Here is a 72,089-nt window from a genome sequence, read left to right as displayed (position 1 = left end):
TCTGGGTCAAAAAACCAAAACATAAAATGAAGCAATATTGTAACAAATTCAATAAAGACTTTAAAAATGGTCCACATCAAAAAAAAAATCTTAAAAAAAATGTGTATATATATACTTTTCCACATTTTTTTCCGTTATTGGTTATTACAAGATATTGAATATAGTTCCCTGTGCTATATAGCAGGACCTTGTTGTTTATCTGTTTTATACATAGTAGTGTGTATCTGTTAATCCCAAGCTCCTAATTTTTCCCTCCTCCATCACCCTGTTCCCCTTTGGTAACCAGAAGTTTGTTTTCTATGTCTGTGAGTCTGTTTCTTATTTGTAAATAAGTTCATTTATATCTGTCTTTTTGTATTCCACATGTAAGTGATATCATATGATATTTGTCTTTCTCTTTGTGACTTCACTTAGTATAATCATCTCTAGGTCCACCCATGTTGTTGCAAATGGCATTGTTTCATTCTTTTTTATGGCTGAGTAATATTCTGTTGTATATAAATATACACCACATCTTTATCCATTCATCTGTCAGTGAACACTTAGGTTGCTTCCATGTCTTGGCTATTGTAAACAGTGCTGCAGTGAACACTGGGGTGCATGTGTCTTTTTGAATAATGAAATGAACATTGGGGTGCATTTGTCTTTTCTGGATATATGCCCAGGAGTGGGATTGCTGGATCATATGGTAACTCTATTTTTAGTTTTTTAAGGAACCTCCATACTGTTCTCCATAGTGACTGAGCCAGGTTACATTCCCACCAACAGTGTAGGAGGGTTCCTTTTTATCCACACCCTCTCCCGCATTTATTATTTGTAGACTTTTTGATGATGGCCATTCTGACTGGTGTGACGTGATACCTCAATGTAGTTTTGATTTGCATTTTTCTAATAATTAGTGATGTTGAGCATCTTTTCATGTGCCTGTTGGCCATCTGTATGCCTTCTTTGTTTTTCTCACTTTTGTGTGTGCCGATGGGCTAATATTTGGCCAATTTCAGTTGGTTATAACTCTAGGCTGTGTGTCTCATTTGGGGGATGGCAGGTCCCTTATTATGGTGATGGCAAGAGTGCAAGAGATTGGAAATGTGATGCGTCTTGAAGCTTGGAACTGTAACACTAAGACTTCCTCCCATACTTCATTGGCCAAGACAAGTCACATGACTAAGCGCTAATGTGACAAGGTAGTAGACTCCACCCACAAGTCGCATGGCAAAGAGCATGGGGGTATAATTGTGTTTAAGGGAGGATGTGGCATTGGGAGCCATAATCCAGTTTACCACAGCTGGTAACCACGGATGCCAGGAAAAGCACTTAGCAACAAGCCTGGCCAGAGTAGGTGCTTGATAAACACTGTGTATTCTCCTAGGAAGCAGACTCCCGCAGCTTCCTCTGAAACTGTTGTGTGGGAGTGACTCTCCCTCCATGAGAGGTTTCAGGGATGAGTTGTCTTTCCACCCCAGCATTAAGCCAGGGAGAAAAGACTGTGGCGTAATGCACCCAATGCTTTAAGTTCCTAGGAAGAAAGATCCCAATTGGAGGCTGCCAGAACTGTTATCGGCTGCTTACATGTCCGTTTGCCCATCTACCACTCACAAAGTGCTCTATTTATTTGCACACACTCTGTAATACAGCAGTGGAGGGAGAATTCATTAAGGCAAATTGTGAGGGTTGCTTTCAAAAAAAATTTTTGTCTCTCTGTTTTATGCAGTGCATAGTTCCCTGTTTAATGAGAACTCTGCAAGTCCATTTTCCTTAAGGGTTTAATACAAATATAATTTAAAAAATTAAGACAGATGTGGAAAGTGCCAAGGGAAGCTATTTCTCCCATTAACTCACGGAGTAGACCTTCTCGATGCTGCAAGATGTGTGGGGAGGAGAAAGACTCCAGAAGCTATCAAGAGTCCTTTAAGGTTACATAAAACTCCAGCGTGGGTTTATGTGGTTCAGGGATTCCTGCCGAACAGATAGGAATTAGATTTACTGGTTGAGTAATGGGACTGTTACTAGCTGGCAGTTTAATTAATGCTGATATAGGAGCTTTGCTTTTTCTTGGAATTTGGACTACAGAGCAGTGAGAAGTGGGCATTTACATTTTTCAAAGTTTCTCTGAATAATCTTGGTTGCTTTTGGAGGGGAGGGGAGAATGGGGTGTTTGAGGGAGGGAGAGCCTTGGGGTGTTGGAGGCCCCTGTGCAATTCCCAGCTCCCTACATGCAGCATATCTGGGGCAAATTGTCCACTGCAATTTGATTGCTTTCCATCCTGCTGCCACCACTGGCTTCTTGAAGCAAGGTAGTACCTGAGCTATAATCACTTAAATAATAATAATAATAATATTATTGTTAAAGAAGCTAAGGATTAGTATTGCTAAAATTTTGTGGTGCTTATTTTGTTAATTTCACTGGGAGGCTGGTGTTGTTGTCATCATCCCCATTTCACAGATCAGTAAACCAAGACTCAGTCACTCAGAACAGGCAGAGCTGGGAATTGAAACTGATGTCTGTGTCTTGAACCATGTGCTACCCTTTTCTTTGTGACAAATGGGCCATCCGTGTCTTAGAGATGTGGGGGAAAATTCCAAGCCTGAACAGCAGGTGCGGACAGAGTGAGAACTAGCTTTCTTACCTAGCAGCTTTCCCCACTGCATCTCTTGAATTTAATACGGGGATTCTGACTCACTTTACTATTAGCCTGCATCACACTCATTAAGAAATAGAAATATGCTCCCCTCCCTCATCCGGAAAACAATAAGCAAACTCACATTGATGGAGGGTTTACCGTGTTGCAGGCACTCTGCTGAGTGCTGTGTTCTTTATTTCGTTTAATCTTCAAAATACATGCTGGGAAGAAGGTACAGTTGGCCCTTTGTTTCAGTGGGTTCTGCGTCCCCAATACCAAGGGCCGCCTTTGGGACTTGAACACCTGGGGATTTTGATACCTGCAGGGAGCGTGGTCCTGGGACCAATCTTCCGCGGATACCGAGGGACAACTCTATGTAACGCTCTCTGCTTTCTAGATAAGGAATCTGAGGCTCTGAGAGGCGAAATGACTTGCCCAAGGTCACGCAGCAGGAAGTGGTTCAAACAAGATCCAGACCCAGATCTGTCTGAAACTCCCAAGCCTTTGCACTGAACCCTAAGGCTAGATAGACACGATGGCTGGGTTTTCCTTTACTTCACTTTACCAGCATCCCAGGCTGCCTCCGTCCCAGATAATTGAGAGCTGCCTGACCCAATGCAGCCTGTCACACCTGGGAGTTATTTTTAGCACGTTTCTATATAAATCCTTCTTCTCAGAAGGTAGGAAGGAGTCTGCTTGCCTTGGCACATTCCCTGGTTGGCATATTGGTTTAAGGTCTCCTTGGTGTGCTGTGAGTTGTAAATCGGGAGACACTCTGACCTCGTTGAAATGGACACGGGTTCCTGAATCAGCAGTTTGGGAAACGCCCTCTTCTCTGCCTTTCTTGGGCTGCCATTCATTAAGTAATCCTAGAGAGAACTAGATTCCTTTCTAACCAAGGAGATGTCTTTGGTTTCCCTCTATGTTCAATTCAAAAGTAGCTGAAAACCATTTTCATGTCTTTACCATGTTGCCAAAAATATTTTAATTGATGGATAAACATCAAGAACTAGATAATGTCCAGAGAATGGAGAGGATGACTCCTAAGTTCATGTTCACTTTGTCAAAGTTGGTAACTGGCTTCAAGTAAGTTAAGTTTCTCTCTACCTGGATCAAAGAAAATAAGAGGGCAGGTTTTAATTTTGCAAGGGTACTTGGATTTTCCATTTAGGACCAACAGAAGTGACTTTTGCATCACACAGACCTCTGCTCTCCACTTCTTCATCCGTGCCAGACATCACTAATAGATCATGGCAGTGCAGCCTGCTCAGACTAGTTGTGATCTTAAAATCCTTCCCAGTAGAGGGAACCAGGCACCTTCTGCCACTGATCAAAATTAGGTTAGAGGTGAAATCAATTTGCCAAGTGTGTCTGGATGCTGTTTTATGTCCTCTTTGAGTTTAGGCATGTGTCTTTTCCTATCAGACAGCCTCAGATACACGGATTGAATTAAGATGCTAATCAAGGCATCATCATTTGATGATGAAGATTTGATGATGATTTGATTTCACATCATTTGATGTGAAAACAAATAGTGCTCTGATTCTTAAATAATGAGAAATGAAGGCTTAGGGGGTGATTTGTTGAAGGTCACACAGTCAGTAAGTGAGGGAGAGGGTTAAGTAGATTTGTGAGTCAGATCCAGGTCCCTGTCTTGGCTGTACCATTTCCTCATTTAGCGAAGTTGGGCAAGTCACTTCAAATATCTGAGCCTAAGTTTCCTCATCAGTAAAATGGGACTAGAATGCTACCTCAGTAAGCTATGGTGAGGATTAAAATGAGATACTGCATATGAAATGCCTAGGAGAGGACCTGGTAGGTAGAGGAAGTGCCTGATAAATGTTAGCCATTATTTGTCCAGTTTTCTTAAAAATATCTTATGCACAAAAACCAGTATACATTGTTAGGAAATCTGATGACTCTGGGTGCCACTATTCCCATTTTACAGATCATGAAACGCAGACTTAGAGAAATAAGATGGCTTTCCCAAAATCACACAGACAGTAAATAGAAAAGCTAGAATTCAAATGCCAGATATGGCAAAGCACGAGTCCTTACTTCCTTAAAATCTTATCCAGATATCCCTCGCTCAATGCAATGTATCATGACCATCCTTTTAAAATTTCTCTCTCTGCCCCCATGTCTGTTTCTCCTCACCCTCCTTTGTTCTCTCCAAAGCACTTTTTGCCTTCTAAGACACAATCTCTTACTATATAATTTGCTTATTTATCTTGCGTATATTTAATTGCCTGTCTCACTCCTACTTGACTATCCCCCAGGGCAGGGGATTTAATTTATTTTGTTAACTGCTGTATTCACTGCTCTGAGCACAGTGCCTGACACACAGTAAGCACTAAATGTTCACTAAATATTTGCTGAATAAACACATGAAGTCTACCTGGCTCAGAAGCTTCCTTGTTGGATCATGCTGTGTCCTACACGATCTGTAATCAGTTCTTAGTTGTTGAACACCGACCATGTTCTAGGCATCATGGAGACATCGTAAATACATTGTTGCTAAATGTGACCATAACCATTCATGGAAGGGACGATTATCCAGGCTTTGCCGTTGAGGAAACTGACGCTCAGCAAGGTTATGTGACTTGGTTCTCATCAGACATCTATTAAGGGGCAAGTGGGGAGTCATATCTAGGTCAGCTGGACTCCAAGACCTGCTCTCCTTCCCCAGCCTGTGTTGAATTATAAGAACTGGCTTCCTTCTCAGCAGGTGCTTATGAGTATCATCCTTGGACCAAAATTTTTGTTTGAGAACCAGACCCTCGTTCAGTTTAAAAAACTCATCAGACCTCATGGGTGGGCTCTGTTGTATACATATCCCAGGATTGGAGCCCACCGAAACTACTGAAACAGAATCCCTGGGGTTAGAGGAAGTGATGGGGAGTCCAGGAATCTGATTTTTAATAAGAACCTAGGTGATTTCTGTGATCAGGCTAATCTGGAAAACATTAATGGAATTCATGCATCCATCTATCCACCCATTTCCTCATCTTTAAAGTGGGGGTAATACCAGTACCCAGCTTATATGGTTGTTGTAAGGATTAAATAAGGGCATATTAGGAAATGATTAGAACATTGCCTACCAAGTAAGTTGTAAGAGGTGATTAAGACTTGGGCACCTCCCGTGACTGGTAATTAGGGACATAGCAGAAACAAACAGACAAGGCCTTGCCTTCCTGGTGCTGACCATGTAGTTGGAATGAGCACAGATTTTGGCATCAGATAAAACTGGATTAAACTCCCGCCTTTGCCACTCACACTCAGGTGTGCACATGACCAAGCTACTGAACTTCTCTGGATCCGTTTGCTCCAATGTGAGGGTAATAAAATTAACAACAAAAGCAGTATTTTAGCTTTGTTGTTGTTTGTATCAACTAGAAGAGATTGAGGCTCAGAGAGGCAAAGCAACTTTCCTAAGGTCACACAGCTAGTGAGTGTCAGAGCTGGGATTTGGATTCACATCTTTTAGACTCTGAGGATGGAATGTTCACCTGCCACGTGTTGTGGCTTCCCACAGAGAGAGGGGTGTCTATAAAACTCACAGGGAATGGGTGGATAGGATAACAGACCTGGTGAAGGCTTCATCCAACATACCCGCACACTGAAGCACATTATACCGAGACCCTGTGGGAACTCCCCTGTGACAAAACGATGTCCAGACTTACCTAGTTTCCACTGACTTCACACAGAGCCAGCCTTCCCAGGTTCTCCTGCAACACAGGCATTTGGAGAGCTCCTTGGAAAGATTTTGACTTCTCTAATCTCACCAGGCACAAGGAAGGTTTGGGAGACATGAAAGGCAGCAGTTATTTATTTCATGAATAGATAACGGCAAGCCATTTAGAGGGAGCAGTGGCAGGAAGATGAAAAAGCTATTAATACAGTTGGAAGCTCATTTCTTTCGGAGTGGTCAGCAGCTGCCGGAGAGGACAAAAACTAGAAAATACTGCAGTGGGTGCTCCTGACAACACAAATTATGCAGGAGATATTAAAGTACATTGTTCACCTTAGTAATAAACATTTTTTTAATGTTTATGAGATCTGTTCAAAGGCATCCTGATGGATGAAACCCAATAACATTTATAGGGGTGTGTGTGCGCGTGTGTGTGCGTGCCTATGTGTACTCGCATTTCTTTTGTTCTAGTAACCTTTGTAAATCATTTCTTTGAGCTGATGTACTCAACAGTGGCTAGGCAGGGTCTACATAATGTAACGTGAAGTCCATGCCTCTGTTCCCTGGGTAATTGTACTCTTCGTGATGTCTGCTGCGCTGCAGATGGGGCTCTGGGAAGCTGGGAGCTGATCTGAGGACTGATGGGAGTAGAAGAAAGACTCCAGTTCTGAGAAGAGAAAAATCAAGAGGAGCAGGGAGATGAGAAGGATAGACAGCGTTTCCCAGTGTGTGTTGGGAATATGTTCTCACCCAAAGAGGGGCCCGTGGGAACAGGATTTGGGGGAATCCTTGCACTTCTGACAAGAAGAGAGATTCACAACGTATAGGAAGCATCCTGTTCAAGGTTCTTGAGATTAAAGTGATCCCCTTAACAAGGCTTAATTCCACTTTTCCCAGACTCTGACCACAGCACAGCTCCTGCAAAAGCTCTAGAGCCTTAGAGAATGCTTTCAGGAATACAACTTTTACGCGATAAAACTGGGCAAATCTGTTAATCATTGTAACTAAGCCATGATGGCATCTCTACACACGACTATTAGCTCACTTATTTTGAATGAAATGACTTGTCAATTTGGTTCAGGAACTGACCACATTAGACAATCTACTAGTTTAACAGATGTTTTTTTCCAGTTGACTTGGTTTATTGTTTGATTTAGGACTCAGGCACGCATCCAGTTTAACTGGGAGGGATGAACTTGGTTTTGACTCCATTATCCAGTTTCACAGACTGATTAGATACACCAGTTAGGGAGTCAAGTGCACCGGGGTTAAATTCTGGCACCTTCAGTTCCTAGAGGTGTGACTTTGGGAATGTTACAGAATCTCTTATTTAAGTCTCAGTTTCCTCATCTATAGAATGGGAACAATGTTTACTGGACCTATTTTATTGGCTTGTGGAGATTAGTTGAAATAATGCAGATAAAAAGTTTGGCACAGAGCTGGCACATAGTGACTTCTTCATAAGTGTTGGTCATCATCGTCATCATCAGAAGGAAGGGACTGGGGCTCACAGGTGAACCGTAAATCTTTCTTCCGTCCTCAGGGATGCTTGAGGAAAGTTGGACTCTTTCTGATAATGACGGAAGGAATGTATCCACTAGAGACAAATGATGCTGTTCCTGGGGTGGCTATATGCCCATCACTGATCCAATGATGTCTCGGAGCCCACTGTACTTGGTTGTTGGGTTTCCTTATTACATGACCTGTAGTTTATGGAGTGCAGCTGCTGAAGAATGAGAAACATGTGCCCCTCAGGGCACTACATCACTAGCAAGGTATTCAAGGCTCCAAGATCCTGAAGCTTCCCTATGCCGATGTGACCCACAGTCACACCAGCTCTCATGCTTTACACCAGAATGGTGATTAGGACATTGGACATTGGCTCTGGATGTCCAAGGCCTTTGTGATGCTGCTAGCCTAAGATGCTGCTGTGCTTCTTATTCTGTATCCCTTCTTAAGGTGAAAGAAGTCTCATGCCTGGGGAGCCTATCATGTGTCTTGTGAATTCCAATGACAATCCAAACCTGAAAGCCACTCCAGTGGTCTTGAAAGTATTAAGAGATTTGCAGTTAAAAATATCTAGACTCTGTTTGACATTGCCATTTATCCACGAAACTTTAGGCAAGTTACTTTATCTCCCTGAGCCTCAGGCTCCTCTTCTGTAGAATGGGGATGAGATTGTATACTTCATAGCATTGTGATTCATTTAATGAGATAATATATGTCAAATGCCTAGAATAGTGCCTGGCCCCAAACTGAGTGATTGTGTGAAATGCCTGGTATCATGCCCTGCACTGGGTCTAGGCAAGGGGATTTTCCACAGACTTCTTTCCTGCTCATCAGGGACCACCTGGCTCAGGCACTAAATCCCCAGTTAGATATAAAGTTGTCCCTTGCCCAACATTTAGCTTTCTCTGGACTCTCATTAGGCGTGTCTTAATCTACAGATAGAGCATGAGTTTCATGAGGCCAGTGAAAGTCTAATTCATGTCTAATTCCCTTCCCTATTGTTTGGCAAATTGTTGCAAATGCCTACATGGTGGTATAGTTAAAATGTAGGACAGGTGTTAAGGAGCTGAAGAAGTTAAACCTGGACTGGTATGATGATGTCGCGTAGTGATGGCCAGGCTGAGTGTGGACTCTCTCCTATGTGCAGTGGGGAGCCAGAGAGGGCTTCTGAGCCGGGGAGTGGTCTGATCAGCCCCATACTGTATGATAACAATGATGATGTTAGTGACATCAGTACGGACGGTGCTGATGATGGGGAGATCTAAGCTCATCCTTTGTACCAGAAACTGTGCCAAGTCCTTTACACCCATCATGGCCTCTAGTCCTCACAAAGACCCTCTGAGCTTGGATACTGGATAATCGGCCATGTGCCGGGTGGATTGAAGGCAGAACGACTGGAGTCTTTTGAGACTTGGTATAGTCTTCACTTAAGAAAGGACAATGGAAATGGAATTGACAAGCCCCCAAGCCCACAGCACATATTTGTCAGTTTTACTGGCCAGCCAAACACCTCCCTTGTTCAGTAAAATGTTCAACCACATCAATATAATCCCTTATGTCAGAGCTGCCAAAGTAGTCATGGCTCCACTGCTCTATAGGAAGAGCCTTATTAGCTTTAAAAGGGAGGTTGTGACTCATTTGTAGCTGGGCCATAATGTCCCCAGAGAGGACATTCTACAAAGTGTCTGTTATGGGGGCTTTGCATGGTGTAATGCATGAAGTAGCTGATTTGGGGCAATTTTCTCTTGGCTGGAGGCTCTACTCTCCTAACTTGAGATTTCCTTTTCTCTTCCATGAAAACCTCTTCTGGGACTATTCTAAGACTTTCAGTTGGTCATTGACTATGTTACTTTTCTTCCACAATTCCGGTTCTAAATGCTGCCACCGTCCTCTGACTTAAGTCAGAAATCAGTGTCATCCGACCAGACCTCTCTGTCCAGTCCTATCAGTCACCAGGTTTGCCAAAATGAATCCCCCAAGAGTCCTTCCATCCATCCCTTCTCTTCACCCTGACTGCCACCACCATCCAGGACACCATTATTGCTCATATAAAGGATGGCAGTGGCATCCCAGCTGGTCTCTCTGTCCCCAGGCTTGTCTCTCCATCCTGTCCTTCACACTGCAGCTAGAACGCTGTTTTGAAGATTCATATCTGCTATGCCAGTTTCTTGTTTCAAAACCCAAACCCCATGTCCTGGCATTCAGTGCTAGTCATAACCTGGCCCCTCCCTAGCTCCCTGATCTCAAGCTGCCACTCCTTGCATGCTCCAGCCATGCCACACCTTCAAGCAGTTCCCCCAAATCACCAGGCTCTCTCACACTCTTCTGGGGACTCAAGTCCTCAGCCTGACACTGCAAAGCCCCGGTAGGTGATCCTATCTCTCCTGCCGCCCGCTCCCTCTTTCATGCCCCTGTCAGCGTGTGGGGCTAGTAAACGAGGACCGTGTTTCCCAGGGAGCTACCTCTAGGGCCATATCTGCAGTTCTAGCTGAGATTGATGAACTTTCAAATGATGAGGTTTCTGGGGGCATTTGTTGACATATAAATCAAAATCCAATTTATGTGAAGGAAAATCCCAGCTGGTTTACATGGCAGGATTATGAAACAGTTTTTGCCTTGTGTGCAGCCTCTTGGACGATGTAAAATGATTTTACCTTCCACAAAAGAAGTTTGGCTTTTTAACTTCTGCTGGTGTTTTCCTAGGGTGACCCTGGAAACTTCTGATACAGAGTTTGCCAACTTATTCCAAGGTTGCCAACTTATGACACTGGTCTTACTGAGGGGAGGAAGGGAAGTGCAATTTATTGAGTGTCTACTGTGTGCCAGGCACACCCCTGCAGTATCCTACAGTCTCACAACAATCTGCTGGGTACTTGACATCATATTGAAAGCCTTACTCTCAACCATGTGACTATCTCTCCATTCTCTTCCTGAGAGGGTGTATTAGTCATCTGTTGCTGCAGAACAAATTACCACACACTTTGCAGCTTATAACAACTCACATTTATTATATTACTATTTCTGTGGGTCAAGACTCTGGACACAGCTTAACAGAGTTCTCTGCTTGGGGTCTTACAAGGTTGTAATGAAGTGTTGGTCAGGGTGTGGTCTCATCTGGGGCTCAACTGGGGAAGGATTTGCTTCCAAGCTCACACAGTTGTTGGCAGCAGCCCTTTACTCATGGGCTGTAGAGCTGAGGATCTCTATTTATTGTTGCCTATTGGCCAGAGACACCCACCCCCAGTTCCTTCCCAACATAGCCACTTACTTCTTCCAAGTCACAGAGAGAGGGACTTCAAGCAAGAGAGATGTTACAGTCTTATATAATATGATCACAGGAGTGACATCATTTTATCATCTTTGTCATATTTATTGGTTAGAAGCCAGACCAAAGTCCTGCCCACACTCAAGGGGAGTGGGCTACACAGGGTGTAACTGGGAGGTGGGGATCATGGCCACTTCAGAGTCTGTCTGCCCCAGAAGGGTTAAGACACTCAAGGTCACACAACTAGATGTTCGTGGGGTTGAAATCTGACTTCACAGCCCACACTTTTTTTTTTTTTTAATTATTTATTTATTTATTTATTTATTTATTTATTTATTTATGGCTGTGTCGGGTCTTCGTTTCTGTGCAAGGGCTTTCTCTAGTTGTGGCAAGCGGGGGCCACTCTTCATCGCGGTGTGCGGGCCTCTCACTGTCGCGGCCTCTCTTGTTGCGGAGCACAGGCTCCAGTCGCACAGGCTCAGCAATTGTGGCTCACGGGCCTAGTCGCTCTGCGGCATGTGGGATCTTCCCAGACCAGGGCTCGAACCCGTGTCCCCTGCATTGGCAGGCAGATTCTCAACCACTGCGCCACCAGGGAAGCCCCACAGCCCACACTTTTAACATTATGCTGCCCCTGCAGCTGATTCCACAGTCTGTGAAATCCAAAGTAAAGCTCTTCCCGGGAGATTTATCCTGACGGCTGAAGCCTGGGTCATTTGTTCATCTCGGGAGCTGCTGTGAGTTTCAGCACCCAAATCACTAAAACTGGAGTGGAAGTGAGGCAGTTCTTCAAAGGACGACTTTTTAGGGTACTAGTACCCCAAGTGGGGAAGGGATCCTGGGTGTGTTCACTCCTGCTGGACCCAGACCCCCATGGGCTGTTCTCTGATGGAGAGCACATTCTCAGATGGATCCCAAGTGACCATGATCCACTGTGGCCTTGGGGAGAAACTCACATGGCTGCTCAGAGGTTAATGCCATCACAGGTCTCTCTCCCTATGGTCACCCTTCACAGAAGAGGCCTCTACCATCTGGCTTATTAAATGGTATTGCTGCTGTGTTTTTATTTTTTCCACCAACATGCACAGTCTCCAATTTGATGTTTGGAGCCCTTCCAATTCTTCAATTCTGAACAAGACTTGTGTTAACTCGTGCATGGCTGTCATGTGTAGTTGTATGGGTTGTGCACTGCATAAGGATACCTGGATCATATACAAAGTCAGCACACTGAGATCTCTTTTCCAGTGGCAGGGAACACATCCAACGTCCCTTCCCCTTCATTGTAACAATACCTCGGTTGCCTCTTGTTTTGTTTTGTTTTGTTTTAGGAGCCTCCTTCCTTCACTCTTCAGCCTTCATACCACTCACTAAGCCAGGAGAAGTCCTTTCTGCCTGAGGAAAGAGGCACCTTTTTCTGATTCACATACTGAGACTCATCTAGGCTTGCAGCAGCCTTGATGACTATTTTCAGGGTAGACAACCTTCTGCTGACCTGGGGTCGTGACATAATCTGCCCAAGCTGACTCTGAGAGCAAGCAACTCACAGTTTTTAAAACCAACCGGCAGCAGGACTTCCGTGGTGCACAGTAGCTGAGAGTCCGCCTGCCAATGCAGGGGACATGGGTTTGATCCCCAGTCCGGGAAGATCCCACATGCCGCAGAGCAACTAAGCCTGTGCGCCACAACTACTGAGCCCATGTGCTGCAACTACTGAAGCCTGCGTGCGTAGAGCCCATGATCCACAACAGGAGAGGCCACCGCAATGAGAAGCCCACGCACCACAACGAAGAGTAGCCCCCACTAGCTGCAACTAGAGAAAGCCCACGGCAGCAACAAAGACCCAAAGCAGCAATAAATAAATAAATAAATAAAATTAAACAAAAACAAAAACAAAAAACTAACTGACAGCTGCCCAATCATGGTAGAAATTCTCCTTTCAACATGCTGCACTTAAAACTCCCAAGTCCATATGTAGTGTCACTTAGGTAAAGAGTAAAAAGCTCTGGCTGTCATGTGCCTTTACATAAACCTTAAAATTGACAGCCAAGGTTGGATCAATGCTGATGTTCAGTCATAAAGGCCGTTCTAGGGGAGAGAGTATTCAAGAGCCACATTAAAAAATATGCAATCGACACCAGCTGTGGTCCAATTAAATTCAGCTGATCTCAGGTGTTTATATAGATCTCACACACACACACACACACACACACACACACACACACGACCCAACAAATTACTTCCTTTAAAATACAGTTTGAAAAGCACAAGATGAGATCCATCGACCATTCACATCAGAGTCACCCGAAATCCTTAATAAAAATGTAGATTCTTTCTCCCTACCCTAGACCTATGAATCCAAATATTTGAGGAGAGGGAGCCCAAGAATCTGAATTCTAGCAAGGCCCCAAGGTGGTTTCAATACTAAGTGCCATTGAAGAGCGCTCTTATGCAAGGCTAGGCAGTATTCTAAGGGTGCTGGGTTACTGAGATACACTGCTCTTAACTCTGCAGCCAGAATAAACGGTTTAAACTGGATCATTCGAGGTTTTAGTCTCCAGGGGAAACTTCCGGAGAGGCACTCAGCAGAGTGCGTTATTTCTCCATCAGGGTCCTTTAGGTATTTTGCAAGAAAACATTCCTCCAAGCCTTTTCTCGCAACTTTTCTCCCAATTCCTGACATCTCCAAGCGACTACATCAGGAGCTATAAATCAGAATCTGGGGAGCATAGAAAAGTGACACCCACCTGGGTCCCATATTTGAAATCAGTTGGTTCATCAGTTTGGACACATTTGGCCATGAGTAATAGAAAGCCTAACTGTGGTTCAAATTCTAAGCACAGTTACCACCATCATGAAGAGGCCTGAAGAGAGGTAGTTCCAAGATTTCATGCCGGGCTCCGAGCTCCCGCATGGCTCTACAATTCCCTGACCACTTGGCAGCCCCCCACGTCATGGTTGTGAGCTGGCTGCAGCAGTGCCAAACCTCATGGCCTCACACAGCAGCTTTCAAAAGATAGGAAGGAAGCAGTGGGGAGATGGTGGGGGAAGGACGCTATGTAGTTTCTGAGGTCAGTTCATGAGACACCTTTCACTTCTGCGTGGGTCTCTTGGAAATGCTCACTCTTAGATCACCCCCTCTTGGGAACCAGCTGCATGTTGCGAGAAGCCTAAGCCACATGGAGAGGTCACGTATACGCACGCCGCTAGTCATCCCCAGCTGCACCCCTAGCTGACTTCCAGGACTAGCTCCCTGCCGGTGCTAAGTCCAGCCGTCTTGGTCGGTACAGCCTAAGTGAACCTGCACATGAGTGCAGCCACCCAGTGGCCAGCTGACGCCAGGTGGAGCAGAACTGCCCAGGGGACCTACAGGACAGTGAGAGTTAATACATTGTTTTAAGCTACTATGTTTGGAGGTTATCATTATGCATCACTGGATAATAAGCAGACCACCAGGATGTTGGAACTCAGGAACATTTAGATGATGAGGGAAGCTCACCAACGTCTTGCCATCATTGGTTGAGAGCTGCTCTTGGGAGGAGATGAGAAGACAGTTATTCCCTGGCACTTCTGGTCTGTCCTGCAATGAGACAGAGCAGCCTCCATAGACAGAGGGAATCTTCACCCAAAGAATTGCATGAGTGGACAAGCAGGAAGTCAGTCAGCCTGCTGGGTGCCCATAAATGGTAGGTGATGAGGGAGTAGGAGGGATGGGGGGCACACCAGCATCTGTGGTACCCTGTCGAAGGAAGCAGCTACTCAGTTCTGGATATTTATAGCCATGAAGGTATATGGTTACAGAGTTATCAAATCTTGTGACCTCTCAAGAAAATCAGAAGGCTGGATCTTTATGTAAACTTTCTTGATTTTTGGAAGTGGACAACTAATTCAAATTTTAAAAACGTTCTGTGCAGCCAAATCATGCAGGCCAAATCAAAACACATGTGGGTGGGGAGGATGCTGCTTGATCAGCCCAAGATGGAATGGAAAGAGCACTGAGCCCCATATCATATTTCCTCGAATGAGAAGGTGTGGCAAGACAGAAGGTGGTGGTCATGAACTTGACCTTAAAAGACAGATTTAGATGGGGGTGGCTTTCAGGCTAGGGAAGCCACATGGATAAGGGCCCAGGAGGTGGCAAGGTTTGTAGAATTGCAGGGAAAGTGACTAGTTTATAGTGGGGGCCAGTTAATATGAGGGAAAGTGGGGAAACAACATTGATGTTACATGTAGAAACTAATAGACACGCAGTACTCGAATTGGGCACATTAAATGCATATATAATTTTCACTTCTTTACTCTTAGGAGTCTGGTGGCCAGAAATAGAATGCTTATGTCTTGGCAAAAAATGTACACTGATATACACCTGAAACTAACACAACACTGTAAATCAACTATACTTCAGTTTTAAAAGTGCATTGATAGCCTCAGAAAGAAAAAAAAAACTCTGTATATTGATTGGCATCCTGTTTACTCTTATATTGACTAGGTTAATTATTTAAATGTGATGCTTTATTTTGATCTGTATCCATAAGCAAGCAAAGTATGTTTAAATGGTATAATTGTATTGAATTTCCCACATCATACATTCCATAGCAGATGATCAGATAAAGACTGTATAACCTGCACTCAGCAAAATGACTTTGCTTAACCTAATCCATTGACTGAGTGACCTTGGGCAAGTTACTTAACCTCTCTGTGCTTCTGGAGTCTCACTTGAAAAGGGGGGGATGGTGATAAAACATACTTCACGGCGTGGCTGAGATGAGTAAATGTGATGAGACTTGTAAAGCTCTTAGCACAGTGACTGATACAAGTTGTTGATCAACACCAACCCTTATTGATTGTTAGCAAATCTCACCTTTGACAACTGAAGTCTAATGAGAGCTACCAACTCGTGAATTTGCCCCATGTTTGTGCCTGATTCAGACATTCGTTACTGCTCATCCTTCCTTCTAATCCACTTCCCAGAAGATCATGTAACCTGGAAGTGGGAACTGGTTCTTCTAGTTCTCTCTAGAAGATTCCCTCAAGTCTGATTCATTTTCAGGAGGGGCTGCCAAAAGTCCCTCTTGTCTTTTTTTTTTTTTTTAATTAATTAGTTAATTTATTTTTGGCTGCATTGGGTCTTCGTTGCTGTGCGCGGGCTTTCTCTAGTTGCGGAGAGCGGGGGCTACTCTTCGTTGTGGTGCGCGGGCTTCTCATTGCGGTGGCTTCTCTTGTTGCGGAGCATGGGCTCTAGGCACGCGGGCTTCAGTAGTTGTGGCGTGCGGGCTCTAGAGTGCAGTCTCAGTAGTTGTGGCGTGCGGCCTCTAGAGCGCAGGCTCAGTAGTTGTGGCGCACGGGCTTAGTTGCTCCGTGGCATGTGGGATCTTCCTGGACCAGGGCTCGAACCCATGTCCCCTGCATTGGCAGGTGGATCCTTAACCACTGCGTCACCAGGGCAGTCCCTGTCCCTCTTGTTTTAGGTTCATTCATTCACTCATTCAATCAACCACTTACTGTAAGTCAGGTCCTTTGCTAGACACAGAGATGAAAGAAATAGCCCCAGCGTCACAAAGCTCATAGGCTAGCGGCAGGGGGAGGGAAGAGAAGAACAGGCACTGGCACTTCAGTGAGGTCTGGGCAGTGGACCGGAAGCTGAAGGACAGCAGAGGAGATCCTTCCATCTTGCTCAGCCTGAGGATCAGGGAAGGAAACTATGGCATCTAAGGAAAGTCCTTGAAAGAAGAAAGTAAATAGCTGGGCAGGAGGATAGGGAGTGGGGAGACTGTCCCAGCTCAAGAATGTCACAGAACTACAAATAGTTCAGTATCACAGGAAAGGCCTGTGTTTTGGTGGAAACAGAGAACAAGGAGAAGGGAGGGAGGAAAGTCAGCAGTGGGCACAGGCAGACTAAGAAACCCTGTTGGGGGAAATGGGGAGCCACTGAAGGCTAGCAGGGGAGGGATGATCAGACTGGTGCTTTGGAAAGATCATAATTGCTGTTCTGGGGAGAAGGGGTCAAGCAACTAATTAAGAGATGAGTTTAAGAGCTGATATGATCGTTCAAGCCTAAACTACGGTGGTGGCAAGAAACGAATAGATTGAGATGTATGTAAGAGACATAAGCAACAGGACTTGGAGACTGAATGAAGGAGAGGAGGGGGTGGGATGTCAAGAACGACTACAGGTTTAGATAACTGGGGAAGTAATGGATGGGGCAGGGAGTGTATGTGGTAGAGATGTTTAACTCTTTGCTGGCTCTTCTTAACCAGGACACACAATTCTTCAGATTAAATTCAAGAAGCTCAATTGATCTTGCCAGCCATTCTTACTGAAGCTTTAACCAGGGTGATAATTACTCCAGGAGGCAAGTTGGGAAAATTCTCACGAGGGCATCCTCTTGAAGATACTCAATTTTTTGCACAATTTTCAAACTCAATACAACACGATTTATTTGTCATCTGCTCTGTGTCACTTGCTGTGCCCATTGGGTTGAACCAGGAAAACATGGTTCCTGCCTTCATGGGATTTACATTCCAGCTTAGAGTTCGTGTATCTTCTCATCTAAGTGCTAAATTCTCCTGTCCTCTAGGGGTGCTCGAATAAGAATACAAATGTATCAGTTAGCTATTGCTGTATAACAAAATGCCCTCAAAACCCAGTGGCTTAAAATAGCAACAATTTATTTAGCTTAAAATTCTGCCATTGGCAATTTAGGGTGGACTCAGCTGGGTGTTTCTTCTGATCTTACCTGGATACATTCTTGCATCCACATTCAAGCTACAGGTTGGGTAGGCAGTTTTAGTGATCCTGACTGGACTCTCACATGTTTGAGATCTCAGCTGGGGTAAATGTTCTTCAATGGCTCTGATCTCTCATCTTCCCATAGGCTAGCCCAGGCTGTTCATGTGGTGGCCAGGAAAGTTTCCCAGAGAGAATGGAAGTAAGCACAGTCTCTAGAGGCCCAGGCTTAGAACTGACACAGTAATACTTCCACCATGTTCTATTGGCCAACGCTAGTCACAGGGTCCAGTGCAGATTCCAGGAGTGGGGAAGAGGCTCCACACCTTGATGGGAGAAGCAGCAGAGTCTCATTGCAAAGAGCATGGGCACAGTGAGAGGAAGAATTGCCATAATTTTAGCAATATACTCCAAGGACTCACACACTTCTAATTCTTGCTACATGTAAAAGTAATCACAGAAGGGAGCTCTCATGAGCAGAGGACGGCAATAGATCTATTTCTTATATTTCCAAGCCAAACAGGAGACTTATTGAGACCTGCCCTTTCCCATGAGGGAATTCATTCTATCTGTTTGGGCTCCTGGGTCAGTCAGTTTTTTCCATTTTAGTTTTCTGACTGTGGCCATCCTCTCCTTTTCATCCCCCCCAGGACAATAGCCTGGGATTCTCTGCATAGATGTCAAAGAAATGAAATGTCAGCAGAGTTCACTGTGACCCTGGAGCCAGTGTTCTCCCACCTCCTCCTCACAGTTGCCTACGGCAGGGCTGGTCTGCACTATTAATAAACCTTCCCCTCAGCATTTTCTCTTGAGGGACCGTATCAGATAGGCTCCATCTATCTCCCAGGCTCACTCCCGCCAGGCTGGAGAGAAGGTCTCCTGACATGGAGATAAGAAATCCCGGACATCACTGCCATGTAGGGGAAGCTCAGGGTTCCATTTTCCTTATGAAAGGTCAAATCGCTTCTTTTGCAGTGCTTGGAAAGAAAAGAGCCAACATAATGTGCTTTTTAAATGCCAGTGGTCTTGATGTCCCTGATAAGAAGTAAATGAAGGAAGAGAATGGCTGAGAAAGAGCTGACTTCTAAGTGCCAGCAGGAGAAGTAAAACATTTTTAACAACCCATGTTAAAGGTAGTGTTTAATTCAGTCCTGGGTTAGGGAAATGCAATTATTGCTGCTTTAAAAAAATTCCTGCCTTGTTGCATTGAATACAGGTACCAGTAATAGTTCTCCCTCAAGAGGCTTAGGAGGAAAGACAGGCCAGTCACAAACTGGCCTTATCAGCTTTTCATTTATTCTTTCATCGCACGTCTATTGAGTGGCCACTATGTGCCAGAAACTGCTGGGCATAGGGGATGCAGAAGTGGTAAATGGCACAACATTCTGTTCTTAAGGAAGTCACAGTCTAATCATAGGTCAACAGACAGTAGCTCTAGAGAGTGATGCGTGCTACCCCAGGACGTGCAAGGTGTTATGGAAGCATCTCCATGGGAACATCATCTCCTGAAGTTCTTCTCTTAAGCAGTAGAGGCTCCAGGAAATTACGGGTCAAGCCTGGCATATTCAGTACTATATCCTTGGTGCCTGGCCCTTAGTGGGGGCTCATTCCTATCTGTTGGTTGACCTAGTGGTGTGAATCCGACATTCTCACCCCATGGTGCCATCAGTCCTTCTCCAAACTGTCCCTGCATCCTCACACCTGTGTGCTTTGACAAATACCGTCTGGAATCTTTTCTCACCTTTTTGCCCCCTAGAAAACTCTGATTCACCCATCAATACCCAGACCATATGTCATTTCTTCTGCAAAGCCTTTTCTGATCTGCTGAGTAGAACTTATCCTCTTTCCATAATTCCTCTAAGCAACTTGCTTATGTGTCAAATTTGCTCCTTATCTCAAAGGACTATTTTATTGTAATCACTTGTTTTTGACATGTTTTTGTCTCCTTCACCAGATCATGGGCTTCTTTGGAGCAGGGTCTGGATGTTAGGAATCTTTGAACCATCTGTGCCTGGCCCACAATAGCAGCTCAATGAATGTTCACTGCATGAACAAAAGGCTACATATTATGATTGGGACCACAGATCAGTGGATATCACCCAGGCGGTTGTATTTTCTAATTCATGGAAACAATGGGGTAGAATGTGGGATGCAGCAAGGAGAACTGAGATGAAGACCATCAGTTTAGCCTCCTTTCTGCTGTAATGACAGCATTTCCCGCTTTGTCTAATGTTAGGGAGAAAGAGGAGGCCAGGCTGATGTCTTAACGCCATGGCCCACATCCAGGAGCAGATCCAGATGAAACGCTGCTCTCTGCAGAGAGTGTGGGGATCTTTGATCAGTACCTGGGAAGGACTTGGGACTGCTTGAAACTGAACATTCAGATGCTGTCTTTAGCACAGACTCTCATCTCAGAAGTTTCACTTTAATCTCTGGGTTCCACGTGATGCTCAGTCAGGATGAGCTGATATAGCACAGGAGTCCTAGGGTCAATTGGGGAAGGATGACCTGGGGGCAGGTGAGGGTGGGCTTTAATTGTCTGAAGGCCTGTCATGTGGAAGAGGCAGCAGAACTGCGAACAGAGGGTGATGGTTACAAGAGAGCAGGTTAAGTCTGACACAAGAAATGTTTTCAAAAACCGAGATTCTTATACCTCTGGGATTAGATGATATTACAAAATGGTGAGCTCCCTGACACTTCTGAGTATGGCATCAGAATGGAGCGAGACTGGGGACTTCCCTGGCGGTCCAGTGGTTAGGGCTTCATGCTTCCACAGCGAGGGCACTGGTTCAATCCCTGGTTGGGGAACTAAGATCCCACAAGACTCAAAGTGTGGCAAAAAAAAAATGAAGCAAGACTGGTAATTCTATTTGTCCTGCAAGTGTGAAGAATACCTGATTATTCATCAAAATAGAAGATAAAACAACAAAACAACCCATGAGTGCGTTGGTATAACCTAGCCAATGGTCATGCTTAGTTCCTATCATCTTTAGCGGACTGTGGTCCTGCATGCTTGCCTCTGATGGCCTGTCTTTTTTCCCAGTCTTCCTTTTTTTTCATTCTCTACCCTCACACCTCTTTCCAAATTTGATTAAGATGTCCTGAGCCAGTTTGGATGAGGTTGTCTGGGTCCCAGTGTTAGGGAAAAAGAAAATTGTGTTCAGTGGTTGTTTAGGACCATGGACAGCAACATGCGTTTGCATCTGCCCCCAGCAACTGAGGTAAGGCTACATCCAAGTTATCAGGGGCTGTTTGTAAGCAGTGCCATGACTGATGCGCTTGGATTCCTATGTATCCATTTACTGGATTTATTCATGCATCTTGTCGTATGGTGAGAGAGAGAGAGGAGAGAAAACACATAGTTTATCTAATGAGTTTTGATTCTCAAAAGGTCCATTGGGGGTGGGGGGGCATGAATTGGGAGACTGGGATTGGCATATATACACTAATTTGTATAAAATAGATAACTAATAAGGACCTGCTGTATAAAATTTAAAAAAAGGTTTTCTCCATCATTGAGATCCACAAGATTACCCTTTATCCACTAAATCAATCTCCTTTTACTTGAGTCAGTCTAAGGAGGTTTTCGTTCCCTGCAACCAAATGATTCTTGATAAAGATAGCATCATTGGATTAGTGATCCTCATCCAAAAAGTGACCAGTCTTGTCTTTCTGCCTTCCACAGAGCTTTGAGCATGCAAAACTCCAAGATCCAAATGCTGATAGCATGGATGAAGGACAGGGCTTGGGGCAGGTCCATGAGACATGTGTTCTGGCCACAGACAGAAATGGGCTCACTCTCTCTGCCCATTAGGTAGATGCAGCCCCCATCACTTTTGGGAGGCAGATGTCAAGCAATACCAACAAATTAGACCCTAGTGGGGCTTGCTTTACCGAAGCACTCAGTTTAATGAGTCTTTCCATGACACAAAATTCTACTTGCTCCATCAGCAAATGTGACCTGTTTGGTGTGAATAATTCAGTGTTTTGCAGGGGTTCTGACTTCCACTGAGAATGCAGCACTGTCAAAGATTGTTAACTAATCCTATGGAGCAGAACTGAGCTCTGGTTCACCTCTGAGTCAGAAAAACACTTGGGAAAACAGTAAAAAGAGAATCAAAAAGAAAAGTACTTTCCCTAACTAACAACAGAAACCACTCTCTCCAAACTCTCCCCACACACATGCATATCAGTATGTGGCTCTTCTCTTCCCAAAGCCTCAAACCTAGTCTGGGGAGATTTTGGTCTAAAAAAAAAATTCTGAAAATACATTTCCATGCCAAAAAAAAAAAGGACTTTTAAGCAGAAAAGTCCAGCTCTGGATGAATATGCTGGCTGTTTCTGCCCAGAGGAAGTGAGGGATCTGGGAAAATGAGAAAGTCCTGATCATTTATAGCTCAAAAAGTGTTTCCTTCCCCTTCTTTCTTTCTAGTTATGTGATCTTGGGCAAGTCAGTTCCCCTCTCTGGGCACATTTATAAAACTAGAGCTTTGGATAAGAGATCAGAAATTCCTTTTTTTAAAAAATAAATTTATTTTTATTATTTTTGGCTGTGTTGGGTCTTCATTGCTGCACGCGGGCTTTCTCTAGTTGCGGCAAGCAGGGACTACTCTTCGTTGCAGTGCGCGGGCTTCTCATTGCGGTGGCTTCTCTTGTTGCGGAGCAGGGGCTCTAGGCGCATGGCCTTCAGTAGTCGTGGCTCGCAGGCTCTAGAGCGCAGGCTCAGTAGTTATGGGTCACGGGCTTAGTTGCTCCGCGGCATGTGGGATCTTCCCGGGCCAGGGCTTGAACCCGTGTCCCCTGCATTGGCAGGCGGATTCTTAACCACTGCGCCACCAGGGAAGCCCGAGATCAGAAATTCTTAACCGAGAACTCTGGGTGGTCCATGTGTGGTCAGTGAAATCTCTGAAGTACTGTGCAAAATTCTGTTCACATTTGGTAAAGGGGAGAGGCTCTATAGCTTCCATCAGATTCTCAAAAGTGTCCGTGACTTCTGATCTTTCAAGCTTTGGAGCCAAATTAGGAAGCTCAATCACTGGATGCAGCAAGTCTGTGTTTGTGCACAGGCTTCTATCAGGGGGATAAGTTGTTCATTCATTTTTTCATTCCACAAATATTTAGAGTCCTCTGGGGTGCTAAGCCCTCTGCTACTCACTGACCTCCTGGAGCTCACAGTCTAGGAGATAGACAACAGAAAAACAGTCACAAATAATTCTGATTACCAAATATGACAAGGGCTCTGAAGGTCACTGAGAATTTTGGTGAGAGATCAGAAGTGACCCATTTTTTCTTCACTGCCACATCCCATACATCCATTGAGTGGTGGACTCCAAAAATAGTTCACCTCTTCTGATCCTCACTGCCACCACCCTAGTCTGAGCCCTGAACCCCGGAACCCTCTTGCGCCTGAACCCTCGCAACCCTCTTCTCTTTGCTTCCGTTCTTTCCCATAACTGGAATGTCGAGACCCATGGAGAAGAGAGTGGGGGGTGTGTAGAATCCAGTCATGTGCTACATTTGATATGAAATCAGACAGTACAGTTCCTATACAGGAAGAACCCTCAGGCTCTAGGGAAGGGAGTGGGGGAAGGGGTGCTCCAGGGGTGCTCCAGGTACTCAAGACAGAGTGGTGGGGAAAGCATTTGCCTCCTCGAGGTGAGAACTTTGAAAGACAAGGCTCACTTGGATGTGTAATGTATAGCATTGGGGAAAAAAATAACATTATTCGTCTGACATCACACCTGGTGTTGCACAAAACAAAACAGAGTCAGAGCACTTACGGCTGAAGCTGTTGATTCTCAGCCCACAACACAATTCAAAACAGTCTAAATAAAGCAAGCAAGCAAATTCAAACCCACAAACCAGGCAAATTAGGGAGTGATTACATCCATTTGTGTTTCAGAAGCACTCTGATTTACAAAGGGCTGTCTTTAAATAGCATCTCTTGGAGTGTTTACAAATCTGTAACTGCTCGCTGGAAAGGCCGAAGATGGGGAGGGATACCTAAAACTAAAGGTGTAAAATCCCTGGCCAGTTGAAGGCCATTCTAAGGAATGTACGACCTGATTTAAAGCTATATATAGCATATTGAGGAATCTACGATGTAAACTGCAACCATCAATATTGGGAGCAGGGCGGGGTCTGGATTCTTATTTGAGAAAATGCACATGAAAGATTTTATATGCACATGGCTCATAATAAGTACTCAGTAAGTGTCAACCATCATCTTCATTCCCTAAGCTCCAATACCAGCTGGGTGTCATTCACTTCAGTCCAATTCAATTCAATTCAATTCAATTCAGACACTAACTCCCTGGAATTAGTGCAGACCCCACAGACTAAGGGGCTTAGCTCCACTAGACTGCCCCTACTTCAGACACCAACCACAAGTCCCAGGTGTTCCCTAGCCACTCATGCTTCTGCTACAAATTTGGGGTTTCCCATAATTCCCTTTGAGGTTTGGTAATTCACTAGAACAACTCAAGGAATTCACTGCATGCACTATACTCAAAACTACAGTTTTATTATAAAGGATCCAACTCAAGAACAGCTGATTGGAAGAGATGCATAAGGCAAGGTAGGGGAGGGGGCTCAGAGCTTCCATACTCCTTCTGCATGGGATCAGGGTGTACCACCCTCCCAGCACACTGATGTGTTCACCAACCGGAAAGTTCCCCTAAGCCTTGGTGTCTAAGTTTTTATCCAGGTTTCACTATGTCAGCATGATTGATTAAATCATTGATTTAATTTAAACCATGTGATTGAATGCAATCTCCAGCTCCCCTCCCCTCTCCAACGGTGGCTGAAAAGTTCAACCCTCCAATCACATTGTTGGTTCCCCTGGCCACCAGACCCCCACTCGCCCCCACCCCCACCAAAAGGGGCTCATTATGAATAACAAAAGCTACTACTATCACTAAGAAATTCCAAGGATTTTGAAACACTGTGCCAGGAACCCAGAACAAGGCAGATACATTCTTTATTGTATCCCTCTGCCATGCTCTCTCCTGAAATATAAGGCTGAAGGAAGATCTTGAGAGGTCAAACTGTCCATCCTTCTGCCTCCAGGTGAGCCTGTATTTTAATCATTGAAGACAGCTGATTATCATTTTCAGAAAAAAATGACAACAACAAAATTACACGGGCTGGCAGAGTCTCCAGTCAGTCCATGTGGCTGGGCATTTCCAGATTCCCAGGGAGACACAGCAGTGGGGCCTGGCCACCTTTCTCCTCTAGGTCCCCCCATTTGCTTTGACAAGACTGCTTAAACCTCCCCCATAGCCAGAAAGAGGACTGGCCACCAAAGAGTTAACTTTTTGGAAAGATTCAAGGCAGGAGGGAAAGTGGTTCCTAGGTTCCACTGCATTAGGATGCACTGCTCCATTGTATGTGATTTTGACTGTCCCTAAGATACTTCACACCCATAAAGGTCTGTGTCTGGAAGGGTTTTCAGATTTATTACTTATGGTGGAGGTGTCTTCCTGTACTTGAATGCACTTCATTTTCTTTCCCTGCAATTACTCTGAAGTTACATAGTCAGTAGTGCATATAATCACAGGTACTACAACCCACAGACTCCTCTTGACATTCTGAAAGGCCTTACTGGTTAGGCCTTCACAAAGCTCACACTGCCTTCTCTTACCAAGCTTGTTTTTCTTTGAAGTATCTTTTCATGTTGTCTTTTTCATTCATTCATTCAATCATGTATTCATTCACTTCTGCCTTTCCCTGGACTGCTCTCTCTATACTGTCTAACTGGTGAACTCCTCCTCAGCCTTTGAGGTCCAGCTTAAATGTCACCTCCTCTGAGAAGCCTTCCATGATTGCCTTCAAGTCTCTGTTCCATGCTTCCATATATAGCATAAACATCAATCTGGCCATCTATCACAATCTGTTGTGGTTATGTAATTAATGCCTAACCATTTCTACTGGACTGAAAATTCACTGAGGGTAGGGAATGTGTCTAGTCCCTCTCTGGTTCCATAATGCCCACCATGACACTTGGCACTGAGTAGTCACTCAAGAAACATTTATTGAGGGAATATATAGATGGATCCTGACCTACAAGTACTGCCTATTACATCTGTAGAATACTATTGATTTCCCACTTCTCTTTTCTCTCTTGCTAATAGAACCTCAATTTGGACTAAGTAGTAGGCTTTCATGTGCCTCATGGCCCCTTTCCCAATTCCAGGGTGGTGTATGTTGGTTATTTAAATACAATTTTGGTCATTTCACAACTCTAGCCAGTGACTGGTTTAGATGTGTGAGTGTGTGCAACCCTGGCCAATGAGATGTAAAGCAAGTGTGCCTGGTGGGGGGATTCTGGGAAAAGGTTCCTTTCTTTTTTTTTAAAAATTGAAGTATAGTTGATTTACAGTGTTGTGTTAGTTTCTGGTGTACAGCAAAATGATTCAGTTATACATATATACGTATCTATTCTTTTTCAGATACTTTGACCTTATAGGTTATTACAAAATATTGAGTATAGTTCCCTGTGCTATACAGTAGGTCCTTGTTGGTTATCTATTTTATATGTAGTAGTGTATATATGTTAATCCCAAACTCCTAATTTATCCCTCCTCCCCCTTTCCCCTTTGGTAACCGTAAGTTTGTTTTCTATGTCTGTGGGTCTATATTTGTTTTGTATAGAAGTTCATTTGTATCACTTTTTTAGATTCCACATAAAAGTGATATCATATGATATTTGTCTTTCTCTGTCTGACTTACTTTACTTAGTATGATAATCTCTATGTCCATCCATGTTGCCGCAAAGGGCGTTATTTCATTCTTTTTGATGGCTGAGTAATATTCCATTGTATATATACATACCACATCTTCTTTATCCATTCAATTGTCAATGGACATATAAGTTGCTTCCATGTCTTGCCAATTGTAAATAGTGCTGCAGTGAACATTGGGATGCGTGTATCTTTTAGAATTATGGTTTCCTCCAGATATATGCCCAAGAGTAGGATTGCAGCATCTTATGGTAACCCTATTTTTAGTTTTTTAAGGAACCTCCATACTGTTCTCCATAGTGGCTGCACCAATTTACATACCCACCAACAGTGTAGGAGGGTTCCCTTTTCTCCACACCCTCTCCAGCATTTATTATTTATAGTCTTTTTGATGATGGCCATCCTAACTGGTGTAAAAGGTTCCTTTCTTGATAAAAGTTGTTGTACCAGGAGACTCTCTTTTTCCTCTTTGGATGAAATTTGGGGAAGCCAGGATGTCTCAAGCAGAACCAGCCGTCCTGAGGCCCTGCAGAAGGTAGCAGTGTAAAAGAATGAAAAACAACTGCGGCTGTGAGGACACTGTTGTTCCCCGGTGACCAGCCTGGACCCATTGTAATACAGAGAATTGTTCTCTGGTTTTGGTCTCTCCCTAGGAGGGGGAGGTTTAGGTATCCGTGGGAGGGGGCTGAATAATGGGTTGTTTAGAGCTTCTCAAGACCTGGAAATTCATCCACTTATTTTACAAAAGTCAGCGACCTATGTGAATGGGTTTCCTGTAGAGACAACATACAGATTTACTTTTTTTTTTTGAATTAGGGTATAGTTGTTTTACAATGTTGTGTTAGTTTCTACTGTACAGCTAAGTGAATCAGCTATATGTATATATTTATCCCCTCTTTTTTGGATTTCCTTCCCATTTAAGTCACCACAGAGCATTGAGTAGAGTTCCCTGTGCTATACAGAAGGTTCTCATTAGTTATCTATTTTATACATATTGGTGTATATTTGTCAATCCCTATCTCCCAATTCATCCCACCCCCCTTTTCCTGCCCTGGTGTCCGTACCGGATTTACTTCTTATATTAAGTCTAATGGGACAATATTCCCCACCTTAGAAAGTGTGTTAAAAATAGTATTTATTAAAGAGGTGGTCAGGATTACCAGTGTTCTCTATACATAGTGTAGTAGACTTTCTAGTACAAGTGAGGAATATACTTTCCAGTAACTTGCCATGTGGGCACTGGGAATTCTATCCAATGGATTCTAGCCAGTGAAGTGTAAGCAGAAATGATGTGTCTCTCCTGTCCTAAGGTATTTAGGAGCTGTTGTGCCACCTCTATGCTCTCTCTTCCCCTGCTGCCTCAACCTTCATAGCTGTGTATCCCGTATGGTATAGTTATAGTATCAGGCTTTTAGTCTGAAGAAAAACAGTTCTTGTGCTAAGCTACTGATTTAGGGGTTATTTTGTTACCCTATAGCTTGTGGTGACTAATACACAGAATAATATATTTGGAAAATATAAACAAGCAAAAAAAAGGACAGAAAAGAAAATCTCCTGTAATCCCTGCATTATTAGAATTCAGATGGCCACGATGCTCCGTGAGATGGTCTTGGAGAAGACACCACCTCTTAACTCAGTCTTGTGGTGAACTCTCAGGAGTGTTCTAGGCTCTTTTGCATCAGTGACTTCCACCTGAATTCAAGCAGACAGGTAGCCAGGAGCTCCAGAATGGGCAGATGAGAGGAGAACCTTGGAGGGCAATGCATGGGGAGAGCCTTCATTCCACACAATCACATTATTGACAGCTGTCATCCTCATGCTGAGCTCCAGGAGAACTGGAAATCTGTGTCTGTCTGGGAGGAGCTGTGTTGTTTTCTGCTTCACGCAATGCTCTCCAAAAGTTTTCATATCCTTTCCCATTAAAGACAATTTTCATTTTTCAACTGGGCCAGTGGTATATTTCCATTAATGACATAATGTATTACCGCTCACAGATAATCCTGTTTGTGACTTTTGTTTCCAGTATTACATCTATTTTTCATAATTGAGTTTCCACAGTTAAATATTAAACCACAGTATTTATCCTACATTTATAAAAATGGAATTATATGGCCCATGCAATTACAAAAAAGTCTGTTTTCTTTTTACTTACAATGTTATGAACATCTTTCCATGTCATTCAACATTCTTCTACAGCATCCATTTCAATGCCTGCCTAGAACCCCAACATCTGGATATATCCTCATTTATTTGATAAATCCCTGCTGCTGGACATTTAGGATGTTTCCAATTGTTCAACACTAAAGAAAAAAAAATCCTTGTAGCTAATCTTTGCTCATATCATTTCTTTAGAATAAATCCCTAAAAGTGGGTTTCTCCAAAGTGTGTGCAAAAATAATTAAGGCTTCTGATCCATGTTGATAACTTGACTTTTCTAGAAAGACTAGAAAGACCATATCAGCCTACACATGTATGAGTATCCTTTTTTCACTCTCCTGTATCACATCCTTAAAATCAGCAGGCAGAAACTGAACAGGCAACAGTCTCCTTCATGCAGGCTTTGTGTCTATGGTTAATGATCTGTAGCTACTATTGACTCTATTTTCTTTCCTTTTTTTTTTATTACTCAAATAACTTCAAAAAGACTTTTAAAGAGGTCTTGTGAATTTAGTTTCTATGGTTTGAATTCCTTCATTAGTTGCATCTTCTGACTCTTGTGGGGGCTTGGTTTCTTTACGTACTTTATAATTTTTACCTGTGAGCTCATCTTCAGTGGGAATTTTTTTCTTTGGGATTCCCAGGGAGCCAAAATTGGGGAACCTCATGGCACAGCCTTGATATTTAAATTTCTCTCAGTGCGTCTCTTACCACCTGTGGTTGGGGGTGGCCAATTCACCTGAAAGCTATGTGCTTAAGCCACTAGGTAGAGCTTTATAGTGCCCCTTTCATGGATAGAAAGCCCTTTATGGTTCCCTGCTTTGGGCCGTATCAGCTCCCATCCTGTGGCTGCAGCTCTGCTCTCCAGGCATTCGTATTATGACTCTCTAGGTATATGCAGTTCTGATATCACATGGACCTTTGGGCTCATTTAGTTTGCTTGTCCTTTCTGGCACCTGGGATTCTCTTTTCCTTTATTTTTGATCTGAGCTATGTATGTGAAGTTTTGATGTTATATTTTATCCAGCATTCCTATGGATTTGGAGTGTTGAGAGGGCTCTGATGTCAGCTCAGCTACTGTATTGGTTGGAGGTCTCTGAGCTCTTCGTATGCCCTTAGGGCTGATTTGACACTCTTTGATGGTGGCCAGAGGCAGGAGAGCAGTTGAAGCAACAATCTCTGCAATTGTTAAGAAGTCAACACAGGTAGAACTCTTGAGACTACATGGATTCATGAACACATGGCTTATTTCAAGAGTCACAGCCGTGTTACTGGGGGAAGGAAAGAAGCATGCCCCATGCCAAGAAATCCTTGAGCTCCTGGTTCAGTGCATCCCTTGTTATCCACAGCCTTATAAACAAAAACAATTAATATAGCAACCCACTGTAGAGTGCCAGGAGCTGCTGTAAAAAACACATTGCGTAGATTAACCCATTTAATCATCACAAAAACCCAATGAGATAGAAATTTTTATTACCCCCCCACCCATTTTACAAATGAAGAGACTGGCCCAGAGAGGTTGAGCAACATGCCTGAGGTCACAGAGCTAAGAAGTGGCCGAGATGGGATTTGAACCCAGGCAGTCCAACTCCAGATCTCGTAGTCCTGACCACTATGACACAGGCATGATCTTTCCTTGTCTTCTGCATAACATCCTCTCAAACTCCACTCTAAAATCTTCCTCTTGAGATGTCCTCGGTGTTCATTCTCTTCTTTTTCATTATTAAGCCTTTTCATCTAATTCTACTGATCCAGTACATTCTATTTCTAGCAGCAAGAGATAACTTAAACAACCACGTGATTATACCTCTCCTGTCCTTCTCCCTCCACCCTCTTTCTCACAGAACTACTTATGAGGCACATTTACCATCCTTAATTAACTAAATGCATTCTCCCCTTTGTAATAAATTAATTTCCCCTCCTGAGCAGTACCACCATCAACCTCTCTGTAGCAGCTGGGTGAACCCCAGCAGGTTACATTAGCAAGCAGAATTTCCAGGTGTACTGGGTCCTGGCTCCCCTTGCTACCTGTCCTACAAGAAAGCACAGACACTATGCTGTTCAGCCATGTCTGTACAGTGCAGCTGTATGCGGAGGTTTAAAAGAATGCAGACTCCTTGCTCCCATCCCTAGTGATTCCAGTTTAATTGCTCTGCATGTGGCCTGGGCATTAGGAGTCAGAAAAGCTCTCCAGGTGATTCTAATGTGCAGCCAGGGTTGAAAACCACTAAGGTGGTTAGAACCACTTAGAACCACTAAGTCATCCCCCAGGATTCTTCCATGACTGCCTTCTAGTTGGATTTGGGCAGATATCTCACCCTTCTTGCCTTACCCTTAACCTTAGAACTTAAACGTGCATCCAGTCCTGTGGCGGGCTTGTTAAAACACAGATTTCTGGGCTCCACCCCCTCCATAGTTTGTGATTTAGTGGATCTGGAATGGAGCCTGAGAATTTGCATTTCTAACAAGTTCTAGGCAATGCTGATGCCGCCGATCCGGGGACCGTCCTTCAGGACCACTGTCTTAGGACTCTTCTTGCCCTCTGAATGTCCCCCCTAGATGCTCTTCACTGCCATGATTCAGAACTCCACGCCTCCTCGTTCTTGTTTTCCTAACTTGTCCTTCAAGTCCTTTCTCCCTCCATTAGGTCTTTGGGACTAGCCCATCTGCATGGTATCTCTCCCCGAACCCCAGAACTCCTGGGGGCTCCTTCCCCTCTGTACCACCCTTTGTGGTTTTTAGTTACAGGTCATAGATTTTAGAGCTGCAAAGGTGCTCAGAGTCCAACAGTTTAAAACTTCAGCTTTAAGCTGAAGAATTCTTTTGCATTCAGATGAAATCCTCTTCCAAGTGGTACTGTTTAGAATACATAGCTGGGGTGGGGCTAGGAGGCCAAGAACATCACTATTTGTACCTCTTTTTCCCTATGGGGTCTTGAGGCACTTCGGGGAGGCACTTGGAACCTGGGGAGCATAATTTGGAAACCATCCATCGTCCAAACCTGTACTTTATAGATGAGGAAACTGAGGCTCAGAGGGGGTAAGTGACATGCCCTTTCATCCACTCAGTATTGTTGATCACCAAGTCTGTGCCAGGCACAGCGTCAGGTGTTGGGAATGGTGACCAGGATGGACTAGTGTGCCCTCATGAGCTTTTATTCTAGCTGGGGAGATGGACATTGAGTAAGTAAGCGCACAGACACAATGATCAGAGATTGCAATAACAGCTAAGGGGAAACCCAGCATATGCTAGACTCACGTGAGTTCAAGGAGGGTCTTTCCAAAATGACCTTTGTTCTGAGTCCTGAGGATAAGAAGAAACCCGATATGTGAAGAGTTGGGAAGGTAGGAGTCCTATTGAGCCTTGTTGGTAGGTCACAGTGAAATGTCTGGATTTTATTCTCAGTGGGCTGGAAAACCAGTGGAAGGGCTTAAGCAGGGAAATGATAAGACCTGATCTTGTTCCTCCTGTTATTTGTCTCCTTGAAGACATGGGTGGATATCAATCTTTATATTTTTCTAGTATTCCATGCAGAGTACGTGCTGAAAATATGTGTTGACGGCTGATTGCCTGAAGTCAACAGGATTTATAAGCTGTCTTCTAGACCAGTATCTCTTTATCTATTTTGGGTTTAGAACCCCCTCCAATGTCTTATCAGAGCTATGAGACTTTCCTTAGAAAATATCCTCATGTGCACATGCATACCGTGTTGTGCATAAAAAAAGGTCATGAATGCGCTGAGGACCATCTCAGGACCTTGCACCAGGACCCCCTGCTGTAGAAGCTGCGTCATGAGATACCTTTAGTCTGAAGATCCCTCATTTGGCTGGATATCATTGTTATCCTGGATTTAGAGGCAGATTATTTTAGTGTCTTTAAACCCCAGCTTTTCTGCCTGTAAGATTGGCTAATGTATATGTCACAGGGGACTTTATTTATTTATTTGTTTATTTTTTGGGGGGTGGGGACTTTAAGAATAAAGTGAAACAGGGACTTCCCTGGTGGTCCAGTGGTTAAGAATCCTCCTTCCAATTCTGGGGACGTGGGTTCGATCCTGGTCGGGGAACTAAGGTCCCACATGCCTCGGGGCAACTAAGTCCATGTGCCGCAACTACAGAGCCCACGTACTCTGGAGCCTGTGGGCCACAACTAAAGAGAAGCCCGTGCACCGCAATGAAGAGCCCGTGCCTCAATGAAAGATCCTGCATGCCACAACTAAGACCCGATGCAGCCAAAAATAAATAAATAAATAAATAAATAATATATTTTTAAATATCCTTAAAGAAATTTTTTTTAAAAAGAACAAAATGGGAGAGAGCAGTCAAGATGGCTGAGTAGAAGGACGTGCTCTCACTCCCTCTTGTGAGAACACCAGAATCACAACTAGCTGCTGGACAATCATCGACAGGAAGACACTGGAACTCACCAAAAAAGATACCCCACATCCAAATACAAAGGAGAAGCCACAATGAGACGGTAGGAGGGGCGCAATCACAGTAAAATCAAATCCCATAACTGTTGGGTGGGTGACTCACAGACTGGAGAACACTTATACCACAGAAGTCCACCCACTGGAGTGAAAGTTCTGAGCCCCACGTCAGGCTTCCCAACTGGGGGTCCGGCAACGGGAGGAGGAATTCATAGAGAATCAGACTTTGAAGGCTAGTGGGATTTGATTGCAGGACTTCAACAGGACTGGGGGAAACAGAGACTCCACTCTTGGAGGGCGCACACAAAATAGTGTGTGCATCGGGACTGAGGGGAAGGAGCAGTGAACCCAGGGGAGACTGAACCAGACGTACCTGCTAGTGTTGGAGGGTCTCCTGCAGAGGTGGGGGGTGACTCTGTTTCACCATGGGGACAAGGACATTGGCAGCAGAAGTTCTGGGAAATACTCCTTGGCGTGAGCCTTCCCAGAGTCTGTCATTAGCCCCACCAAAGAGCCCGGGTAGGCTCCAGTGTTGGGTCGCCTCAGGCCAAACAACCAACAGGGAGGGAACCCAGCCCTATCCATCAGCAGTCAAGCGGATTAAAGTTTTACTGAGCTCTGCCCACCTCAGCAACAGCCAGCTCTACCCACCACCAGTCCCTCCATCAGGAAGCCTGCACAAGCCTCTTAGATAGCCTCATCCACCAGAGGGCAGACAGCAGAAGCAAGAAGAACTACAATCCTGCAGCCTGTGGAACAAAAACCACATTCACAGAAAGACAGACAAGATGAAAAGGCAGAGGGCTATGTACCAGATGAAGGAACAAGATAAAACCCCAGAAAAACAACTAAATGAAGTGGAGATAGGCAACCTTCCAGAAAAAGAATTCAGAATAATGATAGTGAAGATGATCCAGGACCTCGGAAAAAGAATGGAAGCAAAGATCTAGAAGATGCAAGAAATGTTTAACAAAGACCTAGAAGAATTAAAGAACAAACAAACAGAGATGACCAATACAATAACTGAAATGAAAACTACACTAGAAGGAATCAATAGCAGAATAACTGAGGCAGAAGAATGGCTAAGTGACCTGGAAGACAGAGTGGTGGAATTCACTGCTGCAGAACAGAATAAAGAAAAAGAATGAAAAGAAATGAAGACAGCCTAAGAGACCTCTGGGACAACATTAAACACAACAACATTCACATTATAGGGGTCCCAGAAGGAGAAGAGAGAGAGAAAGGACCTGAGAAAATATTTGAAGAGATTATAGTCGAAAACTTCCCTAACATGGGAAAGGAAATAGCCACCCAAGTCCAGGAAGTGCAGTGAGTCCCATACAGGATAAACCCAAGGAGAAACACGCCAAGGCACATAGTAATCAAAGTGGCAAAAATTAAAGAAAAATTATTGAAAGCAGCAAGGGAAAAATGACAAATAACATACAAGGGAACTCCCATAAGGTTAACAGCTGATTTCTCAGCAGAAACTCTGCAAGCCAGAAGGGAGTGGCATGAGGTACTTAAAGTGATGGCAGGGAAGAGCCTACTACCAAGATTACTCTACCCGGCAAGGATCTCATTCAGATTTGATGGAGATATCAAAAGCTTTACAGACAAGCAAAAGCCAAGAGAATTCAGCACCACCAAACCAGCTATACAACAAATGCTAAAGGAACTTCTCTAAGTGGGAAACACAAGAGAAGAAAAGGACCTACAACAACAAACCCAAAACGAGAAAATGGTCATAGGAACATACATATAGATGATTACCTTAAACGTGAATGGATTAAAGGCTCCAACCAAAAGACACAGGCTTGCTGAATGGATACAAAAACAAGACCCATATATATGCTGTCTACAAGAGACCCACTTCAGACCTAGGGACACATACAGACTGAAAGTGAGGGGATGGAAAAAGATATTCCATGCAAATGGAAATCAAAAGAAAGCTGGAGTAGCAATACTCATATCAGATAAAATAGACTTTAAAATAAAGAAGGTTACAAGAGACAAGGAAGGACACTAGATAATGATCCAGGGATCAATCCAAGAAGAAGATATAGCAGTTATAAATATATATGCACCCAACATAGGAGCACGTCAATACATAAGGCAACTGCTAACTGCTGTAAAAGAGGAAATCGACAGTAACACAATAACAGTGGGGGACTTTAACACCTCACTTACACCAATGGACAGATCATCCAAAATGAAAATAAATAAGGAAACAGAAGCTTTAAATGATACAATAGACCAGATAGATTTAATTGATATTTATAGGACATTCCATCCAAAAACAGCAGATTACACTTTCTTCTCAAGTGCACATGGAACATTCTCCAGGATAGATCACATCTTGGGTCACAAATCAAGCCTCAGTAAATTTAAGAAAATTGAAATCATATCAAGCATCTTTTCTGACGACAATGCTATGAGATTAGAAATGAATTACAGGGGAAAAAACGTAAAAAACACAAACACATGGAGGCTAAACACTACATTACTAAATAACCAAGAGATCACTGAAGAAATCAGAGGAAATCAAGAAATACCTAGAGACAAATGACAATGAAAACACGACAATCCAAAACCTATGGGATGCAGAAAAAGCAGTTCTAAGAGGGAAGTTTAGAGCTATACAAGCCTACCTCAAGAAACAAGAAAAATCTCAAATAAATAATCTAACCTTACACCTAAAGGAACTAGAGAAACAACAACAAACAAAACCCAAAGTTAGCAGAAGGAAGGAAAGCATAAAGATCAGAGCAGAAATAAATGAAATAGAAACAAAGAAAACAATAGCAAAGATCAATAAAACTAAAAGCTGGTCTTTGAGAAGATAAACAAAATTGATAAACCATTAGCCAGACTCATCAAGAAAAAGAGAGAGAGGACTCAAATCAATAAAATTAGAAATGAAAAAGGAGAAGTTACAACAGACACCACAGAAATATAAAGCATCCTAAGAGACTACTACAAGCAACTCTATGCCAGTAAAATGGACAACCTGGAAGAAATGGACAAATTCTTAGAAAGGTATAACCTTCCAAGACTGAACCAGGAAGAAATAGGAAATATAAACAGACCAATCACAAGTAATGAAATTGAAACTGTGATTAAAAATCTTCCAACAAACAAAAGTCCAGGACAAGTTTGCTTCACAGGCGAATTCTATCAAACATTTAGAGAAGAGCTAACACCCATCCTTCTCAAACTCTTCCAAAAAATTGTGGAGGAAGGAACACTCCCAAACTCATTCTATGAGGCCACCATCACTCTGATACCAAAACCAAAGATACTACAAAAAAATAAAATTACAGACCAATATCACTGATGAATATAGATGCAAAAATTCTCAACAAAATACTAGCAAACAGAATCCAACAACACATTAAAAGGATCATACACCATGATCAAGTGGGATTATCCCAGGGATGCAAGGATTCTTCAATATATGCAAATCAATCAATGTGATACACCATATTAACAAATGGGAGAATAAAAACCATATGATCATCTCAATAGATGCAGAAAAAGCTTTTGACAAAATTCAACACCCATTTATGATAAAAACTCTCCAGAAAGTGGGCATAGAGGGAACCTACCTCAACATAATAAAGACCATATATGACAAACCCACAGCAAACATCATTCTCAATGGTGAAAAACTGAAAGCATTTCCTCTAAGATCAGGAACAAGACAAGGATGTCCACTCTCGCCACTATTATTCAATATAGTTTTGGAAGTCCTAGCCATGGCAATCAGAGAAGAAAAAGAAATAAAAGGAATACAAATTGGAAAAGAAGAAGTAAAACTGTCACTGTTTGCAGATGACATGATACTATACATAGAGAATCCTAAAGATGCCACCAGAAAACTACTAGAGCTAATCAATGACTTTAAAGGATACAAAATTAATGCACAGAAATCTCTTGCATTCCTATACACTAATGATGAAAAATCTGAAAGAGAAATTATGGAAACACTCCCATTTACCATTGCAACAAAAAGAATAAAACACCTAGGAATAAACCTACCTAGGGAAACAAAAGACCTGTATGCAGAAAACTATAAGACACTGATGAAAGAAATTAAAGATGATACCAACAGATGGAGAGATATACCATGTTCTTGGATTGGAAAAATCAATATTGTGAAAATGACTATACTACCCAAAGCAATCTACAGATTCAATGCAATCCCTATCAAATTACCAATGGCATTTTTTACAGAACTAGAACAAAAAATCTTAAAATTTGTATGGAGACCCAAAAGACCCCGAATAGCCAAAGCAGTCTTGAGGAAAATAAACGGAACTGGATGAATCAGACTCCCTGACTTCAGACTATACTACAAAGCTATAGTAATCAAGACAATATGGTACTGGCACAAAAACAGAAACATAGATCAGTGGAACAAGATAGAAAGCCCAGAGGTAAACCCACGCACCTATGGTCAACTAATCTATGACAAAGGAGGCAAGGATATACAATGGAGAAAAGACAGTCTCTTCAGTAAGTGGTGCTGGGAAAACTGGACAGCTACATGTAAAAGAATGAAATTAGAACACTCCCTAACACCATATGCAAAAATAAACTCAAAATGGATTAGAGATCTAAATGTAAGACCAGACACTATAAACCTCTTAGAGGAAAACATAGGAAGAACACTTTTTGACATAAATCACAGCAAGATCTTTTTTGATCCACCTCCTAGAGTAATGGAAATAAAAACAAAAATAAACAAATGGGACCTAAGGAAACTTCAAAGCTTTTGCCCAGCAAAGGAAACCATAAACAAGACGAAAAGACAACCCTCAGAATGGGAGAAAATATTTACAAATGAATCACCTGACAAAGGATTAATCTCCAAAATATATAAACAGCTCATGCAGCTCAATATTAAAAAAACAAACAACCCAATCCAAAAATGGGCAGAAGACCTAAATAGACATTTCTCCAAAGAAGACATACAGGTGGCCAAGAAGCACATGAAAAGCTGCTTAACATCACTAATTATTAGAGAAATGGAAATCAAAACTATAATGAGGTATCACCTCACACCAGTTAGAATGGGCTTCATCAGAACATCTACAAACAGCAAATGCTGGAGAGGGTGTGGAGGAAAGGGAACCCTCTTGCACTGTTGGTGGGGATGTAAACTGATACAGCCACTATGGAGAACAGTATGGAGGTTCCTTAAAAAACTAAAAGTAGAATTACCATATGATCCAGCAATCCCACCACTGGGCATATACCCAGAGAAAACCACAATTCAAAAAGACACATGCACCCCAATGTTCATTGCAGCACTATTTACAATAACCAGGTCATGGAAGCAACCTAAATGCCCATCGACAGACGAATGGCTAAAGAAGATGTGGTACATATATACAATGGAATATTACTCAGCCATAAAAAGGAACAAAATTGGGTCATTTGTTGAGATGTGGATGGATCTAGAGACTGTCATACAGAGTGAAGTAAGTCAGAAAGAGAAAAACAAATATCGTATATTAACGCATATATGTGGAACCTAGAAAAATGGTACAGATGAACTGGTTTGCAGGGCAGAAATTGAGACACAGATGTAGAGAACAAACGTATGGACGCCGGGGGGGAATGCCGCGGGGGTGTGGGTGTGGTGGTGTGACGAATTGGGCGATTGGGATTGACATGTATACACTGATGTGCATAAAATTGATGACGAATAAGAACCTGCTGTATATAAAAAAAAAAATAGAGAAAACCTATTTATTAGGTTTATAGACGTGTACAATTAAAAAAAAAACCCCACTACTGTTACCTTGAAAAAAAAAAAGAGTATACATTTTCCTGTAAGCACAGCTTTAGTCACATCCAAGTTTTGGTATGTAATATTTTTATTATCATTCAGTTCAAATTATTTTCTAACTCCAATTGTGATTTGTTTTTTGGGGGGTTACTTAGAAGTAGTGTATTTCATAACTTCTAGTTATTTTTTTGTCACTGATTTGTAGCTTAACTACAAGTCAAGAAACACACTTTGTATAATTTTAATACTTTGAAATTTGTTAAAATTTGCCTTATAGCACAATATGGTCAGTTTTAAAAATGTTCCAAGTGTGCTTGAAAATGATTTGTAATTTAAAGTTTTGGAGTATAGTGACTATGTATCTGCTTGTTGAATCAAATTTGCTGCTCACTTTATTTAAGTTTTTTATATCCTTACTAATTTTTGGGGGGGGGTCTACTGGTTCTGAAAGAGGTATCCTCTATCAGTGAATGACAGCAGTATGTTAAATCTCCTATTATGATAGTGAATTTGTCTATATTTTCCTTGTAGCTCTGTTGCTGTATATAATTTGAAGTTAAGTGCATACAAATTTAAAACTTCCTGGTAAATTGGTCTTGTTGATATGAAGCACCCTTGTTTATTCCTAGTAACACTTTTGCTTTCAAGTCTACTGTATCTGTTATTATATAATTTCCTTTTAGTTTATATTTGCACAGTATATCTTTTCCAATTCTTTTACTTTCAACCTTTTTGTACCATTATGGTTTTTTAAAATAAATTTTTAAAAATTAAAAAATAAATTAAAAAAAAAAGAATAAAATGAGGTAATGTGGATAATGTTAACATATATGTGCCCAGTAGATATTTATTACTTTCCCTTCTTCCTTGGCAAGAAACGAAGTACCTCCTTGTGAGGCAGAATCAGAGTTGTTAAGAACCTGGCTCTGGTGGTGGGTAGATGAGAACTGAGTCCTAGTTTTGTCCCTTACCCAATTTTCTCATCTATAGAATGGGGATAAATATGAGAAACACTTAGCAGAGTGCCTGGCACCTGGCAAGAACTTTGATAATTAGTTTCCAGTAATTTTGATAATGATGATGGTATCAATATTGTATGCTGTATGCCACTCCATGCCTGCTTGGGTGAGGAATAGCAGGGCTTATAGGACACATTGAAAACACACCTTGATTCTAAGGAGGTTAGATTTTGGGAAGCTCTGCTATTCTGTGGAAAAACCTTATATAGTATTGTCCCATGGGAACCACCTTGGCTAAAGACAATCTGATGCATGTCCCTTGAATAGCTCTGCCAACTTTCAGAACCCAGGCAAATCAGAGTGGAGAACAAAATTTCTCAGGCATTAGAGATGCAACTGCTTTCCTCTGAGAACACTTGGTAATGTGGAAAAGCTGCAACCCCAAGAGAGAGCATAAAGACCACTGAAATGAGGCCAATGCATAATGCAAGAGCCTGCTTTCTCCCCAACTTAATTCTATTTTGTTAAGTAATGATGGAATAAAAATTCAGGATGGTGGAAGATGAGATTTGTGACTCGATTTGATCAAATGCCTATCGCTGTCACTTCAAGCCAAACGGGTTGCTTCATAAACAGATAAATAAATCAGACATCAGTGGAAACTGAAAAGTCATGGCCAAGGATGAAACGAGACAGAAAATAATTCCCATCCATGACGTTCATTTAGGACATCACACCCAGGCTGCAGCGGGAGCCCTGAAGTGGCTGATGGAGGATTATAACGGAGTGGGGATTCAGCCCCGATAAGTAGGACCTTCCTAGGCAGCACCATCTGCCTAAGCCATGATCGTCCCAGGGAATTGTGAAGGGCCAGCAATTGACCTGCCACCATTAATGCTCCATTTGTGGGATTAACTGGGCTGTGTGGGGAATAATTTATGGGGAATCATTAACCTAATGATATTGGTTCTCTATAAACTGCTTAGTCTGTCTCAGAGAAAATGGATTTCATAAATCTAGGTGGAAAATTCTGGGTGACTCACGGAAGGCCCATCAGCAGGGTGAGGATGGGTCACCAGACAGCGAAACTCTGCGCTCACGGCTTGGTTGAAGGGCCTTGAAGGTCACCCCATCATTTACTTTTGTCTGCCAACCCTGCCAGCCACTTGATTGAAGAAGGAAGTGCCCAGAGTTGAAAAGTACATGCCGGAGAAAGGTGCATTGATTCTCCTTGCCTTGAGTTTTAGATCCCACCTGTGACCTGCTCTGAAGGTTCAGGAAAAGGAGAGAAGGTAGCATTCCCAGTGCAGGGAATTCCTGGCCTGCAGAAATCATATCTTTCCTCATCTAGAAAATAATCAATGTATTTTAAATAAGTTGGCTTCTGCATCTGCTGTGTGCCAGGCTGGGAGGTTCACTACTCTGGACAGGGGTACCAGGGAAGCCTCTGAGAAGGTGACTTAAGAAACTTCATGATGAGATGGAGCCAACATGCAAGAGCTGGAAGGAAGTGGAAAGGATGGCAAGGCAAGTGCAAAGGCCCTGGGGTCAGAGTAAGCTTGCCTGTTTGGGGAACAGAGAATTTATTAATCATGGGGTGGGGGTAGGTATATTTATTCCCATGGGAGAGATGAGAAAACTGAGGCCCAAGATTAGGTAGATAATTCCCATCTACCCTAGAAGATGGGATTTGTAGGAAGTGTTGATGGATGCCAGTCTGTGCATGTAACCACTAGGCCAGGGGTCAGCAAATTATGGCCTGTGGATCCAATCAAGCCTTCACCAGTTTTTGTAAAAAAGTTTTATCAGAACACAGCTATTCATTTACATATTGTGTATGGCTGCTTCATGCTCCACTGACAGAGTTGAGTGGTCATAACAGAAACGTTATGGCCTGGAAACCCTAAAGTATTTTCTGTCTGTCCCTTTACAGACAACAATGCCTCTTCTCCATCTCTCCCTTTGCCCTTTGTGGGAGCAGGTGACAGTCATAAGGCTCCTGGGAATGTACATCATCTGGTCCATTGTGTGGATCCAAGAAGAAGGAGGAGGTGGTGGACAGCAGGGGAAGAGGGAGGGGTTGAGAAAGCCAGAGGGTGTCTCCATCCACAGCAGCCAAGCCTGTGGGTCCCAGCGTGTGTGAGACACACACGGCAGCATGGCATTTTCCCAATTATTGTCAGGGGTTGTTTCACATTACAGAACCAACCCACCTGTCTACTTCCTGATCCTGGGTGATAGGGAAGTTGTGATGTTTTTCCCCAAGTGCATGGATTCAAAACTGGATAGAAGGTATCTTTGCCAAGATGAAGCTTTGTTAACAGAGGGTTCTCCCTCCTATCTTCTGCTGGCGTCACAACATCATGTAAGGAAGGGGAAATCATAGAATTCAGGGTAAGCCCACCTGGGTTTAAACCCTAACCCAACTAAGGAGTAGCCATCTAATTTGAGCAAAACTCTTAATTGTTCTGAGTCTCAGTTTCTTCATCTGTCATGCAGAGATAATAGTAACATCTGTTTCATTGGGCCTTGTTAAGATTAAGATGAGAAATATAAACCACATGCCACTTGGTAGTTTAAATTCCTGCTCTCAATCTTGAAATTGGGAATAGGACTATATTTCCCAGTCTCCCTTTCAGCTGGCCATGACCATGAGAGTAAGTTAATGGCCAATAGAGTCAAAAGGCAGTGATATCAAAAACTTCCAGAAATCACCTTCTCATCTTTCTTTCTGGAAGCTAGAAGATGGGCATAACGACCGGAGCTGGAGCACCCATTTTGAGTCATGAGGGGGAAGACTTGTGTTGAGCTAGCAGAGCAACAGGTTAGAAAGAGGCCTAGGTCTCTGAACTCCCTTAACTGCAGTTTTTGATTCTGTGAGAGAGAAATAAACTGCCATCTTTAAAATTTTGTTTAAACCATCTTTAAAATTTTGAGTTTTCTTCTCAGAGTAGAATTAATGCTGATACACACTAGTTGTATGGTCTTGAGTGAATTTTATTAATCTCTCTGAGCTTCAGTAACCTCATCAGGTTTAAAAATCCTGACCCCTCAGAAATGTTGTTGACGATTCAGGGACACAATGGTAGTGGTAGTTTTCTGCTGCCCCAAAAAAGTTTTGTGATGATGCCCTTGAAATTCAGATCTTCAGGATGCATGCTGAAGCGTCTGAATCACCAGGTGTGGTGATGGGGCCAACCAATGTACATTCTTGTCAAGTCCCCAGGTGATGTGATACCTAGCCAGGTTTGGGAAGCATGGAGCTGAGAGATTCATCCTTTCTTCCCTGCTGTCAAAGTCAGAGTGAACATTAAGAGATGTGGTCTGTACATATGTCCAAAGGGGCTCATCTGCTTTGAGGAGGCCTTGCAAAATCTCTGGCCTCCCCCAGACCACTCTGCTGCAAATGTCCCTTAGGGAGAAGGATGATTTGCTGGGTAACGACATGACCACCAGCTGCTCAGTCCCATGTGAACCGCTTACTCTCAATTTCTGTTTAAAATGCAGTGGCATACGTGGATTACGGTTTACATGCTCATGATGGATCTCTGCAGTTCAGCTGCAGAGAGCTCTGATTTTAAGCATAGTGTACTGGCTGAGTGCACTTGTTTTAGGGGCAGGAAAACCTGGCCCCTAATGCTGGCTGTGTGTCCCTGAATAAATAACTTAATGCCTCTGAAAAGTCAGTTTCCACTTTTATGAGTCAGGATTTGGGTCAAGCCTTTTGTAGGCATAGAAAAAATCCCCCAACAGCCCCATGAAGCAAGTGTCATCATTCCCATTTTACAGGTGGGGAAACTGAGGCTCAGAGAGGGTAACTATATTGTCCAGATCACACAGGGAGTACGTGGTGTGAATTTGATAGTACATTAATAACTGGCTGATGGACTGTTTGGAGGATGAAATAGTTTAGTGGCTCTAGAGAGTTTAGCATGGCTGTTACCCAATGTGTGTACTGTTGAAACAATCAGCTACTATTGTTACTGTCATTATTAAGTGGTTGTTGTCAATGGAGGTGGTATGGGAGCCTAGGAGCATGGGGCCATCCATGAAAAGTAGTTTTTTTGTGCAGGTGGAGGAGCACAATAGGCAGACCAAGACCAATGGGTAGATCCTCCAGACCCACAGCACTGTCCTGGTCCAGATGGGGGCTGATGCCTCAGGGGATAGATGTCTCTATCAGACACTGTCTCTTGACCCTAAAAGACCTTGGTATATATTCTGCTCCCCTTCAAAAGCAAGGAAGCCTCTCCCTCAGGAGATGCTGGGATGGTAGGGAGGAGCTGGGTTCACTTAGAAAGAAGCTGCCTGTTGGCCCTTCCTTCCAGCAGCCTTCTATACACCGCTTGCATGCTGCCAGCTTCCTGCAGATGCCAAAGCAAATATTCTCAGAAGAGTGCTTGGAGCCTGGAAGGAGGGGAGAGAATGCCATCTCCAGTTACAGCCCAGCCACCACTGAGGTCTTAAAAGCATTCTCAATTTCACTGCCCTTCTCCTCCCCCTCCCACCCATCTCTGAACCTAGAGGTCCCCATGGGGAGCCAGCTTCTCAGCGGGGGAGGCACTGGCCTGTCAGTCGGGGTCTCTGCTCCTCAGGGCAGTGGCTAGAGCAGCAGGGTCTCCTGGGCAGTCCTGAGTGGACACATGGAGGGAGGGGGTCAAGGAAAGAGTGGGCCATGACGCCAGAAAGTGGGACCCAAACCCAGAAAAGCAAATGAGGGGACAGAGAACAGGTCTCTGATCTCAACTCTTTTACCCACTCAACCTGCAGAGCACAGGGAGGGTGGGAGAAGAGGGTAGAATATGAGAGACACTGATAGAGCAAGAGAAAAGGAAATAAGAAGGTCAGGGGGTTGGTTAAGAGCTTCATGGGTGGAGTCCCTCCCTCTCTCCATAGATCCATTCACTCATCCATCTTTCCATCTCTCTCCCCCCGCCCCGTCTCTCTCTCTCTCTCTTTCTCTCTCCCTCTCTCTCTCTCTCTCTCCCCACCCCCTCTCTCTCACAGAGAGCCATGGGTGTCAGCAACAGAATTCTCCCTACACTCCCTTAGACACCAAAGCCCTAGGACCCTGCACACTTCCCGGCACATGAAAGATGCTTAAAACAAATTTAAGAGGTGTGTTGAGTGAACATTTAAGAACTGTTGGTGGACTGGCAGAGTTGAAAGCAGACAGAGGTCAAGGCCTGAGCAAGAGGCTCAGTATTAATGCCACAATTTCTCTCTGGGAGGTGCTTAGGGGTGCTGTTTCCCTGGAACCATGCGCTGGGGACTTGACTTGAAGCCGCACAGTAGACAAAGCCCTTTACCTAAGATTCAGAAAATGTTCATTTATATAAACAGATGGAGCAAGTGGTAGAGATTACTGAGGGGGAGGTGTCTAAATCCACTGGGGAGTGTCACTCTTCCCCTCTCCAGTGCTCAGAGAGCCTCTGGTCACTCAGCCTCTTCCTTGGGACAAGTGACAAGGAGCTGGAAGGAAGCTCAGAGGTCAGTAAGCCAGTTCAACAGCTTCATTTTACGGAAGGGGAAACCAAGGCACAGAGAAACGTGTCCATGGTGATCCATCAGGTTAGTGACAGATCTGGGCAGGGACGCATTTGTCCTGTCACTTGTGCAGGTGCTCATTCTACTCTACCCCCAGTCTCAGAGATTTTCAGGAGATTTGAGTTGAAGGGGGAGAGAAGCTGGGGGTGATGGGGCAGAAGGACTGCTTGAGTGGGTCCTATGCCCTCTGCCAGGCTTTTCCTTCACACCCAATGAGATCTTTCTGGCCCCATCTGCATTCCCCTCCTCTTCCTGAGAGGGCTAACCCTTGGTCTCGCCTCTGAACGGTCTGTGGGCTGTCCAGAATTTCCTGCCTCATCCAACCAGCCCCAATAGCAGGGGACAAAAACTCAAGTTTTCACCAAGGCCCCACACATAACAGATGTGAGAGCCAGGTACTGGACAGTAGGGAATGATGGGGACCGTGGCAAACTGGAGAGTTCATGTCTGTCTAAAAGTGGCAGCTGCTACTCAGTTCTTATGATGCTGCCACAGGAGGAAAGGTGGGCTCAGTGTGGCCAGATCTGGCACTTCCCAGAAGAAGCCAGAAATGGAGACTTTTGTGTACAATTTGCTGTTTAGAAAGACAACACATCACCTAGGAGAATTAGCCTGTGGACCTCAGTTTACAGCTCTCGGTGGTTCCACCGACCTCCTGTTGACCCAGACCTCAGAGTGTAAAGGTCAGGCCCACGGACAGAAAGGGAAACATGGAGCCAGCTGGGGAACTTGGCATGGGGTCAGCAGCTGAGAGGAAGGGGCCTCGGCAAAGTTGCTGAGTTTCTGAAATCCCAGGCACTCTCCATGGTGTGATTTTTTTTTTTTTTTTTCCTGCTGCACATAACAACCTTCTGCCAGGCTCCTGGATGCTGACAGCCCAAGTTGTAGAATTTACTTTGAAATGCTAATCACAGGAAAAAGTGATATTGATGTTGCTGACTAATTAAGGTCTGGCTTGGTTTAAACTTTGGAGGTATCCTGCCTATCTCTGGCCTTGGCGGGAGCCCGTGAGGATGCTAGTTTTATTAAACTGGAGAGATGAACCAGATGGCCTAAGTGGACAGAAAAGGGAGAGGGTGGAATCACAGCGGCATAGAGACCCGTGAGTTCCACATTTATGGAGACAGTCAGGACACGGGTCTCAGAACATCAGCCCTAGAACCACCTCCCTTCCAGGGTCTCTGATCAGGGTGAGGGGGTGGCATAATGGGTCAGGCAAGAGGGCCTGACTTTATTGGATCTGAAAGCTGCACGAGGGGCCTGATGAGAGTGGTTAGCTGTGATTTACAGGAGGCCTTATTTACAGATTCTCTCTGCGGGGTCTGAGTTACACTTGGAGACTGTCCAGAATTAGTAGCTGCCAAGACAGCTGGCATTCACAGCCCCTACAGGCCTGCACCCTGGGAGGCAGGAAAACAGGGACTCAGGGCCCCTGCCCACTGCCCTGTGCAGAACTTACTGGTCTCTGGATCCCTCATGACAGCTGATGCTGACTGTAAGCTCGGCAGATAGTTTTCCCATTGTTTCCATTTTACAGATGAGGAAACTGAGACCCAGAGAGGGTCATGCAGCAACTGAGCTGCAGAGCTGGAATTTAAACATGGACACTTTGACCCCAGAGTTCAAGATCTTAACCCCTCAACTCTACAACCCCTTGATCTCTGCCCCATGCCTGGCATGGAGGAGATTCTGGATCTGTTCTTTCATTCACTCATTCACTCACTCATTCATTCACTTACTCACTCATGTACACATTCATTCACCAACTTGTATTAAATGCTTCCATATGTTAATCTTATTGGCTCCCACAAGAAGCTGGCCAAGAAGCATCATTCCCCTTTTACAGATGGTGACGTGGAGGTTGAAGCATGTTAACTGACCAGCTGCAATTCACAGAGCCGTAGGCATTGGAGGTGAGATTTGTGACTGATTGACACTAGCTCTGTGTCTGGTGCTGGATTGGCCCCGTGGGGACTAGACAAAGAGTAAGTCAAGGGTCTTGGTCTTGGCAAAATTCTGTTCGATTGTGCCTTAATGACTTCTGGGCCCAGCACAAAGTAGGCCCGAGCTGATATGTGTTGCTTAAAGGAATATATGAAACAAATGAAACAGATTTTTTTTAATTGCAAAAGGGGTCTCCAACCCTCTGGCAGAGTGAGTGGTTCGGACTCTAGAAGTGGGTACAGTGGGTGTCTGGATATTAGCAGCCCACAGTGAACCATGCCTTCCAATATTTACATCCAGGTGTTGTCCCCTCCCGTTGAATCCGACTGGCCCTGGGATTGGCTTTAACCAAAAGCATATGACAGAAGGGATGCTATGCCATTTCCGGGTGTAAGTCTTAAACAGAATTCTGGCTGGAGGCTGTTGCCTGCATGAGGTTCTTCTCTGGTTCTTGATGACTCTTGGTTATATCAGGACAGATTAGCAGGTGTTAGGTATTAGAGATCTATTATCGCCAAAGAGAGACTTCCTCCTTGACTTAATCAGAAGGATGAAAGGGAATTGAGAAGGAATGATTTTTCCCATTACTGTTTAAGACCCAAAAGAGAATGGCTTTCTGTCAGTGTTATTTACTGCCCTGCCCCGAACCACCTAGCCGTGAGCACTACACTTTGAGAGGTGCTGGCTCAGGTGACCCACAGTTTCCTGTAAATTCTGTCAAGTTGTGGGCATTCTCAGTTGGGGCTCCCTTGTATGTCCCTGCATCCCTGAGGACCCTGAGAAGGTCACGGTCTGTCCATCATCTGGGCTCTCCATCTGGAACTCCATGCCTTCCCCAGGACTTCTGGTCAGGTGGTAGAGAAAAATATTTATGGCTCAGTGACCAGATGGAGCTGGAATGTCCTGTAGCAGAACATTCCTGTAGCGGCAAATGAAAAGTTCGTGGTGCTCAGGCCAGAGTCAGCCAAGTGCGGTTGAATTGCAGTTTTTGCTCTTGTTCCAGAGGAGATATTTCAATTTTGTGTTAATCACCTTGGTTTCCTGTTAATGTACCCCGTGGCTCCTGCAGGCAGGAAGATAATTGGTTGCACCAGAGAGGGGACCACTCAGGACACTTTCAAACCAGGGACGTAACTCAATCAATCACAGCCGCTTTCAAAGGACGTGGGCATTTTGGTTTGTGCGGCCCCCTCCTTCCTCACCCCCGATTCCCGATCATTTTCCCTTGAAATTACATACAGAGTATTAATAATGATGCTGATTCTTCTCCTGTCTTCCCGCTGCTTGGGCCAGAGGCCTTTTCAGATCTCAGCAGTTGGGAAGATGTTAACTCCAAATGGAAATCTAATCATGACACATTGAAAGATTGACTTTTCAGCTCTGTTGGGGGATGTGCTAATGATCTGCCTTGGGCAAAAGTGTTTCTCTTTCCAGGTCAGATTCCCTGAAGTCTCCTCTCCTTGGTCATGCTTTGGATTGATTTGTGACTTATATTCCAGGAAACAAAAATTTTTCATGTAAAAGTGGACTTTGATTGATGAGTAGGGATCTCTGCTAGAATGTGACCCCTGCCATCAGTCAGGGAGCCCTCAGGGAGAGAATTCACCCCAAGGGAAGAGGTGGTCTAGCCTCATGACACTATGCTAATGGAAAAGCCTGAGTTGTCATAGGGGCGTGGGGATTCTGTGTGGGAAGATTAAAATCCATCCCCAATCCAGGCCAGCCACCTGGATACATGGGTTATAGGGAGAAGCAAAGGAGCAGATTCTCGAAGCTTGATGCCCAAGCAGCGACACTAAGACCCCTCTGATATGATGCATCCCAAGGGGGTGAAAGCCATTCACACCTTATTCTTCATCCTGGACTCATGGGCCCATCAGCACAGGGGAAGTTCAGCTCATTAGAATGGGCTCCTGGGAGGGGGCAGTGGGAGAGACAGTGGTGCTGGTGGAAGACGGGAAATAGCGCCTGGTCTCCGCTATGCCCAGTGGAGCAATCCAGGGGAAGGGCTATGCCTGGTGGGAGACTTTGGGGCACACAGGCACCCTGGATTGCTGAGAAGGGCTGTGTGAAGTCCCAACAACCTAGATGTTTGAACTAAGCTCAGGGGAAAAGAAAAAAGAAAGATAAAGATTCTCTTTGAAGGGAGCGTACATGCTTGCAGATCGGGAAACAGGGTGGGTCACGCAAAGTCATGGGGCCACAGGGGTAGCCAGAGAGAAGCACATTAAAGGGTCTGAGAGAGGCCACAATGACAACGCTTACCTGCAGGGAGTAGCCAAATAAGGGGAAGTTTCTAAGGCAGCAAGATGAGGCCCAGTGAGCAATGAATATCTCTCCTGGAAGCTGTCCCAGACCACAAGCTAGAGAGAAATAGACTGGCTCACCGTGGTCATTGGTGGAGAGGCTCCAGGTAGGAGAGTCTATCAGTTACATGTCAGAGGCAGTGATTATTACCTGGTGACAAGCCTAGAGAGAGCATTGCTTCCTCAGGAATAAGGATTCTTTAATTAAAAAGGGAGCTTAAGGGCTTCCCTGGTGGCGCAGTGGTTGGGAGTCTGCCTGCTAGTGCAGGGGACACGGGTTCGGGCCCTGGTCTGGGAAGATCCCACATGCCGCGGAGCAACTAAGCCCGTGCACCACAACTACTGAGCCTGCGCGTCTGGAGCCTGTGCTCCGCAACAAGAGAGGCCGCGATAGTGAGAGGCCTGCGCACCGCGATGAAGAGTGGCCCCCGCTTGCCGCAACTAGAGAAAGCCCTCGCACAGAAACGAAGACCCAACATAGCAATCAATCAATCAATCAATAAATCAATAAATCTTTAAAAAAAAAAAAGGGGGGGCTTACCGTTCAGACGGGGGGGCTAGAGTTATAGAATTCAGAGGAGGAGCTCAGCTTATAGCTGGAGGTGACAGACCAAAGTTTAGGAGCGAAAAAGAAAACTGTGCACCGATAATTTGGGTGCCGTGACCCAGACTGTGCCAGGGAAATGGTTTCTGCCATAATAATGGCCAGATGATCGCAAAACAGAAAGAAAATCCCACAAGGAGGATGTAGGGTGTCAGGTCTTTATTCAGCAAAGATTCACTCCCTCGCGCATCTGCAAGGAGGACCGTGCATCCCACCCCTTGACTTGGCCTGGGCCGTGTGACTTGCTTTGACCAAGAGGACATTAGAGGATGTCATCCAAACAGAGACTTGGAATGCGTTTGCGCTGTGGGGTTGGCCCCCTCAAGCTCCTGTCTTTAGCCTGAGTAGAACATGCCTCTGGAGTCAGACCGCTAGTCCAAGGAGGATGAGAGACGCATGGAGCAGATGTGGATCCAACCTGACTGGGGCCAAAGCCAGCAGAACCCAGCCTGGACCAGCCAGATTCCAACTGACTCACAGACGTGTGAGGGAGAAATAAACACTTAGGTGGTAGATGGAGAACTCTACCATCTTCAAGCCATAAATGCTTGGAACGCTTTGAAAACCCTTTCCTGCTGCTAAGCATAAAGTTGTCCCCAGATAGCCAGGCTGGACTCTAGCAGACCCCTCTCTAGCCTCATCTCATGTCCCTCCCCTGTCCCCAGGGGTCTGGGGTAAGAGTCATTGCTACCTGGCTTCAAATCCTCATTCCAACTCTTTCTAGCTTTGTGACTTTGAGCCTCAGTGTCCTCATCTGTGAAATGGACCTTATGATTATCTACCCACAATGGGTGTGAGTTTTAAATGAGGTGATGCTTGTAAAGTACATTGAATATTGTCTGGCACATAACCAATGCATTTTCAATAGTCGTAGTTGATAATTATCCTTTTTGTGGTTGGAATTCATTACTCCAGACCCATTACTTTAGGATTTTACTCATGGTTCATTCAGTCTTGGGGGCTAGCTAGGGTGCCTCCATGGGTGTCTCCTTGCTGGGGAACCTGGACTACACCCTCCGCCCCTGTTTCTCACAGCAGGAGGACACAGTTCTGCAATGCCCACACACTTTGATTTCCCGTTGGAGAGGTCTCAGCAGACTCTGGGAGGTTGCTGTCAAGTGTTGAGAAGGAGGACATGAATCATGGCTTTCCAGGGAGGTTAAAATCCAGGCCCTGGGCAGTTGCCAAAGATCACAGAGGGTGGAGTCAGGTCCTGAGTGTCTTGTAAAGCTGGATTCTCTCCTTATGGTGATGAGTCTGAATCCCATAGGGTGAATATCAAAAGCTCAGTCAGCAAGCCAGGTTTGTAAACACACATGCTGTATGGCTGGAGGATGACACCAGCCTGGGCCAGAGGAGAAGACTCATCTAACCCACTTCTCCTGCTTCAGCCTCCGTGAGTGAGCAAAGGGCAGCCCCCCTCACCTTGAGAGCCAGGTGACTTTGCTGTCTCTAAAGTGAGAAGATCATGGAGGTTCTGTTGGGGTTTGTGTTCTGTGAATGAAGGGATGCTTGGAAAGGACTGCTTGCCAGAGGTACAAAATCGTCCTAGAGAGGGTAATTGAGAAAGATGAATTTTTTCTTTACATTCTAGCTCATTGATTCTAAGATGCACATTTTCCTTACATTTTAACTTCTCTGAAATCAGGATGTTTCTTACGATCAACTGACATGAAAGCGTTGTGTCATGAAGTAATTGGCACGATTTCCTCATTACCAGTGGTTCATGAAATAACATGTCGTACAATCAATGGCATCTTAGATTTGGTGAAATATAGTCTTTCCTTTTTAACAGCTCATACTTATATAGATTTACTCTGTGCTAAATCCTATGATTAGTGCTTTACATGAATGAGCTCATCAGAAAGACTCTGAAGATCCTCATTCTTCAGATGAGAAAATCAAGATCAGAAAGGTAAAGATACTTGTCTCAGGTCACACAGTAATGGAAAGGCCTTTACCTTTCTCTTTGTTGTCATGCCTGAACTCATCTCTCTTTAGTCTACCCTCTCTGAACCTTCAGTTTCTTGATAACTCAGATCAGGGTTTACTTTGAAGACCTGTCTGTCTATCTGTCTCTCTCTCTACCTATATTTCTATCTATCTATCTATCTGTCTATCTATCTATCTATTTATCTATCTATCTATCTACCTCCCTCTCTCTCTTACTCTTTCTCCCTCCCTCCCTTTCTCTCTCTTTCCACAAATGCATACAAACCTCAGGTATTTGGTCCCCAAATCTTTCTCTTGACCTATAACACTCCTGAGAAATTAGTTTTATTCCCTCAATCAAAACATATTTATTAGGTATCTACTATTATCAAGGCTCCAGGGGAATTATTCTGTGCGAATGAGAGGCTGATAAATCTATCTCCAAATCTTGCAGAGTTTACAATGTCGTATTATGTAAAACTTTTGTTGTTGGTAGGCCAATTAAAGCCCCATTTTAAATGTACCAGGAAAATCTATGGATTAAAAAATGGTGGAGGGACTTCCCTGGTGGCGCAGTGGTTAAGAATCCACCTGTCAATGCAGGGGACACGGGTTCGAGCTCTGGTCCGGGAAGATCCCACATGCCGCGGAGCAACCAAGCTGGTGCGCCACAACTACTGAGCCTGTGCTCTAGAGCCCGCGAGCCACAACTACTGAGCCCACGTGCCACCACCACTGAAGCCCACGCGCCTAGAGCCCGTGCTCCGCAACAAGAGAAACCACAACAATGAAAAGCCCGCGCACCACAACGAAGAGTAGCCCCCGCTCGCCACAACTACAGAAAGCCCGCGCACAGCAACAAAGACCCAACGCATCCATAAATAAATAAATTTATTTATTTTTTAAAAATGGTGGATTACACCATTCTACTTTCATGGATATAAGAGGGTGCCCTGCCTGATTCTCACAAAGGTATATAAACGTCACTGGGACTAGCAGAGGCTGGGAGAACTTTCAATTTATAACTGAAAGCCGTCTTCGGCAAGTGGTGGGGATTTAAATGTCCTGTGGGGCACGCTGTTCCTTTGTTCTGGAAAAACCTCCTGGATGCAGACCCTTTGGCTTCACGAGACCAGTGCAAGTGGATGTCAATTGTTTCAGGGAAAGCTGTGAATTCGCCATTATCCTGAATGCAGATGGTTAGGCCAAGGTCCTCCTCATTCTCTGGAGACTTTGTTTTACTTGGGGTGGGTAGGTGGATTTTTTTTTTCCTGTATGGGTTTAGCCAGCTCTGTGCAGGAGGCCCAGATCCCACTGCATGTCTTCAGGGATTGCTGTGCCCTCATGATGAGTATTGCTGATGGGGAGCTGGGGCAGACGTCCTGGTGGCCACAAAAAGGATGAGAAAGCCCAACTTCAAAAACGACCTGGTCCAGCTCAGGGGGAGCCCAGCCTGGGCTCGGCAGTTGAGGTCATGCAGATGTAGTCGAAAATACACAAATGCCACAGAGCTAAAAAAAAATTACAAAACAAAGTCTATTAACTTGTTAAGCCAGTGAGGAATTTCACTGAGCAGATCATGCACAGAGGTGATGAAGTCAGGAGCTGTAAGCGCTAGAAAGGAATTTTCATGGTTCTGTGCTAATTTCTGGTTGGGAGCTAGCCCTGTGGACAGAACGAATGGGTCCATGGGTCTGTACACAGATCCACTGGTCAGGAAAGAGTCTTCAGTTACTTCCAATGAGGCCTGGCATTCAAGGGTCACTAAGAGTTTGTGGCCCTTTATACCACCTTCAGCTGGTTACAACCATTTGCGATGAGACACAACACTTAGCTTGAATGTTTTCTAGGCAAGTGCTGATATAAGTGGAATTTTTTCTTTTTACAGTGCTAGGGAAGACTGAATTACTCAGACTCTGGGAAAGGTACTGATGCTGGGTGGTTTTATTCTGATACGATCACCTTGTATTGGGACCGAGGAGCCAGACCTCCCCTTATTGGTATCCGGTGAGGCTTCTCATAAAGGGAGTTGACAATTCTGAGACTGAATATAGAAGTGGACAATGGCCAGACTATATATAAGAATAGAACTCTGACCTACAGCCTCTGCAACGATTAGCCCCAACTGGTAAGGGCTTGATCGATAACTAACTGCCAGGTTCCCCAGTTTTGTCCCCACTTCCAATTTAGGACTGACCAGAGAAAGGAAAATAAGCTCCCCTAGCCAATCACATAGGATGCCTTCTTCTAGTGCATATAGCATGCCTGCCGCCAGCCTCCCCGTGCCAACCACCAGGGAATACCAGAAGTTTTCCCTTTTTTCCACTATAAAGCTCTCCCACTTCTCTGCTGGCCTTTGAGTTTTTGCCAAATGCAAGTGACTGTGGCTGATTCCTCTGCTTTATAGCCATCTCTAAATAAGTAGCCTTCACTTATTCTCATTTGGGTGGTCTTCATTTATGTCCATATTCCCACTGTTAAATTGTGGGCAGGAAAGGAGGACAGTGGAGGTGGCATTTTAGACAAGGAGGTCTGGACCCCAGCAGTGCAGATGTGCTCAAAGGCACTCCCGGTGGGGTTGGATCCGCTGCCCCTGGGTTTTGGAGGCAGGACAGCATCCAGGCAAGGGGCAGACAGTAAAGGCCCATAGGATGGGCTTGGAGCCTGAGGATTCTGAGAGAAGCCACCTCGAGCAGCAGAAATAAATTACATGCTTGATTGTAAATACCTCCTGGAAGTTCAGCAACTTCTTGGCAGACTTGCTGGTCTAGTCTTTGCTGTGCCATGGGAATAAAAATAAGGGTTTGCTCCCAGATGGGGACAGATCAATAAAGGGCAGAGGAGAGGTCAGGGTGAAAATTGCAGAAGACCAGAATGTTAGAAGGCATCAGGGCAGTGGCAAAGCCCCACATCACCTCCCCAGGAGCAGGAGCTCCACCCCCAACAGTGTTGAAGGAGAAGTACCCTGTGTCCTCTTGCAATGAGGTGTCACCCTTGATATAATAGGCCACGTTCCCTCTTCCATGATAGCCATCAACTGTGGCATGGTCACCCTTGAGAAACCACAGAAATATTCTGGGGAAAAGAAAGCTCTTGAAAAGACTGTAATTCTTGCCAGTAGTGCAATTTATAACAATCAAAGGGGGCAATTTAAATAGCCAACAAGAGGAGAAGGGTAAATCAGCTAAGTTATAGCCATCCAACAGACTATTATGCAATTGTTAAAAATAACAGAAATCTAGTCCACCCACCACCAGTCCCTCCCATCAGGAAGCCTGCACAAGCCTATTAGATAGCCTCATCCACCAGAGGGCAGACAGCAGAAGCAAGAAGAACTACAATCCTGCAGTCTGTGGAACAAAAACCACATTCACAGAAAGATAGACAAGATGAAAAGGCAGAGGGCTATGTACCAGATGAAGGAACAAGATAAACCCCCAGAAACACAACTAAATGAAGTGGAGATAGGCAACCTTCCAGAAAAAGAATTCAGAATAATGATAGTGAAGATGATCTAGGACCTCGGAAAAACAATGGAGGCAAAGATTGAGAAGATGCAAGAAATGTTTAACAAAGACCTAGAAGAATTAAAGAACAAACAGAGATGACCAATACAATAACTGAAATGAAAACTACACTAGAAGGAATCAATAGCAGAATAACTGAGGCAGAAGAACGGATAAGTGACCTGGAAGACAGAATGGTGGAATTCACTGCTGCAGAACAGAATAAAGAAAAAGAATGAAAAGAAATGAAGACAGCCTAAGAGACCTCTGGGACAACATTAAACGCAACAACATTCGCATTATAGAGGTCCCAGAAGGAGAAGAGAGAGAGAAAGGACCCGAGAAAATATTTGAAGAGCTTATAGTCGAAAACTTCCCTAACATGGGAAAGCAAATAGCCACCCAAGTCCAGGAAGCGCAGCGAGTCCCATATAGGATAAACCCAAGGAGAAACACGCCGAGACACATAGTAATCAAACTGGCAAAAATTAAAGACAAAGAAAAATTATTGAAAGCAGCAAGGGAAAAACGACAAATAACATACAAGGGAACTCCCATAAGGTTAACAGCTGATTTCTCAGCAGAAACTCTACAAGCCAGAAGGGAGTGGCATGAGGTACTTAAAGTGATGAAAGGGAAGAACCTACTACCAAAATTACTCTACCCGGCAAGGATCTCATTCAGACTCAATGGAGAAATCAAAAGCTTTACAGACAAGCAAAAGCCAAGAGAATTCAGCACCACCAAACCAGCTCTACAACAAATGCTAAAGGAACTTCTCTAAGTGGGAAACACAAGAAAAGGACCTACAAAAACAAACCCAAAACAATTAAGAAAATGGTCATAGGAACATACATATCGATAATTACCTTAAACGTGAATGGATTAAAGGCTCCAGCCAAAAGACACAGGCTTGCTGAATGGATACAAAAACAAGACCCATATATATGCTGTCTACAAGAGACCCACTTCAGACCTAGGGACACATACAGACTGAAAGTGAGGGGATGGAAAAAGATATTCCATGCAAATGGAAATCAAAAGAAAGCTGGAGTAGCAATACTCATATCAGATAAAATAGACTTTAAAATAAAGAAGGTTACAAGAGACAAGGAAGGACACTGCATAATGATCAAGGAATCAATCCAAGAAGAAGATATAACAATTATAAATACATATGCACCCAACATAGGAGCACCTCAATACATAAGGCAACTGCTAACTGCTGTAAAAGAGGAAATCGACAGTAACACAATAATAGTGGGGGATTTTAACACCTCACTTACACCAATGGACAGATCATCCAAAATGAAAATAAATAAGGAAACAGAAGCTTTTAATGACACAATAGACCAGATAGATTTAATTGATATTTATAGGACATTCCATCCAAAAACAGCAGATTACACTTTCTTCTCAAGTGCGCATGGAACATTCCCCAGGATAGATCACATCTTGGGTCACAAATCAAGCCTCAGTAAATTTAAGAAAATGGAAATCATATCAAGCATCTTTTCTGACCACAACGCTATGAGATTAGAAATGAATTACAGGGGAAAAAATGTAAAAAACACAAACACATGGAGGCTAAACACTATGTTACTGAATAACCAAGAGATCACTGAAGAAATCAAAGAGGAAATCCAAAAATACCTAGAGACAAATGACAATGAAAAAATGACAATCCAAAGCCTATGGGATGCAGAAAAAGCAGTTTAAGAGGGAAATTTATAGCTATACAAGCCTACCTCAAGAAACAAGAAAAATCTCAAATAAATAATCTAACCTTACACCTAAAGGAACTAGAGAAACAACAACAAACAAAACCCAAAGTTAGCAGAAGGAAGGAAATCATAAAGATCAGAGCAGAAATAAATGACATAGAAACAAAAAAAAAATACCAAAGATCAATAAAACTAAAAGCTGGTTCTTTGAGAAGATAAACAAAATTGATCAACCATTAGCCAGACTCATCAAGAAAAAGAGGGAGAGGACTCAAATCAATAAAATTAGAAATGAAAAAGGAGAAGTTACCACAGACACCGCAGAAATACGAAGCATCCTAAGAGACTACTACAAGCAACTCTATGCCAATAAAATGGACAACCTGGAAGAAATGGACAAATTCTTAGAAAGGTATAACCTTCCAAGACTGAACCAGGAAGAAATAGAAAATATGAACAGACCAAGCACAAGTAATGAAATTGAAACTGTGATTAAAAATCTTCCAACAAACAAAAGTCCAGGACAAGTTTGCTTCACAGGCGAATTCTATCAAACATTTAGAGAAGAGCTAACACCCATCCTTCTCAAACTCTTCCAAAAAATTACAGAGGAAGGAACACTCCCAAACTCATTCTATGAGGCCACCATCACCCTGATACCAAAACCAGACAAAGATACTACAAAAAAAGAAAATTACAGACCAATGTCACTGATGAATATAGATGCAAAAATCCTCAACAAAATACTAGCAAACAGAATCCAAGAACACATTAAAAGGATCATACACCATGATAAAGTGGGATTTATCCCAGGGATGCAAGGATTCTTCAATATACGCAAATCAATCAATGTGATACACCATATTAACAAATTGAAGAAGAAAAGCCATATGATCATCTCAATAGATGCAGAAAAAGCTTTTGACAAAATTCAACACCCATTTACGATAAAAACTCTCCAGGAAGTGGGCATAGAGGGAACCTACCTCAACATAATAAAGGCCATATATGACAAACCCACAGCAAACATCATTCTCAATGGTGAAAAACTGAAAGCATTTCCTCTAAGATCAGGAACAAGACAAGGATGTCCACTCTCGCCGCTATTATTCAACATAGTTTTGGAAGTCCTAGCCATGGCAATCAGAGAAGAAAAAGAAATAAAAGGAATACAAATTGGAAAAGAAGAAGTAAAACTGTCCCTGTTTGCAGATGACATGCTACTATACATAGAGAATCCTAAAGATGCCACCAGAAAACTACTAGAGCTAATCAATGACTTTGGTAAAGTTGCAGGATACAAAATTAATGCACAGAAGTCTCTTGCATTCCTATACTAATGATGAAAAATCTGAAAGAGAAATTAAGGATACACTCCCATTTACCATTGCAACAAAAAGAATAAAATACCTAGGAATAAACCTACCTAGGGAGACAAAAGACCTGTATGCAGAAAACTATAAGACACTGATGAAAGAAATTAAAGATGATACCAACAGATGGAGAGATATACCATGTTCTTGGATTGGAAGAATCAATATTGTGAAAATGACTATACTACCCAAAGCAATCTACAGATTCAACGCAATCCCTATCAAATTACCAATGGCATTTTTTTACAGAACTAAAACAAAAAATCTTAAAATTTGTATGGAGACACAAAAGACCCCGAATAGCCAAAGCAGTCTTGAGGGAAATAAACGGAACTGGAGGAATCAGACTCCCTGACTTCAGACTATACTACAAAGCTATAGTAATCAATACAATATGGTACTGGCACAAAAACAGAAACATAGATCAATGGAACAAGATAGAAAGCCCAGAGGTAAACCCACGCACCTATGGTCAACTAATCTATGACAAAGGAGGCAAAGATATACAATGGAGAAAAGACAGTCTCTTCAGTAAGTGGTGCTGGGAAAACTGGACAGCTACATGTAAAAGAATGAAATTAGAACCCTCCCTACCTCCATACACAAAAACAAACTCAAAATGGATTAGAGACCTAAATGTAAGACCAGACACTATGAACCTCTTAGAGGAAAACATAGGAAGAACACTCTTTGACATAAATCACAGCAAGATCTTTTTTGATCCACCTCCTAGAGTAATGGAAATAAAAACAAAAATAAACAAATGGGACCTAAGGAAACTTCAAAGCTTTTGCCCAGCAAAGGAAACCATAAACAAAACGAAAAGACAACACTCAGAATGGGAGAAAATATTTGCAAACGAATCAATGGACAAAGGATTAATCTCCAAAATATATAAACAGCTCATGCAGCTCGATGTTAAAAAAACAAACAACTCAATCCAAAAATGGGCAGAAGACCTAAATAGACATTTCTCCAAAGAAGATATACAGATGGCCAAGAAGCACATGAAAAGCTGCTCAACATCACTAATTATTAGAGAAATGCAAATCAAAACTACAATGAGGTATCAACTCACACCAGTTAGAATGGGCTTCATCAGAAAATCTACAAACAACCAATGCTGGAGAGGGTGTGGAGAAAAGGGAACCCTCTTGCACTGTTGGTGGGGATGTAAACTGATACAGCCACTATGGAGAACGGTATGGAGGTTCCTTAAAAAACTAAAAATAGAATTACCATATGATCCAGCAATCCCACCACTGGGCATATACCCAGAGAAAACCACAATTCAAAAAGATACATGCACCCCAATGTTCATTGCAGCACTATTTACAATAGCCAGGTCATGGAAGCAACCTAAATGCCCATCGAGAGACGAATGGATTAAGAAGATGTGGTAGATATATACAATGGAATATTACTCAGACATAAAGAGGAACGAAATTGGGTCATTTGCTGAGATGTGGATGGATCTAGAGACTGTCATACAGAGTGAAGTAAGTCAGAAAGAGAAAAACAAATATCGTATATTAACGCATATATGTGGAACCTAGAAAAATGGTACAGATAAACCGGTTTTCAGGGCAGAAATTGAGACACAGATGTAGAGAATAAATGTATGGACACCAAAGGGGTAAAACGGCAGGGGGTGTGGGTAGTGGTGTGATGAATTGGGCAATTGGGATTGACATGTATACACTGATGTGTATAAAATTGATGACTAATAAGAACCTGCTGTATAAAAAAGAAAAATAACAGAAGTCTATTTGAAAGACAGGAGATGACTCTCACGAAACATCAAGCAGAAAAATCGGACCACAAGAGTTCGCACCATATGATGCCATTTTTGCGATGAAAAATGACTACGTGGGTAGAAAAAAAGACTGTGAGATTACTGGCCAAAACGTTAAGGGTCGTAATCTCTGCATGAGGGCCTGGGTAGACTTTGACTTTCTTCTGTTTGTTTATTGGTACTTTCTGAGCTGCCATAATAAGTATGTGTTATAGATTTACATTGGAAGAAGTGAATGTTACTTTGCATGCTATTTTAACAATGGGCATGCTTTGGCTCTAAGCATGGGACTCAAGTGTCTTCCTGATGTTCCCACGTGCCCCTCCCTGGGGTCTGCTTGGCTGGCAAAAATTCCAGGAAATAAACAAACTGCAGCTTAAGGAGATCTGTTCAGGAACAAATGAGGAGGAGAGCCAAATTCTTCATCCAGTCCCTCAACCAGCTGTGTCTTTGAAAGAATAAAGATGCAAAGTTTTCAGAAAGGAAGGATGTGGGGATCTGGGGAGAGAAAATTGAGCAGAGAGGCAGTATGGAGTGTGGGGGGCTTGCTGACACAGGCTGGAGGGGGACTGGGGTTTTCCTTCTCAGTCAAAGGTACACCCTAAATTATAATATTGTTCTTTGGTATGAACAATGGATATTTTCTCCATCTTAAGTCGGGTGCAGATAAAAGCATCTTTAGACAAGTTGGCTCTCTTAATTGACATATAATTTAAAATCGAAGTGAGAACAGTATGTTTGAAGCCTACTACTGAATCCTGATGACTTTGGAGTGAGCAACAGCTCTGTTCTCATGAAAGGGCAGCAGAGCCGCTGACAATGGCCATCACAGTAAGTTTCAGGAACTGACCTGCCTTGGCCTGTTGCTGGCATAGCCACTGTGAGCAGCCTGCCTCTGGCCAGACATGGCTGAATTTCTTCCTGCTACTCCCGGGAGCACAAAATGTGCCATGAGAACATATAATGAAGGAAATCTACCTGGTGTAATTAATTTCTAGTTCCTAGTTTGTTATTTTTTTTTATATTGGGTCTTGGTCTCCTCAAGAAGGATACTTCTGGGGTAATTCATCTACTCATCCATCCACCCATCTACCTATTCATCTGTCCCTCATCCATCGCCTATTCATCTATCCATTCATCCATCCATTTATCCATTCATCCATCCTTCCACTCATCCACCCATCCACTCACCTTCCCACCCATCCTAATATTTATGGAGCATTTACTATGTGTCAGGTGTTATCCAAAATGGTTGCTGCCCCAAGAAGCCCAAAGTACAGAAGGAACAAAAGATAAGTAAGTTGCTAATCATCACAGAGCAGGGTACTCTCATTCATTATGTGGAATTTAAATAGGTGCAACCCCTGTGCAGGGCAGCATGGCAACATTAACACTGCAGATTCCCCCTGACCCAGCAATTCCACTTGTAGAAAGTTAACCTGTGGCTACTCATCCATGTACAAAATGACTCGTGTACTAGATTATTCATTTCAGCATTATTTGTAGTAATGAAAGTTTCCGAAGTTTCATCACCCAAATGACCCAAGAGTAGGAGACCGATTAGACAAACGACAGTATATCTATATAAGAATTTATCACGTAGCTCTTTACTTACTGATACGGAAAGATTATTAAGATTCATTGTTAGATTAAAGAATACACAACAGTGTGCATATTAATATTTTGCCACATGTACTGAAAGAGAAAATAACATGTGTGTGTATAGCATTTGCCTGCAGGCCGTTTCAATGCACACAGAGGCTCTTTCTAGAGAATTAACACCTTGAGGTGACCCTCAACCAATAAGGGATTGGCTTTGGATAAATACCCCAGGTCCCTCACCCCTCGGTGGAGACAACTGAGAAACCTGGTCTACACTGCCTTCCAGAAGTCCAAGAGGGACTTAATTACCCATGGTGGTAACCTGCTTATTCACATACACTTGGATTTCCTCCCCTCTCTGTCTCACTTCCTCACTCTTTCATCATGCTGCCTAGGATAATCTCCCAAACAAACTGCTTACGCCCAAATATTTACCTTGAGGTCTGCTTTTGAGGAAACCCAAACTAAGACAATGTAATTGCTTACATAGAGGTTGAAAGTGGAACCACTGGGAGCCTCTGGGGAGGGGAACTGGGAGACTGAGGGCAGGAGTGTCAAAGGGAATTTTCATCATAGAACTTTTGTTATGTCTTTAAATGTCTAATGTAATGCATTACCTACTGAAAAGTAATTTGCCAATGACATCAACTGATAAATGATACAATTAGGGAAGCACAAAGGACTCTGGGAGCACAGATAGGCCATGTAGAAAAACCCAAACTCAGCCAGTGAACATAAACAGTGAGCCATGGGCTCTGGAACCTGGCTACACAGGCACAAATCCTGGCTCCACCACTTGCATGTTGTGTGACAGGCCGAGTTTCTTGAACTCTGTGCCTTGGTTTCCTCGTCTGTGCAAACTTAGATGATAATCATGGTACTTATTTCATAGGGTTGTTGTGAGGGTTAAGCACATTAAGGTATGTGCCTTAGTCCTTTTGGGCTGCTATAACCAGTGTACCACAGACTGGAAGGCTTATAAACAGCAGAAATGTATTTCTCACGGTTCTGGAGGCTGGAAGTCTGAGATCTGCGTACCAGCACGGTTGGGTGAGGGTCCTCTTCCGGGTCGCAGACTTCTCTCTGTGTCCTCACATGGCAGAAGGGGCTATGGAGCTCTCTAGGATCTCTTTTATAAGTGGACTAATTCTATTCACCGTTATGACCTGATCACTTCCCCAAGGCCCCACCTCCTAAAACCATCACCTTTGGGGTTTAAGATTTCAACATATAGAGTCTGAGGGGACACAAACATTCAGACCATAGCAATGTGTAAAGCACTATTATAGCTCACTGACAGTGCTCCCTATGTGTTAGCTGTTTGTTGCATTCAGCTGTGTTGTTCGATCTTGGCCAAATCCATATTCCTCCCTGGGAAATTTTCATATTAGGTATTCTTCTCCCAGCAGCCACTCAAATTTCTTCATTCTGCACATTTTCTACTTCCAGGAGGAGAAAGCAAAGATCCCTTTGGTAACTTCTGGATGGGCTTGCACCATCATCAGAGCTGCATCGTGGTTGGGGAGAGCCTCACAGATCCATCAAGGACAGTAAAAGTTCCAGGGACCAACCAGAAGCCAAGGTAAGTTGAGGAGAAGAACCCACATTTGGGCCCAAAATTTTACCAGGCAGCAGTTTTGAAAAGAAGCTAAGGATGTGCAGTGGAGAGAGAAATGCAATCGGCTTTGCTTTATGTCTTCTTACAGTTTTTATGTCTGCGTTGGAATTAGCTTCCTTTTTCCCTCTCTCTCACTTGAAGAGAACTAAACTCTGATAGTTAAGCTCAGAGTGAGCTGGACGGTCCACTATGTCACATAAGTACATTTCCAATTCTTGGTTCTGTTATTTAAAACAGTGCGATTATTGTACTCAGTAATATATTTCTTTGCTTGCCGGTGCCTCCTAGACCCTAAAGCAGAAAAAAAATGCTTTAATAAACATTTGCATATTGCTTCTTTGAAGCTGGGAGACTAATCTTGGGGATTGTAGAGTGGCTGGGGTTCGGGATGTTTTAATGAATTATTACCTAATATTTCTTTTCTTGTGACACATATGTGATTAGTATATGTCTGCTCACTGATTAACTTTATTTCCTAATTAAGTTTAGAATCAGCTGTCTTATGGTTATAGAAATAATTGTTTGATTAACGTGTGGGAATTTACATTTTCATTATGCTCCTGAATAATTTCTATCCCAATTAGACGCAACACCCCATGCCGATCTGGGGCGCCGGAATTGCAATTTTCACCCATTAAGGAATAACAGTTATATTGATTGGTGATAATTGGGTGCAGATAGTAAATACACATTAGCAAAATTTAAATTATATCCAACTGGTTCTTTCAATTTGCTTCTAGAGTAACAAAGTTATAGAGATGGCCACCCATGGTTTGGACAGAGTACAACCTCACACAATGGCCGATGCTCTTTTTGATCAGTAAGTTCCATGAAATTTCAAGAAGAGCTATAGAAATCAGCCATTGTCTGGTATTTGATATCTGAGCTTGCAGGTATCTCCTTGAAGTTCTCTCTAGGCACCTCACCTGCCTCACCCTAGTCCCCCCCGTTTCTCTGTCAGGAACACCCAATGGCTCCCCATTGTCTGCCATTCTAGGTTTAAACATGCTGGCTGGTGCCCAAGGATGTTCAAAATACAATTCCTTCCTATCCATCCATTTATGGTGGGCTTTCTGATGTGAACAGAGACCCACTCAAGGTATCTCAGGAAACAAGCAGGATTCACTCTAAGGACATGTGTGGAAGCAGACCCAGGAAGCCCATGGAGGTAGGTAACTCAGGGCATTTCCACCTGTCTCCTTTTCTCTCTCTGTCTGGCTGTCTTTCTCTTTGTCTCTGCCTCTCCATCTCTACCTTCATCTCCAGTGTGCATCTCTCTCTCCTCCTTTACACACTTCTATTCAAGTCTCCTATCTCACCACCAACCAGTTTCCCACCCTCCTCGTTTTTCCCTCTCCCTCACAAGCAGCCTGCGCAGCCTTGGTTTTGCTCTGTTTCTGACTCAACTCCACCTTCAGCCCATCACCTTCAGCCCCTCACCATCGCCTTCAATCATCTATTTCTCTCATTTCCAAATCCTGAGGGAAGAATGTGGCCTTCGGACTTTGCCATGTGTCATTCACCTTCCACTCTCGCATTATTTGCCATTGACCTACCAGTGGGCTAAATTTTACTTAATACATTAAACAACAACAAAAATATTCTTTGTGAATTTTAATATTATGTATCATAAAGGAAACTTTTAATGAGTACCATAAATGGGGAGCGAGCATTTTCCTGATATACATTAAAATAAAAGCATAACAATTAAAAAAAATTTAAAGTCATATATCTGCCACCAGTTGTATATACATCCTATCCCTCTAGAAGCACTGGTCTAGCTCCTCATTCCTTTGAAGCTGCCACCACAGATGTTATTTGCCAGCAGCCTCAGGATTGGTAACCCTTAAGTCATGTGCCCATCTCTGTCCAATCAGCTGTGACTAGGGTGAGGGCGTGGTCATGTGATCTAGAACAAAGTCCTGTGGGTACCAGACTTCCCTCAAGAGACCCAGTAGGCTGACTAAGCGGTAAGTGACCCTCAAGGTACTTCTCATGGTTAGGTTTCAAGCCAAATGCTCTACACACAAGATAACAGTTTGTCTTCACAGCAACTCCATGTGGAGGGCATTAGTAGCCCCGTTTCTCTGTCCTTCAAAACCTAGCAGAGAGGAATAAACCCTTAAGTGTCCAAGGGAAGCTCGACTCCAGGCCCTGGCAAGATGCGGCTCTGTTTGGGACCATTCACAGACAGTTCCATCGAGAGCTGCATCTCTTTGCCCTGGAAGCCAAATTCAGCTCCAATGGCCTCTGAAAATGGAACTCCTCCTCCCCAAATTCCTGAAAGGTGGAACTGCAGTCAGCCAGGCCATTAGCCGGCTGCCAGCGAGGCTTTTTGCTGAGCCCAGAGGAAAACCTTTTAGGGAGTGATGAAAATGGTAGGAGAACTGCCTCATGCAGAGAGAGGCCTCCATTCCTGATTGCTGATGATCACGCCGTCAGATTGTAGCAGACCGGGGTGCTGCAGAGAGGTGAGGCAGGAGGATGGCTCTGGCTGCAGAACTTGCTGTGTTCCCTCCATCTGCAGCTGGGCTGACCTCAGTGCAGCTCTCTGTCCATTGCATTTAATCCACCCCCACTCTGAGTGATACACTGAGGGCATTTCTTACCCACCTCTTGCTTCTCCCCACCTCAGCACAGTACCCAGATTTTTAAAAAAAGTGTTGCTTTGTGAAAGGAGCTGAAAATACAGCACATTGTCTGCTTCAGAGGGAAGAACTGTAGCTAGGATGTGGGCTGCCAGTGCCCTGAAACAGTGCCTGATGTGTGCTAGGTCCTCCGTTATGATTTGCAAATGGATGGATGAGACAGAGTGGAAGGTGTGGCTGGACTGAGCAGAGTAGGAGTCCAAAATGGAACAAGAACCACACTGAGTATCTTTTCTGATGAGATCAAAAATATCGGCTTCCTCTGAAGGAAACTGGAATCGTTTTTAGTTCCCGCAGAATTCTCTCTTGGAGACTTGGCCAAGAAATTTATTGTGTAACGTAGTTTTCTAAGAGGAAGAAACTCCTGCCTTCCTAAGTGTAGCTCACAGTGGTCCCCAGGCCACACTCCCCAAGGGGGCAGGTGCTTGGCCTTGCCCAGTGTGGAGTGCAGGTTAGGGGGACAGGTTTTGAAGTCAGACTGCCTAGGCTTGACATGAGCTGACTGTGTGACCCTGGACCACATGGTCAGTGTAGACAGAGTATTGGAGATGGAGCAGTGGAGGGGTAGAAAGAATGTTCTATCCTGGCTTGAGTCTAGGCTTAGATCAATGCAGGTGAGGCTGGTGGGCAATTTCCTTACCTGTTAGAAATTACAGAATTGGAGTGAGTGGCAGATCTCAAGAGCAGCACAGTCCAATAGAAATATTTTACAAGCCACAACTGTAACCTTAAATTTTCTCGTAGCCATATTAAAAATGAGAGAGAGAGAGAGAGAAAAAGAAGAAGAAATAGGTGAGATTAATTTCAATAATATATGTAACTCAATATATCAAAAGCATTATATATTCAATATGTAATCAGCATAAAAGATTATTAGTGTAATATTTTACGTTCTTCCTTTTCTACTGAGTCTTCAAAATCGGGTGTGCATTTTACATCTTACAGCACATCTCAGTTTGGACTGGCTACATTTCAAGTATCATTAGTCACATGTGGCCAGAGGCCACTGTACTGGGCAGCACAACTGCAGGGCTTCTCAGGTCTTGTATTTAGATTGTGGGATTTTAAGGTGGACTGTGCTTTTATTGCAGCAAGAGGGATAGAGGTCAAACACAGGAGAGATTCGTGTGTGTGGAGGGGTGCAGACTGGGGCGCTGAGGGAGGCTGTGGAATCACTAAGCCACTGGATTCCGACAGAGCTGGGTTCAAATCCTGGTTCTGCCACTTACTGGCTGAGAGTCCTTGGGCAAGCCACTTTATCCTTCTAAGCCTGAATTTCCTCATGTGTAAGTCAATTATGACGTTAGGGGAGTCATGCAGATTAAATAAGATAATATATGTAAAGCACTTAGCTCAGTACATGGCATAGTTTACATACTTAATTATGACAGATATTATTATTCCATTGCGGCAAAATTAAAACCAAAATCACATGCATTGGAGAAAAATGGGGGGTTTTCCCCTTTTTCTCTCTGTAGGGCAAGAGTTGTCTAAAGGTTCTAGCCTTTAGAAAAGAATGGAAAATTTGTGGTACTAGACCCTTATTCCCCATCATATGTCATGACAGACATCACTAATCAATCATAGCTTCTGGCCATCTGAGTCCTGATTAAACCTCAGGAGCCTTCTCAACACAGACAGTTGCTACCCATCAATCTCGACCAGCAAGCAGATGAAATGTATGTGCCCTCCCTGCCTTAGCTCATTAGTATTGTGTGATAGAAGGCAGATGTCAGAGCCCCAGGAGGCATTACTAAAAAATGACCAAAAACAGGGGAGAGAGAGAAAGAATGAGAGCATGAGAAGAGGTTAGCAGGGGCTTAAAGTGACCGGTCAGAGATGGGACTTTTTCCTGTCTGAGTGTTTCTTCCGTCTTGGAGTCAGGGTATCTGAGCCTAAACATTGTTCCTCTCTGAATCCTGCATTGGCTGGAGCCTTGGGTACCAGAAGTCTCTCTGGAGTGCCTTCCAGGGCCATGCCTCTGAGCTGGGGTCGAACCCTGGCTATTTCATCCAGGGAGGCGAGTTCAGTTAGAATTCCAAGGGCCCAATTTATCTTGTGCTGAGCTGCCAGCTGGTAATGAATGGCCGGCTGTTTCACCAACAGCCCTGCTTCCCAATCGTCACTCTTGTTCAGCCCCTCGGGCACCGAGGGTCTCACACGGGAGTGTGCTAGATCCAGCCCACCCATCCCCCGCCGATGGAGGGAACATCTCCCTGCACCAGCCCCGGGGCTTCTCTCACAAAGATGAGAGAATGAGAGCCAAGTTGACATTCCTTCCCCCAGGAGACGATGCAGCAGAACCAAGAGGAGGTTTAAGACAAATGCAAAGAAAACAGGTCCATCCATCTTTCCTTCCTTTCTTTATTCATTCAACAAATATTTGCAGGGGCCCAGAGCAGTTTCTTAGGACCTGGAGAGGAGGTTGTAAAGATGGATCAGGCCTGGTTTCTGCCCTCAGAGTGTACAGGGCACAGGGGAGGCTATGGCAAGTCTGTCAATAACTCGATAAATGTAATGACACCTAAGGGAGGTCACATCACGTCACTACTGGAAATCCTACAAAGCCTTCTTGAGGTCTTTGAATAAAATTCTATCTCCTGACCTTGGCTTATAAGGCCTGATATATTGGGCCCCGCCTACCTCTTGGACCTCACCTTGACCTGCTGCCCTGTGCCTGTTGCCTACTCTGTTCCAGCTACAATGGCCAAAAGGTCCCGAGTCCCTCCACAGTTCCTGCTCCAGGGCCTTTGCACAGCCATTCCTCCTGCCTGCAGTGCCCGCCCCTGACCTCCTCTTTGTTGGCTTCTTCTTTCCATTCAAGTCTCAGCCCTATGGCCCCTTCCCAGAGCAGCCCTCTCTGACCCCCACTGACAGTTGCATATAGGCAAGTGATGCCAAACTAGTCTCTCTGTTTCCAGAGTCCATGTTTTGCTTGTTCTTGGTAGTGTTTCTTTTATTCACTATTTGGAACCTGGCTTGCTGACTTTGCTACTTGCCAGCTGTGTGACCTTAAGCAAGTCACTACAGCTCTCTGAGCTGCAGTTTCATCATCTGCAAAATGGGGCTAATAATACTACCTAACTTAGAGACTTACTGTAAGGATGAAATGAGATAGTACAGGCAAAGAGCACAATGCTCGGCACATGGAAAGGACTCAGTAAATATTAGCTACTCTTATTAGTGTGTCTGTGGAGCTAATTGGGAATGAATATGACTCTTGTTCACAGAGTGGGGAGTGCTCAGCTGGCCTGTCTTGTTAGTCTCTTTGTCAACCACCCTGCAACTGGAATTTTTCTCTTCTGCCCTTCAAATGCATCTAATCTGAGGATTCCCTCCAGCCTCCTGCTGGCTGCAAAAATCCAACAGGAATCTGCTTCTGCAGGGGCTGGCTTCCCATCTGGCTCTAATCGCCCGCCTGCCACCCAAAGCATGAGCGCCTCACAAATTAGGGAAATCAGAGGCAGCCACTTCAGGCAGTGCACAGGCAGCAGGATGCCAAGTGGTGGCAGAACCACTTGCTGAAGCTGAAATTAACAAGCTTCTTGGGTTGAATGTTTTAATTAAAAAAATGCTAGAGAATTATTTCCTTAATTCAGAGACTTCTTCTTAGTAATCACTTTCCCCTGCTTTGCCCTGAGACTATCTACAGCTCATTTAATGGATGGTCTCAGCAGCCTGAGTTGCATAGGACCAGTAGCTGGAATTTCAGGTTGTCAGATGGGGTGGGTGCTCTTCAAGACTCCATTCTGGGGTCCCAGACCTCTTCATGCTGCGTGTTTCCTTTGGCCCACTGAATTAGGTGAATGGCTTAGTTGACTCCAGCTGCCATTACAGAATACCTTAGACTGGTGGCTGAAACAACAGAAATTTGTTTCCTCACAGTTCTGGAGGCTGGAAGTCCAAGATCAAAGTGCTGGAAAGTCTTTTCTTTTCTGAGGTCTCCCCCTTGACTTGCGGATGGACATCTTCTGGCGGGGTCCTTACATGGTCATGCCTTGGTCTGTGTTGTCTCTGTCCTAACCTGTTCTTATAAGGACACCAGTCATATTGGATTAGGGCCCACCCTAGTGACCTCATTTTTTGCCTTAATCACCTCTTTAAAGGCCTTATCTCCAGAAATTCCCTGGCGGTCCAGTGGTTAGGACTCCGTGCTTTCACTGCCGAGGGAGTGGGTTCAATTCCTGGTTGGGAAACTAAGATCCCACAAGGCACACAGTGTGGCCAAAAAAAAAAAAAAAAAAGACCTTACCTCCAAATGCAGTCACATTCGGAGGTACTGGGGGTCAGGACGTCAACATAGGAATTTGAGGGGGACACAATTCAGCCCATAACAGCGGTCTTTCTTTTTGCTTCCACAGCCCCGCCCCCCGCCGGCCATACCTTCTTCTAGCTCAGAAATGATCACACTCTACTGTGATGGCCTGGATAGTTCTCTTTCTCTCTAAATTGTACGTTTGTGAGGGCAGGATCCCATTTTTTTCCCCCACTGGGGTATCCCCACAATACTTAGGGCACTGCCTGTACACAGTAGATACTCAACAAATACTTATAAAGCCCGTATTTGCCATCTTGGCCAGGCTTAGAATTAAGTGAGGGGAAAAAGAAGGAGGACCCACCCATATACTCAGTTTGAGGCTGATCTGTGGCTGGGTCTGGTGGGATGCTGCCGCGTGGCTATGCCACCACACCCAGTTTCTCCTTTGAGGCATCATCTGTAGGTTTTTTTCTCTTCTTCAGCTGGTCACCCCACCCTCCTCATTCTACCGTCTCATCAGCTAGACCAGTGTGGTGAATATCCAACAATACCCACCCACTCTGCTGCAGGTGGCCGACCCAGCTTTCTCCAACTGTAAACATCCTAGACAGATCAATAAAGGTCCCTTTCTTAGTGGCTGGGGAAAAAAAAAAAGGGGGGAGCAGTTAATCTTGTCTGGGGTGAGTCATCCTGCTTTAAAGGTTAGGGTGAAAGTGAGGACATCTATATTGTTTCATGTCCAACGTTGGCAAATCAAGTGATATTTTCTTAATGACTTTGCGTGAACATTTCAGAAATGACTACTTTTTTCCCCTCATTGATCTTCTTGCCAGCTGCCATCACCCTTTAATTGTAAGTCTCCTGCCCCCTCCCTGCTCCTGGTCTCTCTGACAAATAGATAATAATGATCTGTAAACAAACATGTACGTGCACCAGGGGAGCAACTCTTGAAAAGAACTCAGCTTGGCAGGCAGAGCAGAAAAGCATTGAAGCCACTCAGACCCCAAATAGAATCATGGCTTTGCACTTTCTAGAACAGTGCCATCGATAGAGCATTTGGTGGGGATGGGAATGTTACATATCTGTGCTGTCCAGTATGGTAGCCACTAGCCACATGCGGCGACTGAGCACTTGAAATGTGGTTAGTGCTACTGAGGATCTGGATTTTTAATTTATTTTAATTTATTTAAATCTAAATAGTGACAGGTAGCAAGTAGCAAGTGTCACGATCAGTGTAATTTTAGAGGCCAGTCATGTCACTTCTCTGAGCCTCTACTTGCTCCCCTGTAAAATGGAAATAATAATCTCTATTGCGTGAGTACAACACTAGCTGCTTTAAC

The sequence above is a fragment of the Balaenoptera ricei genome, chromosome 14, assembly GCF_028023285.1.
Source record: "Balaenoptera ricei isolate mBalRic1 chromosome 14, mBalRic1.hap2, whole genome shotgun sequence".
In the NCBI taxonomy this organism is placed as follows: Eukaryota; Metazoa; Chordata; class Mammalia; order Artiodactyla; family Balaenopteridae; genus Balaenoptera; species Balaenoptera ricei.
The sequence above is the reverse complement of the archived record's forward strand: the minus strand, read 5'-3'. Positions refer to the sequence as shown.